This window comes from Diabrotica undecimpunctata, chromosome 4 (genome assembly GCF_040954645.1).
Source record: "Diabrotica undecimpunctata isolate CICGRU chromosome 4, icDiaUnde3, whole genome shotgun sequence".
NCBI lineage: Eukaryota > Metazoa > Arthropoda > Insecta > Coleoptera > Chrysomelidae > Diabrotica > Diabrotica undecimpunctata.
In genome coordinates this window covers 147,792,379-147,864,467 of record NC_092806.1, presented here as the reverse complement: position 1 = coordinate 147,864,467, position 72,089 = coordinate 147,792,379, and the positions used below count along the sequence as shown (strand labels likewise).

At 32.1% G+C, this 72,089-nt stretch overlaps 1 protein-coding gene across 1 annotated transcript; it reads right to left on the bottom strand.

Moving 5' to 3' along the window:
* Nucleotides 1-63,297: 63,297 nt before the first annotated feature.
* LOC140440164 (uncharacterized) lies at nt 63,298-71,271 on the bottom strand. Its single transcript, XM_072530480.1, has 3 exons — nt 71,242-71,271; nt 65,932-65,985; nt 63,298-63,734 (listed from the first exon to the last, which is right to left on the bottom strand). Exons 1-3 carry the CDS (start codon nt 71,248-71,250, stop codon nt 63,396-63,398), a joined length of 402 nt encoding a protein of 133 aa, XP_072386581.1. The 5' UTR covers nt 71,251-71,271; the 3' UTR covers nt 63,298-63,395.
* Between the last annotated feature and the right edge of the window lie 818 nt (nt 71,272-72,089).

The following is a 72,089-nucleotide window of genomic DNA, read 5'->3' as shown; positions in this document are numbered from 1 at the left end:
GCAAATGTAGCAATATTTTCGAACTGCTGACCGATAGTCTTGAATAGAAGAAGGTTCAACCACGCACAGTATTCGCTTTATGTTTTCTCTTATTTATGTCGGGATTCTGCTGTTATACATTCGTTGTTTCATGTGTGCTTCAATTAAGCTTTTAGCCAGTACCTTCATAAAATCTTTCTTGTCTAAGGGTTTGGATTCTCTATAACACTGATATATAATGAAAGCGTTAACTGTACTTATATCTAGTATTTTGTAAAATATAGCCATTGGCCAACGTTGGGTTCTTCTGGACGAACTGTAAACCGTACATTTTTCATCCAAAGCATCAACGCTGCCTTGCGTCATAATATACAGACTAATTATTTCTGGTTTTTGTGTTTTTTCATCTACGGCTATAATAGGATGCATGGAGGAAACTATTATGACAATTTTTTTTTAGGAACATACGAAAGAAGGGTAATGTCTTTTGTAAAACCGTATCTAATTGAAACAATCTCTCTATGCCTTTGAGGAAGAAACTCAGGAGGAATATGTCTTTTAACTTTTTTCATAGTTCCCACATATGTTTGGCCATTAGATTTCAACAACTAAACTAGTTCTATAGACGTAAATTGTCAGCTGTCACATTACGATCACTGCCAAATAATGGCTTAGAAATCCGTAACACAAATTGAGTAGGTTTAGCAAGCTTTTTCTCGGTTACTGAAAGGCCCATTCCATCGGAATCTTGACCTGTATATACATACGCATTGTACACATAGTTGTTTCTTGAATCTGTTAATATCATAATTTTAAGTCCATATTTTCGTGGTTTGTTTGGAATATACACTCTAAAGCGTGATCTACCCCGGAAAAAAAAACTAAAATTTTATCAATGCATACATATTCACCAATAGACAACTCCGTTTGACAGTTTTGAATAAAAGATTAAAATAGTTCTTGAATTGGTGCTAGTGGATTTACCCCTTTTCGTTGTTCTCTTGTAAAAGGGTCATCAAAACGTTAACAAGTCAATAAAACTGCAAATATCTTGGCATTCATTACGGACCGAAAGATTTCTCGGCCCGTTCCATCTATAGCAAATAGACATTATATGTCTTCATCATTGGACTTAAAGACTGAGTAAATCAGTAAGCCTAAAAATGCTTCCATATCGACCTGGTCGACATTTTTTAATTCAGGCCTAATTTTATTATTGTATTTGACCCTAACACTCGCCAATTTTAGATTTGTCCATTCGACTACAACATTTAACATTTGATTTGTAAATAAAGAGGTGCCGAAAGACCAAGAGACCGAGCCTTTCCTTGCAGCCCCGGTAAATGTACAATAATATTATGCTTTTGAGTACGAATATTTTTTGGTGCACTAGCTGACCACTTAAATATGTTTTTACCATAAAAGTAGTTTGAAGATCTTGGCGCTAATATATTATTTTCACCATCACTGGACGAGTCTTGGTTTAAAGTTTCTGGAATATTGTCTTCTGGATCAGATTCACTATCAGACTGCTCAGATGCCGACTCATGACTGCTTTCTATTACCGCATCATTGTCAATATCATCAATATCACTATATTCAGAGTCCAAATCATTGAACCAATGTAACACCTTCTCTTCAAATTTCGGATCTGTAACACTAACCGATCGTGACGTACTTGGTCGATGATCCATTATAGTTTATACGAATAAATATAAAACGCTCGATATGAAGTAACTAACGGTGATGTTGAGTTTCGCTGTCTCCAATAACGGCTGTTCACGCAAATGGCTAAACGTATCCTAATCAAATAAAAACGCTTGGCTTATGAACTATTTTAGAAAGGTACTTAGCTGCAGGCTATCTAGAGTCGCCCACTTCAATATTTTAAACCTTTTGTAATCTACCATCACAATGCAACTAAAACCAAACAGGAGCCATTATCAAGATTAAATTTTATGCTAAAACTTCATAAACAATTAACGAAGCCCTGGCAACAAATAAGACTCCAAACAGTACCAACTTTATCCAGAAATCTCAAAGAGAGTCTTTCCATGCTTTTGAATTTAACGCATGTTGCTGAAGACCGCCGAGGTCTCCAAGGGAAAGCAAAACGCAGTTACTGTAATTTATGCTCTACAGTAAAGAAACGAATGACAACTACCAAATGTTATAAGTGTGAGAGTGCCTTGTGTGGAGAGCATCAAATAAAAAATGTGTATGGAATGTGTACATCAATAGAAGGTTATCGTTTCTATTTTTGTAATGTTTATTATATGCACAGGTTTACTGTTTATTCTGTTCTGCGTCAAAAGTATCTATTTTATGTTTCGATTATTAATATTTCAATGTTTTTTTTTTGTATCGTTCCTAAATAAACTTCTTTTGAAATTAAACTATTTTGTTTTAATTAGTTATGAAATAAAAATAAAATACTAGACCTAAATCAGGGAGTACGTAAAATTTACGTATAGTTAGCATTTACGTATGTTAAAGAAACGTTAGTATTCTAGGGTTAAGGGCAAATTAAATTTTTTTATTTATTTATTCTGCTTCAACCAGTTAGGGTGATTAGCATAACAAAATACAAAAAGTAGTAAAGAAAAATACAACATCTATACATAGAGATAGCATCAATTACAGGTAAGATGTAAAATATATATTTTTTTAATTATTAATGTATTGTGTTAAATTGTATTAAAATTTTTTATAGATTTTAAGAACTTTACTAAGTCGTTGGATTCCACTAGAAGTTATTTTAATGTTTTTTGAAGCTGGTGACATATTTTTTTAACTAAGTATATTAAACACCGGCACCCTAAACCCTAAAAATTATTGAGATTGGTTTAACAATTGGCACAAACCAAATTATACAACTATCTCCAGAAAATTGGTACTGGAGGGCTCTCCTCTCTGCGCATGGTCTGGTTCTATTCTAATGCATGGTCTGGTTCTAACATCCTATAAATTACAAAAATAAAATTAAGTGCAGGCTAGCCAATGAATTATAGAATCAACCTACCCCTTAAAAACTTATACTAGGTGACATTTCTTCTTGTGCCCTAGGGGACGTTTGAAAGTAGTCTTCGCTTTTTTTTTTAGGCATCGTAGTACTTTTTGTATTTTTCTATATACATCTTAGACTTTTTTCCACGTCCTCCTCCACATTTTTTTCATCGGGAACATCGTGATTAACAATGCTGTCATCAGAATCACTATTAATTCCAGCGCTATCCACTTCAATATGATCTTCTTCCTCACTCTTACTACTCTCGTAAATCAACCGTTCAAGTTCGGCATATGTTAGCGCCTTTGTGTTCTAGGGTTAAGCTAAAAGTAATACTGAAAGGGCTATTACCTTTATCTTAATAATCGAGCTGTTATTTTTATGTAATGATTTTGTGTTGGATAAACTCTTCGGAATAGTTGCTATTGCTAACGCTTTTTGATAATTTGAAATCGATTGACTAATATTAAACTACTATCTTTCATTTCCTCGAGCTACACTGTACAGTACACCTAGGTTTATACTAAATCCTGCTGTAACGTAATTACGACAGAAGATGTGCTTTGTACAATAATTTTAATGGGAAAAATACATTAAAAGGATGCAATGCGAGAATGAATGTTCTCCATTATATTAAACCGTGTAACGATATTTGAACACAAAGTTTAATTTAATTACTTGCATTTTATTGTTCTCTATTTAAATTGCAAAAAAGGTGTGTGTTCTCGGTAATGTATTTCGCCATTAAAAATAAATGAATAATTTTTATTTAAATCGTGGTGCGAGAGACAATTTTTAATAATAGTAATTTTGCACAATGCCTATTACTTTGTTGTAACTGGAGTGGAATGAAACATCATAAAACTGACATTTATAATTTATGGCATGTATCTAAAGAAATTGTGGTAATTTATTTAATTAATTTTTATTCTAGTCATTTTAGTTTGAAATTTTTATGTCACTTTTATCTTTCTTTATGATGGAAAGTGAATGCCGGTTTCAATACAGCATTGTATGGTTATATTCTCAACTGTCGACAACACATTGAGAGGTTCTTACTGTTTTTCTATTTAAATAATATTATTTTTACCAATACCTATTTTTAATTTCTCTTCATTCTATTGTGCGAAATAATTTATGATGTTAATCGTAACATTTCTAACCACATAGCGTAAAAAAGTACTTTACCTACCTAACGTACTTTTTTTTTATTAACATTTAAGATTTTTACAATCTGTTTTGCAGTGAAAACAATAAGTAAAATTTTTTGTCTTTACATGACAGAGAGATGTAAGGTCCAGTGACCAAATCATCACGACACAAATTGGCTTTTTACCGGTAGGATGCGCACATACACTGATACGCGAGCACTAAAAGCGGCACTGATCACAATGGCTGGGTGCTGTTGAAGGCGTAACTCCCACTGCTGTAGGCTCTGTCAGGATCGGTGAGGTAGGTCCACGGGATCGTGTCGCTTCAATCTCTTCGCTTGTTGGTTGTTGAGAAGATTGTGTGCCAGGGTATTAGGATGCACCCGCAACCTGTTTTGATATTGTTCACTCAGTGACAGTTTTTTTGCACTCTTCAGAGACTGTTAGTACCTGAAGATCTCTATGTATTGCATCATTCTATTGAATCTAAAAATTGCATTCTACAACATATCTCCTCAACTAAGCAAAAATCCTTAGAGAGAAACACAATTTTTAGATTCCCCATGTCTCTAATAACATCTTTATCAACGTCTGTTTTGCCTTGCAATTCTTAGAAGGCACAGATTAAAGCAAAAATCTGAATTTGGTTGTTTCCAAAATTAGTTTACGGATTTTAATATCAGATGTCGCTATTTGCGTCTATACGAAGCCATGTTAGAGTTGCTTCCTATGACAGGAAATATTTGTTTTCACGTTCAGAGCGATTGTGATTAGCCGTTCTGAAGAGCCCTTTTAGGGCGAAATACGTATAAGCGGATACACAGATGCACTTTTACGTAAAATCAAATCTTAACTGTCTTTTTCCATTTAAAAATATTGAATTATGAGTAGTGGTTCCAGATATATATCTGGACAAAGTTGATAGTATTTGCGACGAAGTTATAAACAATAGGATGATCATCTTTAAACCATTACCTATTTATTTTGGAGCCTTTCTCTATATAAATTTCTTATTTTCAAGATATTTATACCATATTAGAATGTGGCCCGATTCTAACGCATCGGAACTCTTGAATGTATCTTGAACAGGAGCAGGATATGTCTCAACGTTCTTCAAAGGCTCTATAGCTGTGGGTGCCCCTCTCACCAACTACGACGGCGAAATTGCTGCTATACACGAAGCTGCAAAAAATCTTGAGAATTTCCAACACCCCCAAAAAGTTGCCTTCTTCATCGACTGCCAAGCCGCAATCCTCGCCCTGTCGACAAATCGATACACCGACTGTGCCAAAACAATATCTTGCCGCGTCCAACTATCGAACTTGATGGAAAAAGGGTGGCTGATTACTCTACAATGGATCCCTAGTCATGTCGGTGTTGAAGGAAATGAAGCGGCGGATGAACTTGCAAAAGAAGGCACTACTCTTCCACAGCCCCCTAGCTTCCAATCGTACACATCAGCAAAGTCCACCATTAGAAGAGGAATCAAAGCGAAGATAAAAGAGCAGCAAATACAAGCCGGTGCTGGAAAATCTTGGGCCCACCTAATAGATTCACCAATCCCTCGCAACTTGCCGAGACCCATTAGTGTAGCCGTGTTCAGAACAACTACGGGGCATGACTACCTGGCCTCCCATCTACATCGCATCGGCGTCCGCGAAAATGACAACTGTCCATTATGTGATCACCCCCAGATGGATGCTGCTCACCTTCCAGAGTGCCCAGCCCTGAAAATAGACCCACCCGGGGAGGATGAAGATCGCCTACGAGAAACGGCTCGTCTATACTGGTCAGCGCGCCACCAAATGGCTAACATGCCAAGGGTGGGCGTTGGCTAGTAAGTAAGTAATAACAATTTTTTTTAATATTTTGTGTGACCTCCTTTAGTTTCGATGACAGCTTTGATCCTCGTTGACATCGTTGACATGCTTTGAATGTTTCTCAGGCAATCTTCTTTTATTTTATCGTTTCTGTGCCAGGTGGCAATGAGTCTCTTAATTAACTGCTGCTAATTTGTGAAAGTTTCCTGGGCAATCCCCCTCTTCATAAGCTCCCATAGATTTTCAATCGGATTGAGGTTTGGGGAATTACCTAACGACTTCAGTACTTTAATTTTCTTTTTTTCCAGGTAAGATGTTACTGTTTTTGCCTTATAGCACGGTACTGAATCGTACATAAAGGTAAAATCCTCCGATTCGCCAAACCAGTCTTTGATTTGTGGCATGAGCTTTCTTTCCAGAACTTCAATATCCTGATATTGATTCATTATTCCATTCATAATGCACAGCCTCCCTGCGCCCTTACTGCTGATCCCAGACCATACCATGATCTTGAGAGGATGCTTTACTCGCTCCACTAGGCAATCCTTGTGATATATTTCACCCACTCGCCTTCGGACGAAGGCCGACTTATCCATGAGTATCTCCACTGTAGACTCATCGGAGAAACAAACCTGTGAATGGTTGGTATTCTTTGGCCCATTCCAGTCTCTTTTTCATCATTGAGAATGGTCAACTTCGGTTTTTGGGCAGGGCGACATGATTTGAAACCTTGCTCAGCAAGCCTTCTGCGCACTGTCATGTCAGAAACTGGCATCCCAGCTTCACGAATAAGTCCCGTGAGGATTCTTCTTGGCTTCTTTCTATTGTTTACGAAGATATCTATAATTTTTCTTTCATATATGGGTCTAGTGACACGCTTTCGGCCACATTTTTGGGTACGCTGGTGAGTCAGAGGTTTGTTGGAATCAATTTTTTTCTTAATACTGCTCACTGTTGCTTGCGCTACTTGGCATTGTTGAGCTATCTGACGTTGGGGTTGAGCTTTGTATTGAATAAAAGTGTCTTTATCTCCACCATTTTACACACAGGGACGTCTTTAGCCCTACTCATTATGATTTTCTTCTCAAAAATCGAAATGTTTTGAAAATGTCTTTAAAATTAAAACTGATAGTTTTTTTCACTCACAATCACCACTAATACATTAATAAAACATTCTACAAAGATAAAATAATACTAATCTTTCAAAAACAATACAAAAACATACAAATTCAGTTGTAAACTCCAAGTGCAAATTCACCACAATGTGTATGTTGTCACGTAATTTGACAGTTCTAGAGCTGTAAACGTCAAAAAAGTAAGGTTATTAGTGACAAAATATATTGGCATACCTTAATCGTATAGCAGCATATGATTTTATTATCAAATTTTTAAATAAATTTGAAAAACTTTTGTGACTGATCATAATAATTTGATCACCCACTGTATTTTAGAAAAATAAGCTATGACAAATTGTTAAGCTTTCGGGAAAACCATACTGATTTTATGACGGCAATTGACTTATCTCTCAGTAGGGTCTGTTGTTGTATTATGTTAATACTAATTTGGGGTATTTCCGTGGAATAACTACGTCGGTAAATTATTGCATTATTTGTTCCCACAGATGTTTTCCCATATTGAAATACTTGAAATTAAGCACTTTTAATAAATGCATATACACTTATAGAATCTATTCAAAATATGCAAATATGCACTTATTATGCATTTTGCATATTTTTCGAGCTCTAATTATCACAAATAATTAAGTTTTTTTTTATTTCTAGACTAAAACTTAGATGTTCTAAACTCATCTATAATTAGCTTTGTGTGAAAGTTACTTTCTGAAAAGTATAAACGTTTTATTTAACTGCATAATATTATAAAGTGATCTTTTATGCTTACTTTATGTTTCTTGTGTAATCAACTGCAAAACTTTACTAATTTAATAACGTAAACACCATACGTGTTTAAACTTCAGAAATTAAATAAGAACACAAAACTAGCTTCCAGTAAACGAACTTTATACTTGTTTGTCCCTTCTTCGCTCGACAGCGACGAAAAATGGCCAGAGACGGACGAAGCCCTCTCCTCTCATTGCTTTTATTTTCTTTCGAGTTTTCGGTTCGAGCGTTTTCTACTAGTGTTCTTAGAAGTGAATGTCGTCTTTTTTCCTATAATTTGCGTGATAGGAATACTCGACGTGGATAGCTCATTAGAACATTTTTCCAATAGTTTGAATCTTTCTTTTACGAATAAGATCAGGTTCGGTGTATAACAAAAAAAAATACAATGAATAACAAAAAGGTATTTATATTTGGGGTCAGGATAGCTCGATTAAACACACAAAAAAAATTACAGAACATTATTTGTGTACAGTTTGAGCTTTTGTAATGAAAATGAACAAATGGATTTCTTAGTGTGCGGAACCTTTTTCTAATCTTACACACATAAGATAGGTTGAAATATTTTTTCTTCGATTGGGAAAACTGCTCCCAAAATAATTAACACCAGCGGTAAAAGTGCTCAATGACAAATCTTATTTTCGACTTATTAAAACAAGTGATTTACTACTACACTATGTCATACCAACAATACTAAACGCAGTAAAATAGAGGCGTATTTTCTGTGTTAGAATGAGAGAGTAATTTTAAAAGTGATTTTGTATGTACATAGTAGATGAGTAAAGAAAATATCTATAAAATAAAATATATTATATTTCTTTCTAATTAATAGGTAAGCTTTTACAAACAGAGTCTGTCCTTCGATTGTAACTTTTGCGACGTCTAGATATCACGATCGCTTACTATACGCTTTTAGCACAACGGTGTTCATTGTAGCTTTGGAAATTGTATCACTAAAGATTTCTGTAGATGATAGGTCAAACCATCTCCTCAGGTCTTTTAGCCACGAGTTCTGGCTCTTTCAACTGATCTTTTATCCTACCTTTATTTACGTAAATATTATTTTCTAAATGCTCTTTTGTAAGTTTGTTCGCATGCAAAAAAAGCCTCACGAGTAACCATACTAATATTTTTACAAAAATTTGACTCATTAAACTGATAAGTCGATATTCGCTACACTGTCTGGAATTCCATTTCTTCGGAATAGCTGTAAATATTGATTTTAACCAGTCTGGTAATTTATTGCAGTTGCATATCTTGGGGTGATAATCGCAAGAATCTCATCATCTAATAGTTGTAACAATTCTGCATGTATTTCGTCAGGACCAAAGGTCTTCCTTCATTTTTCTTGGTCAATGGCCTTTTAAATTTCTAAGATTAGAATCGGCGGGACAGTATCTCGGTTAGATTTTATTTCTTGGTAGATTCTTTGGTTATCTTTAAATAATTCTATTACGTAATTTTAACATTCGGTACAGTGCTCTTTAAGATTACTTAAAATTCTTCCACCAGAGTTTTGTAATATATGTTGCCTGTAAATTCTGCTTTTATCTGTTAACTTTTTTAGTTTCTTATGCAAATAGAAGCTGTCGTGTTGTTGCCCCAGTTTCTCTTTCTAAAGAGAATTCTTATAACCATCGGTCTTTTGCTTCTTTTTTTTCGGATATCTTTTCGTATTTTATTGTATTTTTCTATTTCTGGATTTGTATTCGCCTACGGACGTCCATTAGATCTAAGATGCCTTGTATCATACAGTCATTTTGACCTGTTGGTTGTCTTAAAGGATTTTTTTAATGCAATAATTATTGTTGTTTTCATTTGTTTCCAGCAATTATCTATGTTGTTGGTATCTTCTATTTTAATTTTGTAGAACTTGTTAACTTCCTGAGAAATCTTATTAAGAGTGGATGGGTCTTGGAGTGTATCTAGTGATATTTTGGAGGATTTTTGATTGTTACACACTCACTTTAGCCCAATGATTATAGAACACAGTAGAGTATGGTCTGATCAAATGTTATCACTTGGATAAGTCTTGACCAATTTGATGCAGTTTTTTAAATCCTTTATTGACTTTTACAGAACCAATTAAATTTCTTACAACATTGTATTCTTGATCACTTAGAGAGTTTTAGGTATTTAGTCTATGTTTTGGTAGACGAAACCATGTATTCCTAATTACAAATTTTTTATCTTGGTATAACAGCACTAACCGTTCTCATCTTTCAATTCGTTGTCCTAGACCAAACTTTTCGATAATATTACGAGTACTTTCTGATACTACTTTGGCTTTGAAGTTCCATATAATAGTTCGTGTTTTTTTATCATATCTAAGGCATCTGATACAAGTTGGTAAACTCATGATATGAGTTGATAGAGATATCGAGTCTGTCTATTTTTTATTGGCATAAACTAGGTGTCAATCAGCCAGTTACAACATGACTAATACCTCAAACATAAATATTTAATGACCGAAAACGTATTCAAAAAACGGTATACATAATATAGTCCAATTTTTTTTATTATCTCTTTTAATGGCGCTTTAATTAAATTATCTTGTATTAGCTAAGAGAATAGAACAGGCCAAAAAATCTTTCGAAAAAATTAAAAAACTGCTTTGTGATTCTCGAATAAAACTCGAAATTCGACTACGTTTATCAAAATGCTACGTCTGGTCGACTCTTCTATATGCAGTTGAAACGTGGACCCTTAAAACATCAACCGTATATAAATTGGAGGCCTTTGAAATGTGGCTCTACCGGACAATACTCAAAATTTCATGGACATCGCATACCTCGAACGAAGAAGTGCTGCATAGAATAGGCAAGGAAAGAGAACTTTTTAACACAGTAAAAGTTAGAAAAACATCATACCTAGGCCACATACGGAGAAATAATAAGTACCAATATGCCCAACTTATAGTGAAAGGAAAAATCGAGGGAAAGAGAGGCCTAGGAAGGAAAAGACTATCGTGGCTCAGAAACATCCGACAATGGACAGGGCTAAATTTTGAACAGCTAATAAGAACAGCTGAAGATAGAGAAGAGTTTAAAATTGTAGTAGCCAACCTCCATTGAGGAGAGGGCACTTTAAGAAGAAGAAGTTAAAAGACTAAGGACATTAAACAAGGCCTGTATATATTAAAATCATGTAATTGTTGAATAAAGTGATCTGTTTCATTCTTATGTGTTTGGCATTCGAAAAAAATATGATTTTCACCTTTTTTGCCACAATTTTGACAATGATTATTTTCGAGAACATGAATTTTATGTAGATGTGTGGGATAACAGGCGTGGCCAAATCTAAGACGTGTTACAGTTGTGATATATTTTCTTAAATAATTATATGGCTGAAACCACGTTTTATTCGGTATTTGAATTTGTATACTGCAGTATCTAGAAGGGTTGGTATAAAAGTATGTTGTGTAACAGCTATGTACTGGCTATAAACAGGTAGTTCATTGGTCAAACCATTTTTCACACTTTTTTTGCCAGCATATTTACATACTCGTTATGCTCGAGACCGATATGTGCTTTAACCCATACAAAATTAATGTTTTTTTTTTAACTTTTTTAGTACTAAAATCCGTTTTTTAATTGCATGTATGATATAATTGGAGGAGTAACTTTTGGGTAATCAGCTAAAACCAAGGAATTTAAACAGACAGGGAGTCCGATATAATTATTGGAGAATCAATTGTAGACTCTGTTAAAAATGTCAAAGCTTCATAGATTGCAATAGCTTCAGCACTAAGTATAAAAAATATTTTATCCAGTTTGTAAGTATAAATCATATTTTTGAAGGAGATTATAAAAAGCACATCCCACACCATTCTTGGAATTGGAAGCATCAGTATATATTGCCACAGATTCTTTGAAGCTTGCAAGTATTGAGTATAATAAGTTAATAATAATAATGTGAAAATTATCGCTGTCTGTCCATTTCAAATAAGCGGTTTCTAAGTTTTTCTGCTTCATATAACGTTTTAACATTCCACGTTAGTCTACTCTTTATATAGCCCCAAATCGAGACTTCCGCAAAAAAGGGAGCAGCCATTCCTTGAAGAGGCGAAACCTTAAGCGCGATCATCACAACTTCCTCGTTTGTTATTTTGGTGACCATGGATGTTAAAGTCTTCGTTAGTTCAACTGAATTTGTGTAAAATTATTCATGTAATAACCTGTCAATGTACTTCGTCGTTTTTATGACTCTTTTGGCAAACCTTATAGCTTTAAAGATCTGTGTCAGATCTATTTTCTTGTCTTTATATTTATACAGTTTTTTTTTCTTAATTTTTTTGAACTACGTTTTATCACGACCAGGTTGCTTGACTTTCACACCTTGCCTGTAAAGGTGTTTCTACTGAATACAGTTTAATGTTTCCCATTTCAATAAAACGTTCGTTATTAACAAACCGTGATAATTATAATTTACAACTGAAATTTATACTCTTAAATAAAGTCATATGAAACAAAATGAAGTAGGGTTATTACTTCTTTATTGCCGGCAAAATAAAAACATTTACCTGTCTCTCGTAATAATGTTAATTTTTATGTTCTACGGTAATGGCTAAAAGGCACATATCTAGAATCATAAACATAAAACAAACATTGTTATTTAGTTACCTTTATGTTTGTTTTAAGGGGCTTTCAAATAAGCCATATAAAATGTAATTGAAGCTCTCTCCAGTATTTAAATAAAATATTCATGAGCATCGAATTTGTTATAAATTCCATTCCATATTTTGTATAATTTTAAACAATGTTATCGTTAATGTTAACGTTAATGTACACATTCACAGGGTCGGAACTAGGCGATTTTTCAGAGGGGTAAAGATCAGTTTCCCACACCCTTTCGCAATCCCCTCCCAACCACTTACTGCAGAATAAGATATAATACCACAGGGAGCTATTTTTGGATAAGCTCTTACAAAAAAAGCTTAAAGAAGGTAGCAAGTAATTACAATACAATATATACAACTTTACTTTGGGCTTTATAGAATGCTAAACGTTATAACCACTAAGTATGTATACTTACTTTTCATCAACCTCTGTATAAGAAAGCTCGCGAGATTGTATCCTGAAGATCTGAAGTATCAAAGAATATAATTTCTAAGACTAGAAAGATTTTATTTGCTTGTGTCATTTTTGGAGCAATCGGTTATATTATGCAAGGAGGTGATTTAAAGAAAATACTCGCTGAAGTTTATGCACCTAAATCTTTAGAGAAAATGCTTAATGGACATGCTTACACGAGAGCAGTAAATCTTATTATTACCGTTGAAAATATCCTAAATCACATTCTTTCATACTATAATATTAAAGAAGATTACAAAATATGTGAAAAATTACTTGATCAGTTTAATAACCAAATTATTGAGTATTAGAAACGAGGGTCAACCGCACAATTATGAGTAAAAAACGCGCCAAGTACAGACTTTTAGAATCGCGAGACCTCAGGAATGGTAACTCTTAGGAAAAAAATCATGAAAACCATTTTTGTAGAGAATTTGACGATCTGCAACTTTGATTAAATGTTTATTTTTGATAAAACTTACCGTTTTCGAGAAAAATCGAAAAAACCTCAAATTTTGACCCCGAATAACTTTTGTAATATACATACGATCGATGGGGATATTTAAAACTTTATTTGTAATGGTAAGCTCCGTCTCTTCACCAATATTTTGCTTTCCGGGATTACTACTTGTTGTTATTTTTAATGTCTATATTCACCGGCGTATTTCATAAAACCAACTCATAATCTTTTTAATAATTACTTGTTTACAGATTCTACTAAAATTAATGTATTCAATAAATACCAGTAAAAAATATAAAACCACTCAATAATTAACAGATTATCCCCTCAACTTTAAAGCAAGCGTATTTCATGGCCTAATTTCCAATTTATTACTTACACATGTCCACAAGTCATTCATCATTTTAGTACAACACCCCTAATATCGTAAAACAAATTTGATGTGTTGCCTGGCTGAAGTCGGGGCCCGCAAAAATAAAAATTTGCGTGGTTTCATGAATATAGTATCCGGTCAAATCGTTTGCCTGTGGATTTATTTATTTCTCGGTTAACTTCCTGCACTCGGCGATTCCTATATTCAAAGTTGCTATTTTGATCAATTATACTTCGATTCTATTGGGAGATATGGGTATTTTAATTAACATTGGTATTTAGTACTCACATTTTTTATTTAGGATAAGTCCGGGAGAGATGGCTCACATTTTGTTGACTGTCTGTATCTTAGCACAAAAAAGTCTACGCTCTAAAATATTTATATATTTATATTAAAATACCATTAGAAGAAATTGTACGGAGTTGGTTAAGCCTAATACTTACATACAAAAACAGTAAACATCAAAATACAAAAAATTGTAAAAGGCCAACTCACCCGCTGTGTCAGGGTGAGATGACTCGGACAATAAAGGTAATATGTCTCGATCATAAACTTTATTTGGCACGTTTTTTTGCCAATACTTTTTCACATATATTATATAAATTTACATATTTTGAGCAGTTTTCATGAAATCAAGAATTGCAATGCACGCACTGTACCCAGTCTTCTTGTTTCAATGTGGTTGAATATATTTCCCCACAGCCGGCACATTCACAATTTGTTTCATCTTGTAGATCATCACTAGAGTCTTTAGTAATTTCCATATGATCGTCAGAGTCTTCGGAAGAAGATGACTCACAAAATATCTTATTTTGTTTCTTGAGTTTCTTGACTTTTTTTCCAGAGACTCTTTATTCCTTTTCTTTCTTTTTAACATCTAAATTTTTGCGTATCGCCAAATTCACTGGGCTAGTAAGTACTGTAGCCAATTTTTTACCGCGTTTCCTTACTTGTGAAATACCTGATGTAGAAGGTACTGTAGAAGGTAGGACCCCAAAATAAATGTAAAAAAGTCTACCTCTTTTACCTCCGCTTTTTTTCCTAAAACCTCCCTCGTATAGGGGGGAAAACTAAAAAAAATCGATTTATCAAGAATCTACCATAGAAAAAATGTTTCACATAAAAAATGTAGCTAAGATAATTGTAAACCAAAATATTTATTAAATTTTTTTGTGTAAAATGAACCGTCCCTCAGAAACAACGCCTGAAGCGATCGGCGATTTTGAATGTCAGTTACGCGCGCGAAATCAATGTTACGTAATCAATGACGGTAAAAATTAAATATCTTTTGGTCCGAGTATTTTATCGACAAAAATAAAGATGCGTTTTGAAAATAAAGAGTGCAGCTTTCGTATGTAATTTTTGTATTTTGCCGCAAATAAACTCAGTTTTTATAAATGTGTTAAATAAATAACCGATTTTTACCAGTTTTTATGATTCTCATGAGATCATTACAATTTATTCTTTTCATTGAGCGACCACTATGTAGTTTTAATTACTATAGCCAAATCTTTAAAACATATAACATGATATTGTTGTTTGGAATTTTGACAACAAATGTGAAGCTTTTGAAATAAGTTTAAAAAACGCTGAATTTAAACTTTTATATTAAACGATCTAAAACATTTAAAACTGCTCTTTTTTGATTACACTAGTACGTTTTTCAAAAGTACCCAACTTCTGCTACGAAGTACACCCAAAACCATCTTCTTGGAGGCACTTCCCGTGACGTCTAATTGTTTGTAATGTAAAAGTTTAAATTCTTTGGTTTTTAGTCATTTTTCAAATGCCTCATATTTTTTCACACAACTCAAATTAAAATTTCATGTTATAGATTTTGAAGATTGGTCTCTAAAAATAGAAATTTTACTACGACCGGTCACTGAAGGTAATAAATTTTATTGATCTCACGAGAATCGTAAATAATAGAACTTTACTTTTTCGTGTCTGGATCCGACTACAGTTTTTCTGCCCAATATCGGGCTACGTCTACACCCTTTGTATTTGCGAGCCATAAATCATCGAGGGTGCACTGTGATGGGCAAAGTCTGCATACTCTCAAGTGCTCCACGTTCTGTATTTCCCCACATTCACAAAGTGCGTCGCTGTCTGTCTTGATGCCCCATTTAATGAGGTTCTGTTTTACAGGGGCAACACCTGTGCGTATGCGATTCAGTGTCCGCCAGGTTCTCCAGTCCAGGTTCATTCCATTAGGTCGTTCTGGATGTAGGAGAAACAGTTTGGGTGGTTCGACGCTGACATTTCTCATAAACCTTTTCCTTGATTCAAGTCGGTTGATTCCTGGCGGTTCGCCAAACCCGTATAATTGGTGCCTTTCATCGAAAGTTTGCCTGAACTTCTTCACATATTGTGAGGCGCATCTACGGTCATCTGGTGATGAGAATCCAGCTACCCGGTACAGTAGGGGAAGGGGGGTAGGCTTCATACAACCGGTAATTATTCTGCATGTTTCATTTAACGCCGTGGTGACTTGTTGGGCGTGTCTAGATCTACCCCAGACGGGACAAGCATATTCCCCTGTTAAGAAACATAAGGCCTCAGCTGTTGCCTTCAAGACCTGGGGGTTTGCACTTCACTTGCTCCCTACAAGTTTCCAGAGAAGGTTGTTTCTCGTAGAAACCTTTTGTCTTGTGCTCTGACAGTGGAATTTATACCTTAGTGACCGGTCTAGTACTACTCCAAGATATTTGGGCCTATCAGTATGTTTCAAGCGTTGTCCCTCCCAAGAAACATTCAGCTTTACATGCGCCAGTTGGTTGTTGAGATGAAATGCATATACTTGGGTTTTAGTAGGGTTTGGCTTTAATGAGTTTTTTTTGTAGTAAGTTGACATCATGTTTAAAGCCTCTTCCATTGTCGACTCTACTTGTGTGAGCGTTTTCCCCTTTACGGCTATACCAAGGTCATCAGCGTAGACAAAACTCTCAGTCTGAGGGTGCATTGGTTGGTCGTTGGTGTAGATGTTAAATAAGGACAGAGCCAGAACGCTTTCTTGAGGTAGGTCATTTTTTTGGGTTCTCCATCTGCTCTTCTTTCCATTTAGCAAAACGTAGAAACGTCTATTACACAACAGTGATCTAATGATATTTACAAGGTCGTAGTCAAGCACAGTGTTATAGATCTTAGCAGGGTTCTGTGGTTTATCGTATCATAGGCCGCTGTGAGGTCTATCAAGGCTACTCCCACTATCTCTTTCTGCTCAAATCCCTCCTCTATGTATTCTGTTAGGTTCAGCACTTGGCCTGTGCATGATTTACCTGGTCTGAAGCCTGCTTCTTGTGGGATTAGTTTTGCATCTAATTTTTCCTGGATGCAGTTTAAAATGAGGCGTTCATACAATTTATACAAATGGCATAGCAGGGATATCGGACGGTAGCTACTCGGTAATTTAGGGTCTTTTCCAGGTTTCAGAAGGGCTACTACTTTTGATTTACGCCACAGTTTTGGAATCTGGTAGGTAGAGCGATATATGTTAAATAGATCGAGCACCCCTTGTCTCGCTTTTTGCCCGAGGTGTTTTATCTGCTCTGTTCGGATTTCGTCCACTCCAGGTGATTTTCCATTTTCCATACACTCAATACCATTTTTGAGCTCTTCGATGGTAAATGAGTTTCGCAAGAGAGTCGTTTCCTGGTCTTGAGTTCTTGCAATCTTTGGCGTTTTGCAACGATTGTTTGTTTTGCCATTCAGAAGCAGTAGGTGGGCTATCTGATTTGGCGTTATTGCACATAGCTCTTTCATCTCTGTGGGATCACCATTAAGTTTTTTGATCATATTCCAAGCTTGCTTACTACTATGCGTCATATCCATTTTACTTGAAGTCTCGCTTCACCGTTGTTGTCTGGAGGCACTTAGTGTTTGCTGCAGTCTCTCCCCTATCTCTGCAGTAACTTCGCTAAATGGGTCTTTACTATATTCTTCGGTGTACTTTGTCATAATGTCTTTTGCTTCATCGTTCAGACCAGATATGTAATGTTGTTGACATCCTCTGGGTATGTGTTTGCATGAGATTCGTTTTACAAGTTTGGTGAACGCGTCATAGTTTTTGGGGATCGGGACTATATTTTCACTTGTGTTTCCAATTCATCAGCAAATTTTGCCCAGTTCGCTTTTTTGAAATTAAACCTTCGTTTGAAAGGGATTTTGGGAGCTTTTATAGCTCTGTAAACGGTTCTTCCCACGGGCCTATATTGCGTCTTCGGTATAGGCTTATATACCTTCCTAACGCAACGGATAAATAATAGAAAAAAATCGCGCAACGTTCATTTGTTGAACATCTTTATAGTAACTGGCTTTATCTCCACCAAAATTCAAAATCTGTATTCAAAAGCTAAGTTCTTCACCTTTAAAACGCTTTTCGGTTTGTTGATAGGTTACTCTGATCGAAAGATATCGAATTTTTACCGTCGATACAAATTTTATTTTACATTGATTTCACTCGCGCAACTGTTATTCAAAATCGCCGATTGCTTCAAGCGTTGTTTCTGAGAGAACAATCTACACAAAAAGTGCTATTAAACGTTTTTATCTAAAATTATCTCAGCTAGATTTTTTATTTAAAATATTTTTTACTAAAGCGTACAGATTCTTGGTAAATCTTTATTTTTGTTTTATGGGGAAGTCCGGAGGTAAAAGTGGTAAACTTTTTTGCATCTTGTTTTAGATCCCAAAATAATATTTTTGGCAAAATTCAGCTTGTTCGTATGATTGTGAGGTGTCAAATCTCTGACGACTGGATTATTATGAAATTGACTATTTCAACAATTAGTTATTTTATGACTAGAGACTGGATTATATGCAGGCCAACAATGTTTATATATGTCTCTGTGGTTTTGATGTACAAAGGCAAACAACATCAAAATAAACGTCACTGCGGCAAGTTGTCATTGTGGTTGGGTTGTAAAGCACCTTGAAGGCTGTTGAGATGTAACCGATGTTGTCGAAATCAGAGGTGTGAGTGCGCTTGAGTGTGACAAAGACTGTGTCTCTAGTTACTATTGTTCCTGAAAGCCGTTTGTACGTCTGCTACGTGTGTGTGATGTGTGAAGGCATGGTAGTTACCATTTCGTTGATTGCGTTTGTTTCACTCGGATGGTTACGTTAACGATGAGGTCACGCTAGATATAGTGGAAGAACACTCCTTTCACTGTCATGCCAAAGTATGTTTGTTTGAACTGTGTTAGTGTGTGTATGTGTTGAGTTCTGACTCGACGCTGACTAAAACTGTGTTTTCTAGTGACCATTGTTTCTGCAAGTGGTTTTTACGTCTACGATCAACTTCAGAGCTAATATATTGTACGGTTTTGTCATTGATCGTTTGCGTCCATCCATTAAATAGTACCTTTAGTACTAATATTTTTCCTAAGATTACCATGACTGATATTTTTAATGGCATAAATCAGCTGCTTAATAAACTTACTGTTGCCTAGATGGAGTGCCTAATTTTTGAAGTTATACTTCTATACGCGCGCTCCACGTTGGAAATTTGTATGAGAGTGAATCTGTGAAACCATTACATATGTAAGATAATGAGTAAGAGAGAGACAGAAGATATATTTTCTCTCTCTTCCTCTCTCGAATATAAAAATGTTCCTTTTGTATATAAAATTTAATATTATATATATATATATATATATATATATATATATATATATATATATATATATATATTATATAAAGATATATATACATATAATAAAACATTTATTAATATTATTATTTATGTGATATGTTTTGTATTATTTATTAAATGTTCATAATTATATTAGTCTTTTGTATTTCAAAATAATAATCTCAATAAGTCACTGTATGATCCAGAACTGTCAATTTTGAGATATTTCTGTGTTGTGTCCTCGGTAGTATAGTAGTCAGTATCCCTGTCTGTCATGCGGGAGACCGGGGTTCGATTCCCAGTCGGGGAGGACATTTTTATTAATATTATTACATTATTGTCATTTTTAAATACTTATGGATATTGCATTTTAATTTGTATTGTATTATTATATGGAATTATGTTGCACTGTATTGTAGTGTATTTTTTTATGTATATTATTGTCATTTTTAAATACTTATAAATATTGCAGTTTAATTTGTATTGTATTATTATATTAATAACAAAATAAACAATGAATTTTACTGCAGAGTATGTGTAAAAAAATTTTTGCATTCAAATCCTTTCGTACAAATATATGAAAATAAAAATATACATTTATGTGATATGTTTTGTATTATTTATTAAATGTTCATAATTATATTAGTCTTTTGTATTTCAAAATAATAATCTCAATAAGTCACTGTATGATCCAGAACTGTCAATTTTGAGATATTTCTGTGTTGTGTCCTCGGTAGTATAGTAGTCAGTATCCCTGCCTGTCATGCGGGAGACCGGGGTTCGATTCCCAGTCGGGGAAGACATTTTTATTAATATTATTACATTATTGTCATTTTTAAATACTTATGGATATTGCATTTTAATTTGTATTGTATTATTATATGGAATTATGTTGCACTGTATTGTAGTGTATTTTTTTATGTATATTATTGTCATTTTTAAATACTTATAAATATTGCAGTTTAATTTGTATTGTATTATTATATTAATAACAAAATAAACAATGAATTTTACTGCAGAGTATGTGTAAAAAAATTTTTGCATTCAAATCCTTTCGTACAAATATATGAAAATAAAAATATACATTTTCATCAAAATATTGATTAAATCCTTCATTGTTAGTAAGTTGTTATTAATTCTGTTTCTCTTTCTGCTATGTCTTACCTATAGAATTACATATGTAATGATTGTGCAGATTGACTCCCAAATAAATTTGTAACATGCGTGTATAGAAGTGTAACTTCTACCGGCAGTCCCACTGGACTGCCACACCTGTTTTTTATTAAAAAGATTTTGTTATATATATTATTAGGTTTTATTGCTTAATAGATATCTCGAAATCTCTATGTTTCCTTCTTTATGGTAAGAAAGTTATGTTATTCCTATATTTAAAAATACTTAGAAAGACTACATTCAAAATTCAAAATTCAAAAACTGCAACAAACTTGGTTTGCTATCAATCTGATTTATTATCTCAAATGAGAGACTGTTAACAGGTAAATGTAATATATACAGATTTTTTCAAAGCATTTGATTGTGTAGATCATAAAATAGTTTTGAGCAAATTAATTAATGTAGGTTTTCATCTCAGGTTTGTTGAATGAATTAAAAACTGTACATTTGGTAGAAGTCAAAGAGTCAAGATAGGTTGTCATCTGTCTGACAGTATATCAGTAACATCTGGAGTTCCTCAAGGAGGTCACACCTCTCACTTCCTGTTTCCTGTTTCCTAAATAGCAAATGTCTAATTTTGGTAGATAACTTGAAATTTTGGAAAGTTATAGATAGTCTATAAGATCAAGACTTGTTGCAAGATGACTTAGACCGGCTACAAAATTGGTGCAATCAGAACAAACTCCACTTAAATGTAAAAATTGTTGTTTTATAAGTTTTTCATGTAAAGTTAATAGAATTGAAAACAGCTATACTATTAATAATCAGCCACTGAATTATGTTTCTTCTATTCGAGATGTGGGTGTTATTTTTGAAGAGAAGCTTATTTTCTGCGACCACACAAATACACAAACAATAATTTAATAAAGGCATCTAAACTTCTCGATTTCGTTACTAAGAATTGTAGTTACTAAGTATTTCTCCATTGATTTAATAAGATCAGTGTATTGTTGCTTAGATAGAACTATTTTTAGTTATTTGGTCACCCTATTTTCAGAACAGTATTGATACCACAGAAAGAGTCCAGAATAAATTTTTGAGATATTGTGCTTACCATGTTTACACTGCTATTGAAAATCATGATTATTCCCCTATCGAACAACAATTATCTTCACTTTTACTACAGCGTGATATCAAGTGATATGTCAGAAGCTATATTTATATATAAGATCATACATAGATATATTGATTGTCCAAAGCTGTTGAGCCAAAATAACTTTAATGTTCCCCATCAAGCTCTACGTTACCACAATGTCTTAAATATCGCTTTTTACAGAATAACCTATGGTATTGGTTGGTATAAAGATACATGGGGCTATTAAATGTTCTCGATTTCGATATTTTCAATATAACTTTAATTCAGTTAAAAAGATATTTTTCTTTGTGATATGTATATTGGTATTGCTAAATTTTGTTCTTGTTATATTTTTTAGTTTTTTCTAGTATGTAAGATTTTTAGTATCATTTTTTTGATCGTTGATCATCAACTTTTTTATGTTGATTTTATATTATAAGTAATTTCAAGTTTTGAATCCTAATTGTGATATTGTGATATTGTATTATTTACTTTTCCATTTAACTTCTCTATACTGTCCCGCAATTCAGCTTCGCATACTTATCACAAGATGCCTAAGCGTGAGTTCATAATGAGGCGCCGACCCTCGCTCAGGCCATGGGATAGTATCATTTAATCGATGTTCCGTAAAATAAATGCATTACTTTAAATGCGAGCTTTCGCCGTCAGTGCTAAGGTCTAGGCGAGGAGACCGTGCGATGGCCTCCGTTATGAACGCACCCTAAGCGTGCGTTCATAGCGAGGCGCCGACCCAGCCACGCTCGGTCCATGGGATGGTATCATTTAATCGATTTTCGGTCAAATAAATGCATTACTTTAAATGCGAGCGTTCGCCGTCAGTGCTATGCTCTAGGCGAGGAGACGGTGCGATGGTGTCCGTTATGAACGCACCCTTAGCCATCGTGCGCATAGCGAATGGGGGCACGGCACTATAAGGAGAAGTAGATAATTCGACAGTACTGATTTTCAAAGAGCTCTCATAGCCAAAATATTTTAAAAGTTTAGTAATTCTAGGTTTTGTAAGAATAATAATAATAATAATAAATAGTGAATTTGTATATTCATTAAATATTTTGATTAAAAACATTGTAAATATAAACATTTACACATTTTTTATTGTTCTAATTAATGTCGTTTTATTTTGTTGATTAACTGCGTGTTAAAAATTTTTATATTTAAGCTACAATAATTAATATTGGTTCCGGGCACATGAGTTTGTTTGTAAAATCAATTACTAACTTTACTAGGCAGTTGGGAATGCGTTTAGTAATTAAAGTATATGATTTTTTTGGCTTTATTGATTTCATGAATAAATATTTTAAAATTATTTTTAATCTTTACAACTAATATAACAGTCTGTTAAATCTAAAATCATATGCCATTCTTACTACGATATCATAAAAGCAGCCTTTATGTAACGTTGTATCTCATACCAAAAAGGTATTTAGAGCAGAGAATAGAGGCACTAACCTCGTTACACTGATTGCCCTAAGAGTTGATTATCGTCACGTACTTCATCGTTTCTCGACCGCCCCCCAACATCTTGCAAGATCTCGATTTTCCTTTTACCTGACAACAAATTTGAGGGTAGGTTTACGTACGTTCGGTGCTTCCTTTATAAAATTATACGAGGTTTGTCCTGGAACTGCTTGTTAGTGTTTGGAAAGCAAACAATGTTTCATATTTAAATGAGGTGCTTACGATTGCGAATAATATAATCAGGTGTCAACAAAAACATTCTTTTGACACGTGCAAATATGCAGTGAAATTATGTACAAACAATATATTTTCTATCGCTGGAACGAGATCTTAATACTTGTATATTATATACAAAAATAAAAAAATATGGACAACGAAGTATGGACGCAATACGAATATAACAAAAAAAATTAAAAATTAAAATTAAAAATCTTAATAATAAAATTATAAATTAAAAAAAAATAAATTTAAAGTATAGAGAGAGGTTTGTTCTAAAACTTACGCTTTAGTCAGGCCTTTTTAGCATCTTCCAGCAAGCTTATGAAGTAAGCTATTTAAAAAAAATAGAAGAATAGCATTTTGTGCTTTCTTGTAGTATTTGAACTTAAAGTCTTTAAATCGTATCAGTATAGTGTTTGCTATAAACAAGCCAATTGATCTGAAACACTTGGTTTATCCTTCTGTGTGCTTAAAATCTTGCATGTCTCTTGACTATGCGTTTAGTCCAAATAACTACATTTGTGTCGCCATATGTTTCAACATACCTTATCCTATGTGTGGTATTCTTTCTAGAGCATCTGAGGCCTCTCTTTTAGTTTTTAAAGAGATATTTGCAACTTTACCCCTAAGTGGTAATACCATCATCGACCGTTTTGTAGCTTGCTGATAGTTTTTACAATTTTTGTAAGTTATACTTCTATACGCGCTTTCTATGTTGGAAATTTGTACGGGAGTAAATCGGCCAGGTGGTTAAAGGCTGGTAAGGGGTCTTGGGGGCGACATGAAGCTGCCGATGCTTTTGTCGTAACAAAACGCTAAGAAATGCCCACTGTTTTCCAACGAATGAGTTGGAGGTTTTAGGAATAAAACTCAGCTCTGCCAGCAAATCCTACTCTCACGTCCACGAAGACATACCATGTCGCGTAACCACTGGGTGCATGGCGTACAATGGGAGTACGTTATGTAGCAGACGAGAGAGGGTAAAAGGCGAGTTTCTGGCGCCTAAAAACTGGAACATATCGGCTAGGGGAATAAACCCCAACAGAAAATTCGGTCCTCCAAGGATGGGGGTTAAGTCATAAGGCCAGCGACCTTACACTTGTGAAAATTCTACAGTGCTAAAATACCCAATGAGCCTCGGTTACCGGACGGAAATTACAGTAGACGAAAACAGCAACGAAAATGGACCATGAATTACGGAATCTGGAATATACAGGGAATCCGGAACAAACAACAAGAAATTATGCAGGAATTTGTAAATCGAAAATTAGATATAGCCATTCTCTCTGAGACCAAGAAAAAAGGAAATGGAAGCGAAAAATTAAAAGACTATGTACATTTCTTCTCAGGAGTGGGAAAGGATCAAAGAGCAAGAGCAGGGATATCAATATTTGTACACAAGAAATTTGAAAAATATATTAAATCTTGGGAAGCATACAACGAACGTTTTATTAAAGTGACGGTTCTCCTAAGAGGAACACAAATAACAATTCTGGGGGTATATGCCGTAAATAATGACTACTCAGTGCAAGAAAAGGAAGCTTTTAAAGAAGACTTTAGAAAAATCCTGAACGAAATTCCTAACAGCCATGAGATTATATGCGGAGGAGACCTGAATGCCAGAGTAGGAAAACAAGTTCAAAGTAAAGTGGTAGGCATGCATGGAGAAGAAACTGTTAACAACAACGGAGAAAGACTCATAAATATATGCCAACAATATGAGTTAAAGATTTTGAATGGTTTTTTCGCCCACAAGAACATACATAAATGCACCTGGTATCAGCATACAAGAGGTCTAAAATCGATAATGGATTATTTCATAACTGCCTGATAATAGGAAAAATATATACACCATTCGTAGACAGGAACCACACAGACATCAACAAAGAACACAGAAAAAAAATAAAGAGAACTACGTACACCTTAGATAATCTAGAAAACGAGAGCACACAGTTACTTTACTCCTGGAGACTAACACAAAAACTACAGGAATCACACAGATCAACGACGGATGAATACGAACATATAAAAAACTGCATGAAAGACGCAGCGCTAGAAGCCTTAGGGCCACAGGTACGAAGAGTAGATAAACCATATTGGTGGGATAAAGAAGTGGAAGAAAAGATAAAAAGAAAGAAGGAAGTATATCTACAGTTATTACAACAGGGAGACGAACGTACATAACAACAATATAAAAACTTGAATAAAGAAGTCAAACGAGAAGTGGTTAAAAAGAAAAATAGTACATGGGAACAAAAATGCCATTACCTAGACAACCATATAGGAGGGACAAAGAGCTCTGAAGCCTGGAGAACTATAAAAACGATGAGAACAACGACAAAAAACCAAGTCATAATAAATAGAATACCAGAGAACACATGGGTAGAGCATTTTGAGAACTTATTAACAGAGAGAAGAGAAAGGTTTAAACAGACAAATGAACAAGTGGAAGTAGAAGGAAGAATCAAAATATCAATAGAACAAGTAAATGAAGCAGTTAAGAGAATGAAATTAAAAAAATCTCCAGGCCCAGGCGGAATACATTTAGAGTTGATTAGATATGGATCATCAAAACTGTTTGAGATTATCCGAAAATTATTCGAAAGATGCTTAAACGGAGAAGAAGTTCCAGAAGAATGGAGACAATCGTATATCTCTCCAATACACAAGAAAGGCACAAAGATGGATCCTAAAAACTATAGAGGGATCGCAGTGATTGCTACTATAGGCCGACTATACTCAAAAGTACTACGAAACCTGATAGAAAATGATATCAAAGACAAACAACCCGAAGAACAAGCGGGATTTAGGGCCGGACGCTCCACTATGGATAATATCTTCACATTAAAAATTGCAATGGAAAAACGAGTGCAGAGAAATAGAGAAACTCATATAGCTTTAATAGATTTGGAAAAAGCATATGACAGTGTACCGATCTCCCAACTATGGATAGAAATGGGTAACTTGAAAATAAACCCAATTCTTATTAACGCCACTCAAAAATATTACGAACAAAACTTTGCGAGAATTAAAATGGGACAAGAAATCACCTCTCCTTTTCAAACAACAAAAGGACTACGTCAAGGCTGCTGTCTGTCACCCACCTTATTTAAAATCTATTTGGACAGATCCTTAGTGAAATAAGTAAAAAAATGTAGAAACATGGGAATAACGGTGGAAGAAAACAAGCTATATACACTATTCTTTGCTGATGACCAGGTAGTAATTGCCGAAGACAGCTACGATCTTAGCTATATGGTAAGAAAACTGCAAGAAGAATATAAGGTGGCAGGTCTAAACATGAATATGACAAAATGTGAATATCTCTCAGTGGGAACAGATGAAATATGTGACCTAGTCTTGGAAGACGACAAAATCAAAGGCGTGCAATCCTGCAAATATTTGGGGGTCATTTTCAACAAGAAGGGAAATAGCGCAGATGAAATCAGGGAAAGAATAAACAAGGGCAGAGCAGCGACCCGTGCCTTAAACTCTCTTCTCTGGCAAAAAACAATTCGACGAGAAACCAAAAAACACATTTACGGTAGTATAGTTCAAAGTATTACACTTTGCGGTTCGGAAGTATGGGACGTCACCAAAGCTAATAAAAACAAACTTATGACGACAGAAATGGATTATCTGAGACGAAGCTGCGGTAGATCGAAACTGGAGAGAGTTAGAAACAAACAAATAAGAAACGAAATGAAAATGGAGAGAAATATCAATGATGACATAGAAAGAAAACAATTAATCTGGTTCGGACATGTTAAAAGAATGCCAGAGTACAGATGGCCTAGGAGAGTACTGGAATGGATCCCTCCTGAAAGAAGAAAGAGAGGACGACCACGGAGAAGTTGGCGCAACGATATTGATGAAGCAATGGCGGCAAGAGACTTAGAAGAGGCAACTGCATATGACAGAAAAAGATGGAAATTGGGGGCGGAGAAGCGGCGACAGCCGTAATAAATCCGTTATTATATATAGTAAATCGGCCAAACCATTACATATGTAAGATATAGGTAAGAGAGAGACAGAAGATATATTTTCTCTCTCTATCTCTCTCGAGAATAAGAATGTTCCTTTTGTAAATATATTTAATACTTATTAATATTATTATTATTTTATATTAATTCGGTAGATATATACATTTGGCCAAAGTCTTTTACAAATAAATATTCTTCCTGGAACCTTTCCATTTTTGAAATACAATAAATCAATAAACACAAACACAAAATCACAAAATACAACCAAAAAACAGGGACAAATACAATGATTGTTATTTTAAATTTATTTTATATATATGTTTATATGTATAGAGATAATTCTAAAAAAAAATCGATTTTATTTTTAAATAAAGATTTTTTGGCATATATATGATACTAGTGGCGTTGTCCATCTGGGAAGAAAGAGATATTCTTTCACCGAGAGTTAATTTAATAATATTTTCACAATTTAGTGGGGATTTTGAAACGGTGCCACAAAGAATCAAAAAAATCCAGGGACATAATGATTTATACAAGTGCTTTCAAATAATATATTAATTTTTCCATGGTCCCATTTAAAAATATCTTACAAAATGGCGCCAAGACGCTATTAATTAATTTGAGGCTTAGTTCAGTTACCTAAAAATTTAGTAATTCAAGTTTTAAGGTTCAGAAAAGAGTTGCTTGGGTTATTTTGTTTTTTTTTTTCACGTTAGCATATTGAATAAATTTATTTATTTTCGCTAGAATATATGTTGAATATATTGTTATTATCTCCACAATTTATGAGAATAAACTATATACTAACATTTTTGACCCTTTTAGTATTTATTATTAAGGACTGAATATGTGCTATAACTATAAAGAAAAATTCTTTATAAGCAATTCTGCTTGTTCATGGGCGAATTAATACATCTATGGAAGATTGTCAATCCGTATTTTGCCCGGCCGTCCAATACTTCTGGTGACTTACCTCTTGCTGCTTTGACGACTTGGGTCTCCCCCATTCTGCTTATGGGGTTATGCCATTTTAATTTTTCGCTTATACACTGTACGGTACATTTTCTTCTAATGTCTTCGCTTCTTTTGTCTCTTGCGATCTCTCAGCGTATTTCCTTTAACTCTTCTCAGTACTCTCACTCTCATCTCTGCCGTTTCTAGTAGCCTTTGTATTGTGGCTGTGTCGGGTCTTGTTTCTGAGGCATATGTCATTATTGGTCTTACACTAACTTTATAAATTCTTGACTTCATCTTAGTGTTAATGTGTCTGTTTCGCCATATAGTGTTATTAATTCATCCTGTCAGTCTATTTGCTTTTTGTACTTGATTTCTCACTTTATTGTCCAAGACTCCATAGCTGCACAATGTAGCTGCACATTACCAATAATGGTATTTTATTTTCATTACTTTTCATCAAAATATTGATTCAATCCTTCATTTACTATACTCCTATTACAGGTCAAATGTTGTTTATATACAGTAAATGATGCACGATAAACCTATATACCTAATTCTGTTTCTCTTTCTGTTGTCTCTTACCTATAGCATTACATATGTAATGATTGTGCAGATTGACTCCCATATAAATTTGTAATGGCGAACGCGTTTATAGAAGTATAACTTCTACCGGCTATCCCACTGGACTGCCACACCCGTTTTTTTAGTTAACACCAAAATTGCTGTAATGAAAGCCAACACAACAAACAAGATAAAAATTGAACGAGATGGTACGTGTGCTCATAAAAAAGTAACATCAAAAATCACACAACACAGGGCTCTATCTAATAGAGTAGTATTTAGCAGAAGGCATACAAATTAATTAACAATATACGTGCAAAGTCTTATTATGTTCTAGAAAGCTTAGAAAATGAAGAAAAACGATGAAGAAAAAACTCAGATCTGTACGTCCACGTAATAGAAGACAAACATCATCCAATTGTATTTCTGGTGTGAATGAGGACGAAGTTATTGCTGGTATAAGTTAATGACTGTTGTGACTGTCTCTTATTCTAGGGTAAAAAGTCCTCCTCAGAGGCTGATAAATAATCAAATATGTAGTCGACAAAATGTGGATGAAGAATACAAAAAGAAAATACTATATTAAATATTCCTGTACGGATGTCAGTAATTACGTATATTATCAGGAAAACATTAATCACAATAACAATTAAAGTTTATGCACATTAATCATATGAAAAATAAAACTGTATTTATATGGCATCATTTATAAAAGTCCCTTATACGTCAACAAGAATTTTAAAGTTACATTTCTACCTTTCAATAAAATACATTTTCTACACAGCTTTTAAAGTCATCATTAATATCCAACCCACTGACAAGTGTAATATCTTTATATAACAAAAAACAAGACCTATTTTCTCGGAGCTAATTTTTCAGAAAGACCACAAATTTATGCTTTAAAGTGTAGGCGTTTCTAAGAAATAGAGGTGAGAATTGCTGGATCTGCTCCAGTTTAGCAGCTAAATTTTTTTCTTTCTTTTTATCTTTAATTTATTATTAGCAACTAGAGCTGACACAAGAACAACGAGCAGCTAAGCAAGAAAATTTACACCAACAATGCTGTACGAAGAACTTTACTATTGAAGAACAGTTAGTGATAATAAAGTTATTAAAATATTAGATGATAAAATATTAATAAGAATGTGAACTGAAAGTAAATTATCATCTACTAAAAAAAGTAAGAGAAATAGAATGATAATCCTTTCATAAAAAGAAAAACAGTTAACCACCCAGTTAAAAAAGGTTGTGAAAATCAAGAATTGAAAGAAATTATAGTAAATAAGTAATGAAGAAACTCAACATGCTACTAAGTTTATTGTGAAAGTAAAGAATGTTCAGATAATAAAAATTGTTTATGGGAAATCACCGGCAGCAATAGTAAAAATTGAAGATATAAAGGATAAAGAACTAGGGATGGGAAAAACCTACCGGTTTTAACCGAAAACCGGTTTTTTTACTTCGCAATAACCGGTTTTATCGGTTGTTTTTTTGTCCCGGTTATAACCGGTTTTTTATTTTTAAAGTAAAAACCGGTTATTAGGTTTTTACGGTGATTAGGATTAGGTTAGGTATTATTTTGGATCAAAATCAAAGTTATTATTCTCAAGTAATTATTCCAAACAAAACCATAATTCAAATTTTAGTTTATTTTATTAATACAGAAGCAAATTGAAAGTGCAAACTTGTAACCTATTGGATTAAAAAAACCGAAAACCGGTTTTTGGAAAAACCGGTTTTTTTGCCCGGTTATAACCGCCTGGTTAAACCGTAAGTAAAAAAAACCGGTATAACCGAAAACCGGTGTTTTGTCAAAAACCGCCATCCCTATAAAGAACTTTTAAAATGGTGGAGGCGCTTATAGGAATTAAAGTCTGCGCTTTCACCAAAATCTAGGATTCATTCTGGTTACTTTTGGCTCTTTTTGTGGTGGATATTTGGATCGTGACGTATGAAGTGTCATGTAAGAGGGTTTAACGAATAGAATACGATGACAAAGAAAAGTTACACATGACGGCATGCCAAAATGGCTTTATATACGTATATTTACTACTATCGCGCCAATCGTGACGTACGAAGTATCATATAAGACAACTAAGACAATTTAGAGAATAGAATACGATGAAAAAAATCAAACACTATGCCATACATGCATTAGAGACATCTCTATATGCCGCTTAGGTCTATCAAGGTTCATAAAATAAAATATTTTAACTTTTGTCGTCACTACCATAAAACGTGATATTTATGTAACATTTGATGTTTGACATAAAACTTGACCTAATAATATATGACGTTTAACATAAAATATGACATTTATGTGACATTTAACGAAAGTATAATGAATAAACAATGGCAGCTAATCTGAAAAGCGTAACGTAGGTGGCGCTTGTGTAGTGGGAGGTCACGTCAACTCTTCAAATCAATTTACTTGTAAGTAAATATTTCGTTTATTTGGCTGTGTGAATTTAATTTGAGACAATAAAATGCTTAATGTTGTGTTGTGCCTTTGTGCTCATCGAGAACATCAGGACACAGGTTTCCCAAAGATATTCTGATGACAAAAAAGTGGATTCTAGCAATAAGAAGGGATAAGTATGTGCCGACAATAAATGCACGTATTTGTTAAAATACTTATGTTTTTCTGTAATATTTAATTGCAGCCATATTTACTAAGAATTTAACAGGAAAAACTCTGTAGTTGGCTGTATGCCATAGGTATAACATATTAAAATAAAGTAAAGACTTCTGTTGTATGTTTTTATATTAAATTAATTTAATATACTAACATACAAAAGAAGTCACCACTGTTACGTTACATGACTGTATTAGCTCAAACCCAAATACAAATACTTCACTATAAAACTCAGATGAACATAAATATTTTTATTTTGGTCTGAGCTATAGAAATAAAACATTAAGAAGATTATTAATATAGTTTACCTTTCGATAATTTCTTCCTTTTTTCCAGTAACTTTGGCATTCCTTTTGCTTAATTCGTTTTTTAACGAACAAACAGTCCAAGATCCGTATTTATTATTTATTAAATCGTAAACAAAAACACCATATACAAACTTCACGAACTGTCATAACGTTAACCATAGATAAATAATATTATATGACGTTGACTCCCAACTACACTAGCGCCGCCAAGCGGGAGCAACGGCGTACATAGCTGCCGTTTGTAAATATCTTACAATAGGTTAGTTTAGAGCCATTTGAGACTTACCATGCCTTTAAATGACGAAAAAGCTTTAATACTCCGTGATGTCGCAAATAAATAAATAAAATATGGATACAACGTTAGGAAAACCAATTGCATGATTATTTCTAAGCAACATACAGTAGGAAGGCTAGATATCGAGGAAAAACAAGCAGAAAGAGTGAATAACTACAAATATCTGGGAACCTGGATAAATGAAAACAATGAGCAGATTAGAGAAATAAAGACACGCATTGAAATTGCAAGACAAGCATTTATAAAAATGAAAACAGTGTTTGTTAATCGAGACCTTCCTCTGCAGCTGAGGATAAGTGCCTTAAGATGCTACGTGTTCTCGACTTTGTTGTATGGAATGGAAAGCTGGACACTAAAAGTGGATAATATAAAGAAGTTGGAATCATTTGAGGTAAGGTGCTATAGACCGATTTTGAAAATATTATGGACCTAACGAGTTACAAATGCAGAAGTGTTAAGAAGGCTACAAAAGGATTGTAAGGAAGGTCATAAAGCACATCATACCACATACCAATAAGATACGGATAGCTGTGATGATAGTTAACCTCCGATAGGAGAAGGAACTACAAAAAGCAGATGTTGCAAAAAAACGTTTTAACATATTTCTAATAGGAAGGCTATGTATATGTATATGATGTATTTATATAATTGTATGGAGGTGGTGAAATTGATGTAGTTAAAATGTAGTATGCAACTCTATATCCATTTTAAAAAGTATGATACCAAGTTTAAAATAGTAAATTACTTGTTGGTCATCGATAAAAATATAGTATGCAACTCGGAATCAACCTTATGGTTTTATATTAACAATTCTTCTTCTTCCTATGCCGTCCCCATTGACGGAGGTTGGCGACCACATTTCTAAAAGTTTCTCTGTCTTTTGCAACGTGGAATAATTCGTCTGCAGTCAGTCTTGAATATTTCGCAACAATGAATTCCTCTTTCTAATATCTATTCCCTTTTAGCCATCGACTCTACCCTGTATGATGACCTGCAGAAGACTATATTTGTCATTCCTCAGTATGAGTCTAAGGTATGCAGTCTTGCGTAATTTTATTGTTCTCAACAATTTTCTGTCTCGACCTATCCTTCTCAGCAGTTCCTCATTGGTGACCCTAGCAGTCCATGGAATGCCCAACATTTTCCGGTATATTCAAAGTTCAAAAGCTTCAAGCTTCTTAACTATTTGCGCTTTTAACGTCCATATTTAACTACCCCGTACAATAGTTGGGACCAGACGTAACATTTAATAAACCTCAGTCTCAGCGCAGTATTGACAATACACTATGTTAAACGCTTTTATATCAACAGTTGCATTTTTTTCGTTAAAATGCAGTATTTGTGAAGTAAACCCAATCGCTAATAATATTGCTTGGCTTCCATACAAAATAATATTGTTTACCGTACATCGCCTTAAAAATTATATAACTTACATTCCCTTATAATGTAATTTAGCTTACATCCCTTTTTTAATATTTACATCCCCTAATAATATTGTTTAACCTCCATTCCCTAATAATATCGCATATTTCATATCTATTTAATTTATAAATAACACCGTTACCGCGTGGCGTCAGTGGTCCAAAATGTCATATTCTATTAACCCTAGCACGCGTTGCTATCGACGTAATAGGCGTAAAGGTACGTATCTAATGTCTAATTTATGGCATAATATTTGATTTTTCTTTGGTATCGTATTTCATATGACATATTACACCTTATACCTATCTGAACACTAATTCGCTTAGGTGATACAAGCTTAAGGTCTTTATGGCATACCGCCATGTTTAATTTTTTTTTTGTCATTGTATTCTATTCGCTAAATCTTGTTATATAATACCCCGCACGTCACGATTGGGCCAATAGTAGTAAAGAGATATGTCTTAAGTCCTTTTGACATGCTGTCGTATTAAATTTTCTTTTTTATCGTGTTCTATTCGTTAAATCCTCTCACATGACACCTGATAAATCACAATCCAACTAGCCGTTTTACCCTCACCACAAACGAACAAAAAATGACCGGAACGAACCTTGGATTTCATGCCAAGCTCAAGTAACACAATAGGAGGAACTAAGTAATATATCGAGAGAGGAAAAGAAAAACAGTAGTAAAACGAAATGTAGTTAAAAATATGAATAAACAATGAATGCTGAAAATGGAACCGTAATACTAAAAGAAAAAAGGAAATGAAAAAAATCTTATTACAAAAAACAGTCAATATAAACCAGCAATAGTTTCATTTTTGTTGCAGTTTCGCAACTGTGTATAAACATTGGTATAATTGGTAAAAATATAAGGAGACTTTTTGATAGTTTTAATTCTTCTCGTATATTTAGCCAAGATTCCGCGTACAAAAACACCGACGCTATCAAACAATAAACGGTTGTTAATACATTTTTGCAGACAAAAGGCTGTTCTTTCGTATATTATATGTTCACAAAGAGCCATAGAAAAATAAATGGCTTTTCCTTAAAAGTGCAGATCGCTGGGTAATTATCGCCCACATGTAGCGTCAGCTTGTAAAAAACAACTCTTAACCCAACGGCTGTCTCAGTCAGTACCAAGGAGTTACAGACAGTCGTTTTAGCCAGTAGGGGTGGAGGCTGCTCAGTCAACAGAGACAAATTTCATCAGTGTGTAACAGACAGTAGTTCCAGAGAGAACGTGTGTTGGAGTTCTGCGGTAGTGTTCCCTACCTCGAGATACTTTTGTTCCAGACCTGCCAAGAAGACCGGGGTCTTCTTGGCTTGGTCTTCGATACCTTTACTCCACGTTGTAAAGTACATATTTAATTATACACCAATTACGTTATTTGCTGTTTTATAACTAGTACGTAAATCGTGTAGTTGTGCTGAACTATTTAATATTGTGTCGTGTTGAACTTTAACCAGAACATTTAACGTTCGTTTCGAAATTATTAACATTAATTTACCTTTCTGCTGGCTTTATATGTAATATAAGAGTCATCGTATGTGCAGACAACAATATTTTAAATGCTTAATAAGCAACTAAAAAATAGTACATAAAATTAACATAAATTGTTATGCTACTGATAACTTCCGAACGTCTACAAATGCCTACTTTCGGTTCTCATATAATCATTTTCTCCACCTCTACTACAGTAAAAGAGCGAGGAATAGATAAATGGCTTTCCAGAACTACATCGTGTACCTTACTTGTATGCTATGGGTGCACTTTCACACTTCTGTACGTAGCTTAAGAAGCGGAAAATTATTCTTAGAGGCAGGTTGAACATGGAATAAATGCAATATTCATTTCAGAAACTACAGCTCCGTTTTTCCATTGTAAAAGATATTCAAAAAGTTGTTTTATATTTTTATTGTCTTGTTCTAAATGCCTAGAGCAGACCTTTATGTATTTTATATACTTATTATATACTGTTTGAAAAGAAAAATACTGTATTTTCTAGTAGATCAAAAATGTATTAATAAGAAAAATGAAAAAATGTTGTTTGTCAAAAAACGTAGTCGGCTAAAAATGAAAAAATCATTTCTGAGAAAGCTCAAAAACTATGGTTCAAATTCTGATTCTCGTTGCGATTTGTGGACTTTTGATAAATTTTCTCAAGATGTTCCTAGCGGAAAATAAACATATCAGTCTTATGTAGTTCTAAAACCGTTGTAGCAATAGTAATAAATGTAACACATGTTTTTAATTTGTTTTTTGCTCGTAAATATATACATCGTTTTGATTTCCACTACGAAAATTGTTTTCAAAATACAAATTATTTATATTTTGAGAGTAATCATGCTGTATGAAAAACTGGCGCACACTACAAACCCGATCAAACCTTTACAAAAATGTAGGGACAACAAAACACGAAAGGGCCGGAATATATAAATATATATACATATATACATATATACATATATATATATATATATATATATATATATATATATATATATATATATATTGTTATGATGTGTTTTTTTTGTTTGAATGATGAGCAATGAGTATTTTTAATAATATAATATATAGGGTTTTTATCGCGGTTCTCAAAGAATTAGCTTGTAAGTACTTTTTTAAATTATTTTTATTATAACTATTATGAAACACATATATATATCTAACCTAGTCAATGTAAATTTAAAATAAACTATCTTTAAACTGATATTCTTATAAAACTAATTAAATTCTATAGACAATCTAAAATTTAAACAAACTATCTTCAAAATTGAAATTGTTATGACACTAACTAAATTATATTAACAAAATTTTGTACCTTTCTTTCACTGAATGCCTAAATGAACTATTTTCCACTAAGTATATAGATTCTAATCACCACTGAATGTCTTCGTACTTCAGTTATCCTTGTTTTTTTTGTGAAATTACTTTTTTCAATTATCAGCTTCTACCAATTTAAGATATAGTTTTCTTCACCAGCATGTATACACCACCAACCAAACCAGCAAACAGCATTTATATTTATTCTTCTTTTCAATATACCAATATCCAATTATTATAAGTTGATTTATACTAATCTCCAACCATAATATAATTTAATTTCTTCCAATATACCTTTTTTTATCTTCAATAATTATTTGTGTATAATTATAAATGTGCATTAAATTATATGCATAATTTTTAATCTTCATTCAACTCACTATATTAAACATTTTGACTATTTGTACTTGATTCACTGACTCCAACTAACTTTCATAATAAACTGCTTGACTTCTGACTAAAAACTTCCAAAAACTGCCAAAAACTGCCATCTTGAATCCAAATCACGGGTATTTATATGTTTCGGATATTCCAGAACCATCTCGTAAGATATCATGTTCTATGTAATTCTATTTAATACATGTCTGAATTTTCTGGAACAAACCATTTCGCAAACATGGCCATCTCCGGAGATCCAGAGAATTCCATTCTTTTCTATTAATAATTTTGTTTACATTTAGGCTTTTCAGATCAGAATATATAATTAAATTAGTAACTAACATTCTAATTTAATAAAATACACATTTCAAACAATATATTATTATAACCCACTTATATTCGTAAATATTCTTAAACGTCACTTCAGAGTATAAATATCTGTCAATCTCCGAGAGTATTTTTGGTTGCCTAAGCACATGGCTCACTTATATATATTTACAATATTAAAATACAACTTTTTACACTTATTATATACTAATTTATTAAAAATGCCCTCACATAAATATATTTTTATTAAATTCTCTAGTATATAACTTATTTAAAATAATCAAATACTTTTTTATATCTAATATTATGTAGTATATAACTTATAAATTATTTTCTATAAATCCCAATCGTTACAATACCCCAAAAATAATATTTAAAATAAATAATTTACTTATTATTTTTTTAAATATTAATTTTCTCATACCTTATTAAATTTAATAAATTAATAATTCAATTGTTTTTTATTATTTAAAATGTGTTAAATACATCCCTGTTCGCTGTCTATGTCAAAGCAGAGAACAACGCTGCACAGTTCGGCTATTCTATGGTCAAACTGTCATGTCAAATGGGGCAATGGATGCGATATCAGAGAATAAAATATAACCTTAATTAAAAATATAATGGATATTGTGTTCTGTTTATTTATAGACAAAATCTAGGAATTATTTCCATTCAATATAAATTGGTAAGTTTTACACTTTTTATAAAGACATTTACACAATCAATTCTGTATCTAACCCCAAATTATGATTTTTAGGGTACAAATTAATTTCCATATATACAAAATTCAACAAGTATGATGTCAAATTGATTCAAAATAATGAAATCTACCATCTATTTAACAAATCAAGTCTATTGAATAAAATGGATATATCAGTAAGCTGTTAGTGTTAAGTTTATAACCTAGATATATCACTACTTTTTGAAAAAATGTACATTTTTCTTGATTTATTTTAAGTCCAACTTTATCTAATCTGTTTATTATAATTTTTAGGTGTTTCTCATGATCTTCAGCCGTTTTAGAAAAAATTAATATATCATCAATGTAGTGAATTACAAAATGTTCATATTGATCCAAAATATCATGAAGACATCTACATAGAGCACTGCAAGATGATTGAAGTCCAAATGGTACTATTTTGAATTGATATACTATTCCATCTATCTGAAATCCTGTATACTGTCTACTTTTTCTTTCTAGAGGTATTAACCAGAAACTATGCTGTAAATCGATTTTAGTGAAAAATGACATTCCTGTAATTCTTCCTAATATTCCATCTATACTCATTGGTGCTTCAAATTGCTTTTCAGTAATCTTATTAATATTCCTTGCATCCAAACATAACCTGATTTCACCTGATCTTTTTCGTACTACTACTATGGGGTTAATAAAACGTGTGTCTGCCTTCTCAATGATCCCATCTTCTCACATATTATTAATTGTTTTGTTTACTTCTTCTCTGTATTTATATGGTATTGGGTATGATTTTGTTTTAAAATCTTTTTCCTCCTTAACTCTTATACTATGGATATAATTCTGTGCAATTCTATTTTCTTTATTGACAAGTCCCTTGTGTTGCTGCAATATGGAAATGACTATTGATTTATATTCTTCAGGGCAATTTAAAACTTTTATCATATCTTCTTCTTTACAAATAAAATTATTCTTCATTATGTACTCATTATTCCTTGCTTCCAATTTTACGCACTCCGCCTCGTAGGCATCCATCTGCTTAAAACTTCCATTCCTTAAATATTCACTACAATAATTATTCTTTACATTCTTTTGGGACATTTCCCTATCATCAAAATACATTTCTTCTTCATAAACATCATTATTTTCTTTTAATAATATCCTATCAACTCTTATTCCTTCTTCTACCTCATCTTTCTGCATAAATTTAATTATTTGCCCTTCCAAAGTTACCATTTTTTCTTCAAAATCTATCTTTACTTTCTTCTTTTCCAATTCATCATTTCCCATCAATATATCAACACATAAATCCTTGACAATAAATCCTTACATATTAATTTCTTTATTAAGAATATTAATTTTAAAATTGGCTAGTTTATCAATTTCACCCAACTTCTTATTATTTGCACCAATAATTTTAATTTTTGGAATCTTTATTATATCTGATAGTTTTAATGTATTAAAAATAAAATTCTCCGAGACTAAAGTACTTTCTGAACCAGTATCTATCATAATCTTAATCATTTTATTTTTGGCCAAAGCATTTATATAAATTAAATTAATAGATTCAATAATTTTCTCTTCATCTAAAGAAATAAATTCAAAAGGTTTTTCATAATAGCAATGGCCTAACTTGTAATTCAGAAAGTTTACTGCACAAAATTTTGATTATTAGAATTGTCAGATTGTATCTGACCACTTGGATCTGATGTCCTATGTCTTTCCCTACTATGACTTCTACTCACATTTTCTTGCCTTGTACTATTTCGTTCCCTGTCTTCGCAGCTTCTATTCCTTCGAACACAATTCACCTGTCTATTATAGTTAGGTCGCTCTGTATTTCTTCTATTGTTAAAATCTTGTTTATTATTATTAGTACTGTTATTAAAATGTTGTCTATTATAACTAGTATTGTTATTAAAATTCTGTCTATTTTGATTACTATTATTATTATTAAAATTTTGTAAACTATCAACATATCTATAATTATTATATGATTGTCTATATTGTTGATTATCATTTCTATTATATTGAAAGTTACTATTGTTTTTTCTGTTATTATTATTACTTGTCATATTGCCTCTTTGTATTCTTTGAATAAAATTAATAAAACTATCTATTGTTTGAATATTTTGTACAGTTACGGTTTGCACAACATCAGCATCAAAATGTCTAGATACATTTAAGACTGTTTCATCCTCTCTAAGTGGTGGTTCTAAATATTTTGCAACTGTTATCAATTTCAATGCATAATCTACCATATTTGATTTTAAATTTTGATTATACTTTCCAAAATATAGAATTTCTCTAAACTTGGCTTGCTCTAATTCACCCCAATAATAATTTAAAAATTTATTTTCAAATGTTTGAAAATTATCTAAATCATTCTCAATACTAGCAAACCAAGTTGCTGCATTGTCATTTAATGTCATTCTAATATAATCTTTAATATCATTAATATTATTCACAAATCTTAATTTATGTTTTAAACTATTTATGTATACTCTAGGATGCAAATTTTTTATATTACCAGAGAATTTAATCCCAGTCTCATTTGTTAAATTTAAGTAAGGTCTCCCTATGTCTCTCATTTGTGAAATATCATCTATTCTCTGTTCCACATTTCTTATTTGATTACTATTTATTTGGATATTTTGTTGTATATCGTCTAATTTTTCTTCTGTGTTTCTCCTGTCTTCGTTAATTTTTACTTCTAAGTTACATTTCTGTAACTCTATTTTCTGTTCTATATCTATTTTATTATCTTGAATAATCATCTTTACTTCTGTCCTCTCATTGTCTATCCTTTTCTTGTAGTCATTCCGTATACTTTTTATTTCATTTGCTACTTTTTTCTCTGCAGCTTCAAGTTTTTTATCCATTTGTTTTTCCATTTGTTTTACAATTCTATTATTATTATCTTCTATTTTCTTTTCTAATTTTCTATAATTCTCTTCCAATTTCTGTTCCATTTTTTTCATGTCTTCTTTGACTTCTTGTGAATTCTGTTCCATTTTTTGTTCTATTTTTTTCATGTCTTCTTTGACTTCTTTTGAATTCTCTTCCAATTTTTTTATGTCTTCTTTGATTTCTTTTGAATTCTCTTCTATTGTCTTGTTCATCTGCATCATTAATGACATCAAAGCTGCCATATTGACATTTTCCTCTCTTTCTGGATTCATTTCTGCAGTATCTTGTGGAACTTGAACTAAACTCTCCTCTTGTATAGGTTGTGTTTCTACTTCCACATCTTCTTCATTCTTTTTGCTTCTTGTACCTTTCTTTCCTTGAGACATTTTGAGACTTTACTTGTTCAAATATAATTAAAAATAAAATCTATACTTTTTCTTTCTACTGATAATTAATTTAATTATATGAGAGCACTTATCTTCCCAAACTAATTCTTTTAAATAGAGAGCCCCACGTTGGGCGCCAAATTGTTATGATGTGTTTTTTTTGTTTGAATGATGAGCAATGAGTATTTTTAATAATATAATATATAGGGTTTTTATCGCGGTTCTCAAAGAATTAGCTTGTAAGTACTTTTTTAAATTATTTTTATTATAACTATTATGAAACACATATATATATCTAACCTAGTCAATGTAAATTTAAAATAAACTATCTTTAAACTGATATTCTTATAAAACTAATTAAATTCTATAGACAATCTAAAATTTAAACAAACTATCTTCAAAATTGAAATTGTTATGACACTAACTAAATTATATTAACAAAATTTTGTACCTTTCTTTCACTGAATGCCTAAATGAACTATTTTCCACTAAGTATATAGATTCTAATCACCACTGAATGTCTTCGTACTTCAGTTATCCTTGTTTTTTTTGTGAAATTACTTTTTTCAATTATCAGCTTCTACCAATTTAAGATATAGTTTTCTTCACCAGCATGTATACACCACCAACCAAACCAGCAAACAGCATTTATATTTATTCTTCTTTTCAATATACCAATATCCAATTATTATAAGTTGATTTATACTAATCTCCAACCATAATATAATTTAATTTCTTCCAATATACCTTTTTTTATCTTCAATAATTATTTGTGTATAATTATAAATGTGCATTAAATTATATGCATAATTTTTAATCTTCATTCAACTCACTATATTAAACATTTTGACTATTTGTACTTGATTCACTGACTCCAACTAACTTTCATAATAAACTGCTTGACTTCTGACTAAAAACTTCCAAAAACTGCCAAAAACTGCCATCTTGAATCCAAATCACGGGTATTTATATGTTTCGGATATTCCAGAACCATCTCGTAAGATATCATGTTCTATGTAATTCTATTTAATACATGTCTGAATTTTCTGGAACAAACCATTTCGCAAACATGGCCATCTCCGGAGATCCAGAGAATTCCATTCTTTTCTATTAATAATTTTGTTTACATTTAGGCTTTTCAGATCAGAATATATAATTAAATTAGTAACTAACATTCTAATTTAATAAAATACACATTTCAAACAATATATTATTATAACCCACTTATATTCGTAAATATTCTTAAACGTCACTTCAGAGTATAAATATCTGTCAATCTCCGAGAGTATTTTTGGTTGCCTAAGCACATGGCTCACTTATATATATTTACAATATTAAAATACAACTTTTTACACTTATTATATACTAATTTATTAAAAATGCCCTCACATAAATATATTTTTATTAAATTCTCTAGTATATAACTTATTTAAAATAATCAAATACTTTTTTATATCTAATATTATGTAGTATATAACTTATAAATTATTTTCTATAAATCCCAATCGTTACAATATATATATATTTATATATATATATTGTTATGATGTGTTTTTTGTTTGAATGATGAGCAATGAGTATTTTTTATAATATAACATATATAGGGTTTTTATCGCGGTTCTCAAAGAATTAGTTTGTAAGTACTTTTTTAAATTATCTTTATTATAACTATTATGAAACACACATATATATCTAACCTAGCTAATGTAAATTTAAAATAAACTATCTTTAAATTGATGTTCTTATAAAACTAATTAAATTCTATAGACGATGTTAAATTTAAACAAACTATCTTCAAAATTGAAATTGTTATAACACTAACTAAATTATATTAACAAAATTTTGTACCTTTCTTTCACTGAATGCCTAAATGAACTGTTTTCCACTATATAGATTCTAATCACCACTGAATGTCTTCGTACTTCGGTTATCCTTGTTTTTGTGAAATTACTTTTTCCAATTATCAGCTTCTACCAATTTAAGATATAGTTTTCTTCACCAGCATTTATACACCACCAACAAACACCATTTATATTTATTCTTCTTTTCAATATACCAATATCCAATTATTATAAGTTGATTTATACTAATCTCCAATCATAATATAATTTTAATTCCTTCCAATGTCCATCCAATATTTTTCTAATATACTTTTATAATCTTCAATAATTATTTATGTATAATTATAAATGTGCATTAAATATATGCATAATTTTTAATCTTCATTTAACTCACTATATTAAACAATTGGACTATCTCCAACTAACTTTCATATTTCTTATTAAACTGCTTGACTGACTTACTAAAACTGTGAACAATTGACTTCACTAACTAATCTACTAACTTTCATAATAAACTGCTTGACTTCTGACTAAAAACTTCCCTCTTGAATCCAAATCACGGGTATTTATATCTTTTGGATATTCTAGAACCATCTCGTAAGATATCATGTTCTATTTAGTTCTATTTAATACATGTCTGAATTTTCTGGAACAAACCATTTCGCAAACATGGCCATCTCTGGAGATCCAGAGAATTCCATTCTTTTCTATTAATAATTTTGTTGACATTTAGGCTTTTCAGATCAGAATAAACATTCAAATTAGTAACTAACACTCTAATTTAATAAAATACACATTTCAAACAATATAACCCCACTTATATTCGTAAAATTCTTAAAATGACACTTAGGAATGGATGGTATAGTGTGTTGCCTAGTCACATGGCTCACTTAAAAATATCTACAAAATCATAACTACTAAAATACAACTTTTTACAATTATTATATGCTAATTTCTTAAAATGCCCTCACATAAATAATTTTTATAAAATTCTCTAGTATATAACTTATTTAAAACAACCAAATATCTAATATTATGTAGTATATAACTTATAAATTATTTTCTATAAACCCTAATCGTATCAATACCCCAAAATAATATTTAAAATAAATAATTTACTTATTATTTTTTTAAATATTAATTTTCTCATACCTTATTAAATTTAATAAATCAATTTTTTTTATTTAAAATGTGTTAAATACATCCCTGTTCGCTGTCTATGTCAAAACAGAGAACAACGGATCACAGTTCGGCTATTCTATAGTCAAACTGTCATGTCAAATGGAGAGAATAAAATATAACCTTAATTAAAAATATAATGGATATTGTGTTCTGTTTATCTATAGACAAATCTAGGAAATATTTCCATTCAAAATAACTTTCATCAATATAAATTGGTAAGTTTTTCCACTTTATTATATTAGAAAGACATTTTTATAGCAATTATAGTATCAATTTTGTGTCTAACCCCAAATTATGATTTTTAGGGTACAAATTAATTTCCATATATACAAAATTCAACAAGTATGATGTCAAATTGATTCAAAATAATGAAATCTACCATCTACCATTTAACAAATCAAGTCTATTGAATAAAATGGATATATCAGTAAGTTATTAGTGTTATTATATTTGTGTTAAAGGTATAGAAAATATTATTCAATCTCTTCATGATATTGAAAAATGTCGTTGATATGAAATATGCCTCTTAGTCTGTTCTCTGCATCTATTAACACATAACTATTTAGTCCATTCTGATTTTCAATTGTATATGGACCTTCAAACATTGGTTGTAATTTCTTACAATGGTTTTCTTTAACATTACTTTTTCTAAGTGAACGAATTAACACTAGGTCTTCTTTTTGAAATGTGATTGGTTTTTTTATATTTCGATTTTGTCTTCTGATATATTTTTCAGCTTTCCTCCTAATTCGGTTATTCACTTTCTGCATTACTTGTTCTAACATATCCTGATTATATTCACTAATCCACTTTCTGTTTCCTATATGGCCAAACATTAAATATTCTGGTACTTCCTCTGTATTCAAATTATGTGTATTATTTAAAAAATACTCTACTTGTGGTATATGTTGCTGCCAAGTTTCGTGTTGATTTTGGCACAGTATCCTTAAATATTTTATAACTTCTTTAATATATCTTTCTGCAGGATTTGCCTGAGGATGTCTGATACTTGTAAAATGAATGTTGATTCCCTTTTTCTCCCAAAATGTCCGAAATTTTTGGTTGTTAAAATATGTAGCATTATCTATTATGCAATTTCTAAATGGTCCTATTTCTTCGAAAAATTGATTAATATATAATTTTAATGTTTTAACATTTGTTCTAGAGCAGGGATATAGTTTAATAAATTTTGTATATAAATCAACTATCACTAGTATATGCTTTTTTCCTGTTGAACTGAGAACTAAGTTTGAAATAAAATCCATGGAAACTGTATTTAGTTTTTCATATACAACATTAGATTTATATGTGTTCTGGTTTTTGAAATTCTTTTCTTTGTTTAGTTGACATATTGGGCATTGGTTAGTAATTTCTTTTGCTATTTTTTTCTCTGCAGCTTCAAGTTTTTTATCCATTTGTTTTACAATTTTATTATTATTATCTTCTATTTTCTTTTCTAATTTTCTATAATTCTCTTCCAATTTCTGTTCCATTTTTTTCATGTCTTCTTTGACTTCTTTTAAATTCTCTTCCAATTTTTTTATGTCTTCTTTGATTTCTTTTGAATTCTCTTCCATTGTCTTGTTCATCTGCATCATTAATGACATCAAAGCTGCCATATTGACATTTTCCTCTCTTTCTGGATTCATTTCTGCAGTATCTTGTGGAACTTGAACTAAACTCTCCTCTTGTATAGGTTGTGTTTCTACTTCCACATCTTCTTCATTCTTTTTGCTTCTTGTACCTTTCTTTCCTTGAGACATTTTGAGACTTTACTTGTTAAAATATAATTAAAATTAAAATCTATACTTTTTTCTTTCTACTGATAATTAATTTAATTATATGAGAGCACTTATCTTACCAAACTAATTCTTTTAAATAGAGAGCCACCGCGTTGGGTGCCAAATTGTTATGATGTGTTTTTTGTTTGAATGATGAGCAATGAGTATTTTTAATAATATAGGGTTTTTATCGCGGTTCTCAAAGAATTAGTTTGTAAGTACTTTTTTAAATTATCTTTATTATAACTATTATGGAACACACATATATATCTAACCTAGCCAATGTAAATTTAAAATAAACTATCTTTAAATTGATACTCTTATAAAACTAATTAAATTCTATAGACAATGTAAAATTTAAACAAACTATCTTCAAAATTGAAATTGTTATGACATTAACTAAATTATATTAACAAAATTTTGTACCTTTCTTTCACTGAATGCCTAAATGAACTGTTTTCTACTATATAGATTCTAATCACCACTGAATGTCTTCGTACTTCGGTTATCCTTGTTTTTGTGAAATTACTTTTTCCAATTATCAGCTTCTACCAATTTAAGATATAGTTTTCTTCACCAGCATTTATACACCACCAGCAAACACCATTTATATTTATTCTTCTTTTCAATATACCAATATCCAATTATTATAAGTTGATTTATACTAATCTCCAATCATAATATAATTTTAATTCCTTCCAATGTCCATCCAATATTCTTCTAATATACTTTTATAATTATATTAAACAATTGGACTATTTGTACTTGATTCACTGACTCCAACTAACTTTCATATTTCTTCCTAAACTTTTCTGACTGACTTCTTGAAAATTCTGAACAATTTACTTCACTAAATGTGTCTACTAACTTTCATAATGAACTGGCCTGACTTCTGACTAAAAACTTCCATCTTGAATCCAAATCACGGGTATTTATATCTTTTTGGATATTCTAGAACCATCTGGTAAGAGATCATGTTCCAATTTGTTCTATTAAATACATGTCTGAATTTTCTGGAACAAACCATTTCGCAAACATGGCCATCTCCGGTGATCTAGAGAATTCCATTCTTTTCTATTAATAATTTTGTTGACATTTAGGCTTTTCAGATCAGAATAAACATTTAAATCATTAAATATATATAAATTAAACATTTTAAACTAACATTATTATTATAACCCCACTTTATATTCGTAAATATTCTTAAACGTCACTTCAGAGTATGTATATCTGTCTATCACTCACTGTATAGTTGGTTGCCTATGCACATGGCTCACTTAAATATATTTACAACATTAAAATACAACTTTTTACAATTATTATATGCTAATTTCTTAAAATGCCCTCACATAAATATATTTTTATAAATTTCTCTAGTATATAACTTATTTAAAATAATCAAATACTTTTTTATATCTAATATTATGTAGTATATAACTTATAAATTATTTTCTATAAACCCCAATTGTCACAATATATATATATATATATATATATATATATATATATATATATATATATATATATATATATATATATATATATATATATCAACTAAGGTACACTCGAAGAGTGGTGGGTTTTTCGGTCAAAGTGGAGAAATAAAAGACAAAGAAGGTGGCTACTTCATCTATTTATTGAATAGGGCATCTATTCAATAAATAGATGAAGTAGCCACCTTCTTTGTCTTTTATTTCTCCACTTTGACCGAAAAACCCACCACTCTTCGAGTGTACCTTAGTTTATTTAGGATTGACGGTCGTACTCCTTTTCCCGATATATATATATATATATATATATATATATATATATATATATATATATATATATATATACCAAAATGGCCCAAAAAACTTAAATAAAGTAGCCATGTTGTTGTTATTTTCTAATCGATTCTATCAACTCCTTAATTAGTTAACAAAGAACATTGATTTTAGGAATCGATGTGTGGCAACAACGCATTATTCCCCTAAAGAGTTGTAACATTTTATGCAATGTCTTTTTTATAAGAAAAAAACCATTCTAAACAAAAATCAACTAAAAAATTTATTCTAAATAATTAAATTAAAGGTAAAGACATTTTTAAAAACATCTCTAACCAATTAAATATTCGAACAAACCACCATTTTGCGCTGAAGAAAATCCGAATCTATCAATTAAAGCAAGCGTCATGGCATTTAGCTAATTTGGCTGTACCCTACTACAGAGTTGAACAATTTTTCTTGCAGTTCTACTAAATTGGTGGCTCGTTCGATTTCATGCCGGTATAATTTTGATTTTAGCATGTTCCAATAATAAAAATCAAAAGGTGCTAAATCTGGTGATCCAGGAGGCCATTTTATTGTTCCTCGTGTAGAAATTAATCATTCAGGAAATGTTTGTTCCAAATAATTTGTAACTTCAATTGCATTATGTGCTGGGAAACTATCCTGTTGAATCCAGACATCATCAAACTTGACCGCAAGGTTTCGAACCGCTGGAATAATTTGATTGCGTAATAAATCTAGATACTTACGTCCATTCTGATTTACCGTAATAAAAAATGGACCAATTCCACACATGTAATTTCTTTGGGTATTGTGTTTTCACAGCAATACTCAAATATTTATTTTCCCTAGACCAATAGCGGACGACAGATGAATTATGATGTTTATGAATTGTGAATGAAAATTCATCGGAAAACAAAACAGTTTTTAAAAAGTGATTGTTCTCATTCGATTTCTCCATCATAGTTTTACAAAATTCCATACGTTTAAAATGATTGTATTGTATCCATTTCGTTTTAAAATATTCCTTACAGTTCTCCCCTTTAGGTCAACTTTGCCGTAATTTTTTTACTCGGACAAGGCGTCTCTTCAGCAGTTAAACAAACTTGCATTTCACGTGGTTGATGCGTTGGACGACATTTCATACGGTATTTATGCAACTGAAATTTTCACTGCCGGAATTGGGCGATTTTGAAAAGCAGCAGTAAATATATATAAATACCATTTCACCATTTGAATGTTTTCTTCTCCAAAATATACGGTTAGAATGTTAATTATTTGTTTTCAACCTTTTACCAACACAGCTAAAAGTCAAATAGATAGACCATAAACCTGCTGTAAAAATAAGCACCGCATATTTTTTTGAGGAAAAGTCATGCACTGATAGAAGGGGTAGATCGTTTATAGTATCTGTCTGTATACTGAAGTGCGTTATTTATTTAGCTCATGCTTGACGCTTGTCGCATATTAATTTCTCAATTCAGTGTTTTTTGTTAATTAATAGAGTAATGATATATTCGTTTAAAAAATAACAGTTACACTTGATTATCACTGCGTCGAGCTGTCGACATCCTCTCTGATGTCTTTTTCAGCGCTTCCGAGGTCAGTCTCTCGAGCCCTCAAACACTACCACACTAGATCACTTACCAATGCATTACTGGGAACAACATGGTTAATTTATACCATCCATTGTGACTTGTCGACCTTCGTGACCATACCAAAAAAAGTAAATGCCAAGACATGCGAAGACTACAGAACAATTAGCCTAATGAGCCACTTACTTAAAACGTTCTTGAAAGTGATACACGGCAGAATATATAAAAAATGCGAAGAACAAGTATCATGGACGCAGTTTGGATTCCGCTATTCCTTAGGCACCTGAGAGGCTCTATTCGCTGTCCAAGTGCTTATGCAAAGATGCAGGGATGTTAACTGCGATGTGTATATTTGTTTTATCGACTACAAAAAGGCATTTGATAGAGTAAAGCATGATAAACTTATAAACATCTTAAAAGAAGTGGGGTTAGATGATAGGGACTTAAGAATCATCTATAATTTATATTACAACCAAACAGCCAATATTAAAGGGGATGACCAATTGACAGAGGCAGTCTCCATAGATAGAGGAGTGAGGCAAGGATGCATTCCTTGCCTCACTCCTCTATCCATATATAATATATACTCTGAATATATCTTCGAGCAAGCGCTAGGCGAACTACAAGAAGGCGTATTAGTCAACGGAATATGTCTAAACAACATTAGATATGCCGACGACGCAGTAGTTTTTGCAGATAGTCTGGACGGTTTGCAAAGAATAATGTCGCGTATATCAGATATAAGTAGAGAACACGGATTTGATCTTAATACGAAGAAAACAAAGTACATGGTAGTCAGTAAGCGCGAAATATTAAATACACAGCTTTTGGTTAACCAACATCCAATTGGCAGAGTGGACAGCTACACATACCTTGGTATCAACATTAACAGCCAACGGGATCACTCCAGTGAAATAAACCAACGCATAGGAAAAGCGAGATCGGCGTTCATAATGATGAAGTCTCTTTTCAGAAGTCACGATTTACAACTTGCTACCAAAATCTCTCTCATTAGATGCTATGTATTTTCTACGTTATAATACGGAGTAGAGGCCTGAACACTTTCCGAAGCTTCTTTATGAAAACTCGAGGCATTCGAGATGTGGTGTTACAGACGTATTTTAAGAATTTCGTGGGTGATCGTGTGACTAATGTTGAGGTCCTACATAGAATAGGCAAGGAATGCGAGATTATTAACACCATCAAAGAGCGCAAACTATAATATCTTGGCCATGTTATGAGGAATGAACAGAGGTACGGCTTGTTGCAACTCATTCTTCAGGGCAAGGTATTTGGAAAGAGAGGACCAGGGAGAAGAAGAATATCTTGGCTTCAAAACCTGAGAAAGTGGTTTAATACATCGACAACCGGACTATTCAGAATAGCAGCAAGCAAAGTTAGGACAGCCATGTTGATCGCCAACATCCGGAACGGATAGGCATCGTAAGAAGAAGAATGGTGACTTGGTTTTGATGCAGGCTGAAGTGGAGATTAGTGCGGCGGTTGGCGCTAATATTTTTTACGGCTAGATTTTGATTGGAGAATGAAGCAGACGTTATTCTCTTTATGAAAGCTCTCTATGTCGAAGACATTAGAAGACTCTCTCATTATCCTGATTATTAAGACATTTTGGTTTTTTTCTTAATTTCTATGGCTTCTTGGATAATTCTTGGTTTAGGAAAGCAGATGAGGGGTTAGGTTCTAAAGTTTTCAAAATCAATTTTGTGACCTGTATGAAGATGGTATTGACATAGAGCTGAAATTCAATCATAATGGCGAACAGAAATGGAATATTGATAAATCCTATTTTGGATTCTACGATTTATTTGGTCTATATAAGATCAGGGGCAGCCTGCAAAAGAAATTTTATAAATTTTGTGTTGTTCATTTGGAACGATATCTTTGATTGATCGCAAAAGAGATGATAGTTTTTGTGGGGGGTAAATATTGTCTTTACTTCTCTTGGTTTAAGAATTTTGTCGTTTTTGTCAGTGGCACCTCTAACAAAATCCACAATTTCGCGCGCAAAACTGACATTTAAAATCGCCAATCGCTTCAAGCTTTGTTTTTGAGAGAACGGTTCATTCTACACAAAAAGTGCTTATATACATTTTTGTTTAAAATTACCTTAGCTAGGAAAATCCTGGGGGTAAAAGTGGTAAACTTCTTTACTTCGTTTATGGCGTCCTATTCTCGGTAAAATTCAGCTCCTTAGTATAATTTTTAGAGATTCTGTGGCATTTTCGTCTCTGGCGACTGGAGTATTGATTGAGACATTTTTTTATTCTCAATGGTTTGAAATGTCTCTTCTATTATTAAGTGTTTTTGTTTCATACAATTATTTATCTTTAAAGTATTTATTGATGATTGATAGGCTCCTATATTTCTAGTGTTGGAATGTACAATTAATAATAATCTATCCCTAGGAGAAGGTTTTAGTTATTTCCTTTTTTTCTTTGTCCCTGCGCGTTTATTTTATGTTTTAAGTTTGAGTTTTATGTTACCTATCCACATGTCGCCAATGCACATAATCTGATCGTTTGAGTACTAATATGTATTAATTTCTCATTAATTATTTACTTTTAAACTTATCCCCAGGCTTTGTAGTAGCAGCCCCAAGCAACAGCCAGCCAACCAATTTCGTAAAGTACATTTTACTTATGCATTAAATCAGTTAAAAACTACGTACATATCTATATTTTAACGATTTCTTTTTAGTTATTCGTATTGCAGTGAAGTAAATAAAAAGCGATCAACTAAAATTTAGTCTTGTTAAAACTTTTAATAGTTTGTGGTATAAATGCCAACTTTTCCTAATTCTAAAAAGAGTGCTGGAATAGCGATGGTGTTATCTTCATTGTTAAAGTCTGTTCAATCCTCAAAATTGAAAAGTTCGCCGAATAGAGTTAACAAACCTTTCAGTAAATTTTAAAGTCGGATTAAAAACTTATAGACGTAGGAATTTGGATCATTTGCGAAGTTTGACCAAAAAATTAGTAAATCATGTTTTCAAACTATGATATCAATTCGTTATACGGTGAAATGAGGATAGTTTGCAAAACTCTAAAAGCACTTTTGAGAAAATTTAAATCTTGAAATGGTTGAATAAAATACAAGCTTAAAATATCCTTAATTTAAGAGAATCAGAAATTACTAGATATTGCATAAATATACCAGCAACTAAAAAAAAAACAAATCAAAAATTAAATTTCACAATAGACGTAGACGATTAAAAATTGCCTTCAATAGTGGGGAGAATTACAGCATCTTTGGAGTAATGTTTTTTGTTAAAGAGAATATTTAGGTCGTTTTAAGGTTTCACCAGAAAATCATAACGATAAACAAATACAGGGTGTTTCAAAAAAAAAGGTAACCCCGTCTCTAGGGTAGGTAAAAAACTGAAAAATAATTGGGGTTTGCTTAGTAAAAAATTTTTGTAACGCCATCCGTTTTCAAGATACAGGGCGTTGAAGAAAAAAAAAATTACGCATTTTTTACGATTTTGCCGAAACTACTGGCAACATTGTAATGAAATTTTATATGAATATGTTTTGGAAGCTGATACATCCCATGAATTTGTTTTTATATATGATTCTCATAGAGGGCGCTAGTTACACGGATCGTACTAAGTATTAGTCAATATAACTTTTTTAAGAGTATAATTATTAATCAAAATTTCAAGTAAACTTAAACATCATTCAATTTTACACGAAAAAGGTACTCTTGGTAAAACTCGATACTGTGTACCGTTTTCGGAATATTTTGATTTGAAAATTATAAAGTAATAATTGATGCTGGTAGTAATGATAAAGTTCTCTATTTTCTCCAAGTGTGCCATGGAAATCTGACATTTATTGATTGTTATGACGATAAATCAACAATAATTAGAGTTTTAAAACCTTGTTATTTGTAAAATCAAATCAAAATGTACTCAAATGTTGAATACACTGACATGTTATTAACCTTAGGCGAATGTTTAGGATGTTCTAGTGCAGCTGTGACACGTTATGCAGAAAAGTTTCCTAGAAGAAACTTACAAGGTAAAAAAACATTTAGAGCAGTTGAACGATGTTGTCGAGAAACTGGGAATGTGAGACCAAATAAAATAAATTCTGGTAGACCAGGAACAACAAGAACAATTAATAAAGAAAATAATATTTTAAATTTACTTGATCAAGATCCAACAGTTAGCGTAAGGAATATAGCAAGACAAACAAATACTTCTTCTTCAAGTACTTGGCGGATACTCAAAGAACAGCAATTACATCCTTATCATTACAGACAAGTCCAAAAGCTCTTGCTAGATGATCTACCGGTTAGAGTGGATTTTTGTAAAACATTGCAACAAAGGACAGCCCACAATCCAAATTTTTTAAAATGCATTCTTTTTACGGACGAGGCCACCTTTACGCGACAAGGTATTTTTAACTCCCATAATGCACATTACCAACACTCAATTAAAGTTAATGTTTGGGCAGCAAATTTTATTTAACAAATTAATAGGTTATCATATTCTACCTGGAAATTTAAATGGTGATATGTATCTTGATTTTTTAAACAATTCCTTATTCGAGATATTAGAAGATTTAAAGCTAAACGAGCGAAGATCTTTATATTTTATGCACGATGGAGCTCCACCACACTTTGATAGAAGGTGTCGTCGTTGGTTGAGTAATCATTTTCCGAATCGATGGATTGGTAGAGGTGCAGAAGCTCCGATTTATTGGTCTCCTCGGTCATGCGATTTTAACCCTTTGGACTACGCAGTTTGGTCGTATATTAAGGAAAAAGTCTATGCTACAGAGGTAAATTCACGTCAAGAATTGGAAGAAAAAATTCAACGTCAATTTAATGACATCATAGCTGATCCCCTACCGTTTAGAAGGTTAATGGAATCTTTAGAAAAAAGAATAGACTTGTGTATTCGCGAAAACGGAGGGCATTTTGAACACTTACTGTAATTGAATTTTATTTTATGTTCTTAGTCATTAATTTAATTTTCTTCTTGTGAGTTTTGTTTAATTACTAACTATTTTATACCAGCATCAATTATTATTTCATAATTTTCAAATCAAAATATTCCGAAAACGGTACGAGTATCGAGTATTACCAAGAGTACCTTTTTCGTGTAAAATTGAATGATGTTTAAGTTTACTTGAAATTTTAATTAATAATTATACTCTTAAAAAAGTTATATTGACTAATATTTAGTACGATCCGTGTAACTAGCGCCCTCTATGAGAATCAGATATAAAGACAAATTCGTGGGATGTATTAGCTTCCAAAACATATTCGTATAAAATTTCATTACAATGTTGCCAGTAATGGCAGTTACTAGAGTTCTAAGTGAACATTTTTAAAAGATTTTATTGGTTTATTAAAATTAAAACAAATATTTCTAATACAAAACCTTAACTGAATTAACTATAAGTAAATAAATAAAATATTATTCCAAATTTAACAGAGCTTTGTAATAGTCTTGGTCATTTTGTGGCATGAACGGCAGAATTTTCTTTATGGTACTGATTTTTTCCTTTGAAATTTCTTTTTTTTGCGGAAAGAATTTTAGGTACAAGATTAGGTGGAACTTTTACTTCTGCAGTTTTTTTGTTGCGGCATGGGAGTACTGGATTAGTCAGCCTTATTGACACTTTAGTAAATTTATCTTCAGTGAGACTTTTTTTTAAAACATGCCTCGGTTTAGTCATGTTTTGAAAATCTTAGAGAACATACTTTGGTAAATGCAATGTTTTCAAATTTTAATTGTTTTGAACCTTGTCCATAATCCCCAAAATCTGACTCTTTCATTTGAATTATTTCACCTTTCAATTTGGCTATGAATATTGTCTACCACCTGTACAGCATTGTGTCCAGAAGTGGAATACACAAAAAGAAATGTGGGGGTTTCGATTTTGGGGGACGCAACTGTCACTCCAAGTGATAAGTTGTCTAAGATGATTTTCTTCTTAAACCTTTTCTATAGTTTTTCTGAACTCACTGGCTAGGTAGTTTCCACTTCGTCCCTGGAGAGTTTCTATCCATATTGCATAATATCCCATATTTGTTGTGGATAAATGCCCTGTTAGTTATCGATTTAATATTTTCGGCAAGTTATGACATTTTCCAAGTCAGAACATATAACTGGAATGTCACTTTTCTTATCATTTTGTTTTTCTTTTCGCATGGCTTCATTTTTTTAGTAGGTTTTTTCATAGATTCGGCTTCAGTATTATTTTACATTACTGTAACATTGAGAGTTTAACTGTTTCTGTTATTTTCAGCAGAGTAATTAAGATATAAATCGTACATTTTTGGAATTTCATCTCTCTCCAAAAGTTACTTTAAAACTAAATCAAAGAAGGTGAAGCATTATTTAATATCTGGCTTTTATGTCCAAAATATATAAAATATTAATTATACTGATACTCTGGAACCTTATAGGTTGTAAATAAAAAAATAATAATAAAAAAAAGTTTAAAAAACTTAATCAAAGGAGTCCTGTGCTCTTTTTAAGTACAGTGGGTTTTAAGTTGTCGTATTTTTTGTCAGTACTTTTAATTTAAATAACACAGCTTTAATCGTTATTGAGTTCTTTGACAAAGCGCTGTCACATTGCCGAATTATTTTCTAGCTTACAAAGAACACGTAAACACTTTTCCGCACGTGTGCCTATTAGGAGATTTTTATTGCTTTTTCGTCAAGGTATATTAAAAATAATATAAAAACTTTGTAAAAAAGCGGAAACACTTGTAAACTCTACAACCAATTAGAAAAGTGCAAAACGCTTTTTTATAATTTGAGGCTCTAACTACAGATGTACTTAATTTCTTGTTGTGAATTTGTTTGTAGAAGAAATAAACCGTGTTATGATATATAAAAGTAAATTATTGATAGCTTAATATCAATAGACATTTAAAATTGTATTTGGTTTAAGAAAAGAGAATCAATTCAACAATTGTGGTTAATTTAAATTATAAATCTATCTTACTAAAAAAAACCTCTTGCTTATTTACTTTATTATCATCATCTTTTTGACTTGCACAAGATACTGAAAAAGGATGGATATACCTTAATTTAACATAAGAGAGAATTGGACCAACTTCACCGAAGAAAGTAGCAGATGGAATAAAACAAGACCATAACCACCATTGCAAATGATACAAATATGCTAGCAGTAGGTGACTACAGTGAATAAGCAAGAGAAAAACTACAGTTACAAGTGAATAAAGTCCTTGATTGTCAAAACAAAATTAAATTAAACTAAATAAGTTCATGCCATTAACCTGAATAGGCTCATATAACTGCGCATATGGTGATTTTGGATGAATGGAATAGCTCAACAGTAATGTTGCCGGTCCTAGTCCGGATAAAGAGAAAGAAGAAGATGGAGTAAAAATTTTAGAACGTTTTTGGTCTTATTAGAAATTTTTGTGATGAAGTTGATGATAGAGGATTTCACTATTGATCCCTGCTCGAAATTCTATAAAAGATACCACCCAACTCAGCCTTAATTTGCTCAAATGTTGTTCTAATGACATTTGAAACCACAAACACTATTAATTACTATAAACGAATAAGTTTATATAAAAAAGCAGGAAGTGCAAAAAACACCTGGAAAACTAAAGAAAAGAAAATATTAAGATAAAAATGGGATACTAAATGAATTGTTGAAATATAGTGGAGAGTCAATGGCGTATTAACTAACAACATTAATTAACAAGATTATAAGACACAATAAAATATCATTTTTGGCTTTACAACCCTGCTTGGGTCCTTAATAATTTTTCTCCAGTCGTCCCTATCCATTACCTTCCCCCGCCAAGCACATATTCCCATATTTCTCATGTCTTCATCGATGTTATCAAGGAACATTGTTTTGGGTTTTCCTCTTCTTCTCTGATCAATGGGTCCATCAAGGAGCGTTTTTCAAGCTGGGTCATTTTGTATATATATATATATATATATATATATATATATATATATATATATATATAATGTCGGTTTACAACGTTCTTCGACGTCTTCCGATTTCCAATCTCCATCTCATTCTATCGTTCCATAGATCGTCCTCCAGTTCTCTTCCTCTGATTTCTTTATCAACTCCTTCTCTCCAACTTCTTCTAGGCCTTCCTAGTCTTCGCCTACCTCTTGGTTGCCATTCAAGAATTTGTCTTGGTATTCTATTCTCCGGCATTCTCCTTACGTGTCCGTACCATCTGAGTTGTGTCGTTTTGATGTCATCAACAATATTATGTGTAACCCCCATGATTCGTCGGACTCTCTCCTTTGTTATTCATTTTATTCCTTCCGCATTACATACCCTATCCACCTCAGACATCCTATATTAATATGTTTTACGATATCTGATTCCTGGTATATTCCATAAAGTTCGAAGTTGTATCGTGTTCTGTACACTCCATTGTCATTCGCTGCTTTATAAATTCGCCTTAGTACTTTTCTTTTGAAACATCCTAACATGTTTTCATTACTTTTTGTTAGAGTTCAGATCTCTGAACCATACTTAAAACAACAACTCTCACAAACTTCCATGTAAATATCACGGGAACAACTGAAATTTCAAACATTGTTTACATCTCTTGTCCCCCTTATTTGTTTTACCTAGCGGACATGTCACTTCACCTCACTTATTTTTCCTGAGTTTTATATCTAGTTTATCATTACTACATCTATGCTATATACACAGGTATTATTTACTTCGACACCTATTCAATGTATGTTCGTCTTCCAACATTTAATGCTGCTGCAATGTAAATTTTAAAAACAGTTGTGGCTGTGCTGTTAGTGGCTAAGTTCTCGATTTCTACTCGGTACTGTGAGTCTGCATATTCTTTTTATGGCCATCCGCTAAAACTTCTTACCAGTTGATTCAGAATTATTGGTGAAATAAAGAAATAGACTTAAAATAATATGTTTACTATTTTATTTTTTTAAACAATATTATTTTTAATCTAAATGTAGAAAATACAGACTAAATTATGTACCGGTTTAATCTGGCGAGTGTTACACAATATACGGATAGACTAAGAAATCTTCCACCCTTAAATTAGGTCGATATTAAACTGCTAACTTCTCATTAAGAAGGCCAAAAAAATATCCCTTGAGTATTGTGTAATAGGAAAGTTCAAAGAGACGGCAAGACAAGGAAACATCTGTCTAAATTAAATAAACTTACGACGACATCGTCTTTAATTGAGAAAAAGAAAGTTTTCGATGTCAGCTAGATTGTTGAAAGTAAAGTTCAGTGTTTCACAAAGAAAAATATTAGTTGGTTTCTTGGAAAATATGAGTAATAATTATTTACAAAAGAATTTTTTTCTGGTTGTACTTTTTAATATTAACAATGAAAAATCAAGTTATTTGCTGTGTTTATAGGGAAAAACCTCTTAATTAGAGGATGTTAGCAAGTTCATTTGATTACATGAGATTAGCGTTAACTTTAAAATATCTTTCAGAAAAATAATGGCATATCATTCTTCACATTTTTTAAATGAGAAACAGACTTCTCAAATCGCACTTTATGTATATATTCACATTATGACTTTCAAGTGACGTTGGATTCGTAAAAACATTATTTTAATAACTTCCAGACATTCTAGGCGTAATATTTCACGTATATTTTCGGCTTCAAAAATCACCTAAAAAAACATGACGCATTTTTTTTTTCATTAGCGAAAGACAAACAAATAGCGTTATTTTCGACAAAATGCGATTTGTTTGTCTTGCGATGCTTTGTTAACATATAACGACTATATTTTGCTCCCAGGCATTGTAGTAATCAACAATATCTGATATTATTAGCGCTTAATAAGTTGTTTTTGTTAAGAGAATTAAAAAAATAAAAAAAAAGTAGGTAAAGCTTGTAACGAATATATATGGCCTACCACATAGGGTGTAATTAGAGAGTGTTTGAAAACTGGGGACAAAAACTATTGATGGTGGAGATAGGGCAAGCAAAATAAACGAAACTGTGCGAACGGCACTCAGGGTTTGTTTGGAGAGCTGGGTCGTGGATAAGCTGAATGGCAAGGATGTTGGATTGGGGCAATTACAAAAATGAAATAAATGGATACTTACATGAGTCTCCTAGACCAAAGGAGTAACAAAAACCACAAGAAAGACCTCTAGCTATTTGAAATAAGGACGCCACTAAGAATCCTAATCTTGCTGGAAAAAGGAAAAAAAGGCTCTTCTTTCCTAAAATAAAGAACACAAACAGGGGTTAGGAGACTTTTCTAAAATAAAAGACAAAATGGTTCAGAGAAATAAATAAAACATTTATTGTGTCTCACCACAAACAGTTACAAATGCAGATAATTCATAAAGATTATATTAATAGTCACAAAAGTAAATATAAAAACAACAAATAAAAACTAACATGTGTCCTATTCGTTTACAAGTGGGAATTGCTACATAACTTACAAATGTTACTGGGCTATAAACTGTGGCAAATAAAAAATTATTACAAGTAAACAATTATCTTTTAAAATAAAACTATTTATAAAGATCAACCTTTTCTAAAAACAAAACAAGCTAATGTCACAAAAATATGAATCTAGCTGTCATATGTCAACATTGAATTTATAACAGAGAACAATTAACATGACAGCATAGCCATACCCATTATTAAAACCTTTTATTTTTATTATTTAAATTGTTAAAGCAATTATTATTTTAATGTTTATTTATTCTTTTGAAACTTTAAAACAAAAAAGTTACCTCGGTTGCACTAAATTTCTTTACTTAACATATTTTCTGAGGTCGGAAACTGGTTCTATTAAACATTCTGGAGGTAGATCTGGCATGACGACCAGGGATAAGAAGATGAGGGTGGAAGCTAGCACTGGTTGGAACACAAACCTTGAAAACTGGTCTCCTTTAAAGACTGGACAGGTACAGCACAATGGCAACATGAGGTTATCTTCAAAAACTATTGTAAACTTGCTCAATACTACACATTTAACTGCTACTATTACTTTATACTATATTTCCATGACAAAAAAAGAAAAACGAAAAGATTACGAATTTGAAAATAAATTCGGACTCCAATAGAACTAAAAACGACTTTAACAGCGGCCGGCCTTACTGAGAGTGAACAATTATATTTCCGGCAAAAACTTCTCAGCGATCTAAATGGATGTTTATTTAAAACGCATATTTCGAGCGGTTTTGATCAAAAAAAAAAATACCAAGGAAATATAAACAACTCGAAAAATGGTTTATTTTACTCGGCGACGTAAAAAGAACGAAATACTATTTGGGTTTTAACTCGTACGATAGGAACAGAGAAACATGGAAAACATTCTTCGCTATTTTAATACACATATGAGGGAATTTCAATTTAATACATATACGAGGGGATTTTAAAATATATATCAAGGAAAATGCAAATGCTACAAACTAAGCATATAGTGGGCGATATAAATAGAGGAACAAGAAAAAGAAAAATAAATACTACGGAGAAGAACTTACGAGAGAAATAAGGTACGTCATAGGTTATGTTGTGTTTTTGTGGTTTCATTTGTTTTGTTTTAGATATTCAGATTAAGATCCACAGTTACTGAATTTTGAAAATAATTCTGTTTATAAATAAAAAAATGTTAATGTACAGAACTTTTGTTGCTGGTTATAAAAATCGTTAGACGAATTTCTACGATAATGAAAAAAACAAACAAAAAGCATGGTCGCAATATCTAGGTTGATTGAATATGTAATACTATTTCTGTCACGAGACAACAAGAATTTTGGCTCACAACGTTAAGTTTTCGTTAAAATAAGTTTACCGGGGTTAGCCCACCACGAAGCTGTATCGGCAGCATGATTATTAGACGCCCCATCATGTAAATAATGTAAAGAAAAGTTCTTAGGCAAGGATTGAATATTAGAATGGACTTGAGGCCCAGAGAGATGTACATCATTAGAGAATAGCCCCGTAGACAATCTCGCGCTTGTGTCAGCACCACGAGTCTTGTAAGACTCATTATCTTTTACTACAACAGGTGAAAGAAAATATGCAATACTTCTAAGGCAATAAGGTAACGCCTTAGGGACAGTATCTATATGAGCTATATCTACTGTCTTTAACTGACTGATATTGACTGGCTGACTGACTGATACTGGCTGAGCCGGCCTTTAGGTCAAGTTTTGTTTTTAACAAGCTAATGCTACATGTGGGCGATAATTAACCAACGATCTGCAATTTTAACGAAAGACACTCTTTTCTCCTTAGCTTTTTGTTAAGATACAATGCACAAATGAACAACCTTATTCACTGCCATATTGTATAACAACCGTTTATTGTACACAAAATTGTATACAACTGTATTTTTGTACGCAAAATCTTGACTAAATATACGGGAAGAATCAAAGCTACAAAAAGTCTGTTAATATTTTACCAATGTTTATAAACAGTTGCGAAACTGCAACAGGTAGATAGTACTCAAAAATGTTTTGCCTTTCAATTTTTTACCAACTTGCTCGTTTGTTAAAAAAATACTGAGATAAATACCGTCAAGGATGAAGAGCAAAGATTAGTGTCTTGTGAATAGATTTAACTATTCACAAGATGCGAGCAAAGCAGTTTTAAAATTAATAAAGAAAGAATCTGCTGATGAAGTGGCATATTGCTTTGATCTGCAGCAGGTCCAATATTTCCCAAAAGCGCATATTACGAAAACATTCTATGCTCAGCAACTAGCTTTATCTTCACTTTATGTGACAGATATTTTAAGAAAAACTACTCTTTTTCATACATGGCTTAAACATAAAGTAGGAAGAGGTGTGGTAGAAATAAGTTTCGCGTTGACTAACTAAAGAAAACTGATTTTGACCCAGATATTATACATCTAAGACTGCTTTTGGACGGATGTGGAGGTCATAATAAAAATTCTCACATGGTACATGCACTAACTTTGTGGATTAATAATGTCCCATAAAACTATTTAAACAATTACGAGGATGTTTTTACTATTATTTTATTAATATATTCTTAGAATTTACAAGTTCGCAAGCTGGGCTCTGATTGGATTTTGTACGACATAAAACATGCAGCACTTTTGCTCAAAAAAGTTATAGGTATCAGTAAAGCCAAAAGCATAATCATAACTCGAGGCAAACAAACTGCTGGGGAAAATAAAATCTTGTATAAAACAAAGGTTTTGTACAGAAATGATGACTCTTCTAAAAAGTTTTCTAATTTATTTCAACCAAAGAAAAAACTAAATATCATAGTACTACCGGAACTGTAAATGAAGCATGCTTTTAAGAAGACAAAACTGGATAGCTTATCACAATTTTTAGTTAGTTTTTCAGGCATACATTAGATCAAAAGTTAACTTGGTTAGATCTAATTTTGAAAGATCAGTATCGTGAAAATATAATTGAAAAAGACCAGGTATGCCATCAATGTAAAGATGAAGAATAATGTTGCTATCTTTTGGAGGACGATATTCATGTCATATGATTTTTTTACTATATTGCTTTTTAAATACGCATAAGTGCATTTTCAGTTCGTTTTTTTATTTTAATTATTTAGGTAATCATTAAATGTAATTTAATCAAACTACAATTTGTTCTTTAAGAACAATAAAATCGAGTTTTTTCCATCAATAAAAGTTTTTTTAAACTTTTAATGAAGCAAATTAATAATAAAAATGTACATCTTTCCATATTTTTTTTTTAACTTTATTAATAATTGAGTGGCAGTTTTTCTTACTTCCTAACAAATGTAAAAAATGAACAAAGTGCGATTTGAAAATCTGTTCCTCAAATAATCTTTATTTTAAAACCACTTCCAAAATCTAAACGTCATATTCTTAGTTAAAAATGTAATTTTTATTACAATCAACTATAGTTTGATCCGATATAAACCTAATTTTTGATACTGCTGCTTTTTCTAATATGTCCTTTCATATTTTTGTATATCTATGATCAACTTTTACGCTTTTTGCCGTGTTAGTGCCCACAGTTTAATTGAACACTAAGCATTTGAAAGAATATCATCTCTGTGTAATTAAAAAGTGGCGAGAGCAACATCAATATTCTTGCATGCAGACCTTTGAAATCGCTAATGGATGTATTAAGAAATTATAAGATTGTGGAAACTATAAATTTAATATATATCAAAGTATAAAAAAATTCTTTTAACAAATATCATCTCTGGATAATCATCTTTAACAAACAAGTATTGCATCTAGTATCCATGTCCGTGTCCACCTTCACTTCCTTGATTGGCCCAGTGGGTAACACCAACGTAGCTGGTGGCTCCACCGTGTCCACCATGACCATGACCGCCGTGACCATGACCATGGCCGTAGTGAGCGGGATGTTGGGCATGACCTACTCTTTCAACGACAGCTTCGAATCCATTGTGGGGTGAGGATTTATATTTGACAACTCTGTGAGTTCCATCGGCTTCCTTAAGAGTGTAACCTCCAGTGACGTCATGGCCATGTCTGTGTTCATGTTGAGATTTATGGTCGTGGGTGTGAGGATCATGTACTCCATACTCGAACTTGTAATGAGCATTATCCTAAAAAATGTTAGAGATAGTTAATTTAATGATGAATGATTTTAAAAAGTTTCAGTTTTAGATAATATGGTTAACAAGAGTGTGGAAATATATGATATAGTACGGTTAAAACACTCTATATAACATAAAAATTTCAATTAAAGTAAAAGATAAATTTTACAATATCGTAGTTACACTAGACATCATGAATGGCAGTGAATCTAGGATATAAACCTATATGGTTTGCATAAGAAATAAAATTATAGTTTAAAATGGAAATTTCCAGTGGTTGGTTTTATACCATAGCTTAAAAAAACTTTCCATAAAGTAAAAACTAAGTTATAAAAAATGGTATAAAATTTTATTAGTACAATTTTTGCTCAGAGACAATGACACCAAATTTTTTTTGATTGGGATTATTTGCAAGTTTTAACGTGTTTTACATCTTGAAACCCTTCGACAAACAGGGACAGAGATGTAAACAAAGAAGTGGTAGTATTAAATTTACTTAATATCTGTTGGATTTATATAGGTATAGAAATACTTATATGGAATTAAAGATAATTTAAATGTCTTCCAGTATAAGGTATAAAATATAGGGTCTACACTTTAAAACAAGAATATCCTTGAATGCCATATGTAGGTCAAATTCAACTAAAATAATAAAGCACTCTATGTGGTGAAATGATCAAAATTAAAATTTGTTAAAGGTATACTATCTTGGCAACCTTAAAACAAATTTCAGAAAAACACTGGAATATGGCATAGATACTCATCACATATTTATAGACTTTAAAGCAGCCTACGACTCTGTGAATAGAAGAGAAATGTTCAAAGAAATGAAAGAGCTAGGAATACCAAATCAGTTAGCAAATTAACAAAACTAATTTTAAAAAAAGTTGAATTTAGAATACGAATTCGAAGGAAACTACTGAATCTTTTAAAAGAAATAAGGGGAGACTCTCTCTTCTGTATACTGTTTAATCTGGCTCTGAAAAAATAATAGGTATGTCACAAATCACAACCATAGATTAAATATATAATAAATCAGTGCAAATCATTGTCTATGCTGATGATATTAATATTGTTGGTAGAACGGAAAACGCTGTACGAGAGTCGTATGTAGCATTAAAAGAAACAGCTACAAAAATAATTAATTAATTAATTATAATCACCAACATAACGAACTATATCAAAATAAGCACGAATGAATTTGTATACCTAGGAACGCTCCGTAACACCGAAAATAATATTACTGCAGAAATAAACCGCAGAATTTGTATGGCCAACAATGGTATTTTGGGCTCAATCTCCTTCTTAAATCCAAAATTATATCGAGAATTACAAAAATAAAACTCTACAAAACAATAATACGCCCAGTTCTAACATATGGTTTAGTGATCTGGACTCAAACAAAAAGTAATGAAAGCATGTTAGGATGTTTCAAAAGAAAAGTACTAGGGCAAATCTATGGAACAATAAATGACAATAAACTCTGGAGAAGACGATACAACTTCGATCTTTTTAGAATATACCAGGAACCAGATATCGTAAAACATATTAAGATAGCACGTCTGAGGTGGATAGGGCATGTAATGCGGATGGAACAAAATGACCCAGCTAGAAAAACGCTCCTTGATAGACCCATTATCTAGGTAATTGACCTAGACCCATTGGCTAGGTGAATTGCCGGTATTTGCTAATGTACATATCCACGACATACTTGATTATAATTTTTGTTAAAGCTTGCAAATTAGAAAATCTTTAATTATTTTAAAAATGAAAAGAGATAGGCATAGCAAACTCTAATATAGTTTGAAAGCTAAGTAAATTTGCCACATGAGATACTAATAAAATACAGGGTGTTCCATCTAAAACAAGTACGGTATTGAGAATTAAATATGCTAATAGAACAATTTAATATTTAAACCATCCTTTAAAAAATTTTATTATAATAAATATCTGTTTTAGTAGGTCAACTAGTCTTTGAATGATATTTAAAAAGAAATTGGTTTACGATTTTTTGATTAGTAGATATTAAAGTTTCTTTAGAATCTTACATTCTAAGAAAAACCGAGATAAATCAAAACACTCTATATTTAGATATACAAAACCTACAAAAGTGTAGCTTATTTTTTAAGTCATCAAATATAGGGTGTTTTGTAATGATCTTTTACAGGATGGGCCATCCTGTATATTTGATATTTATTTTACTTACATGTCCATGGCCTGCAAAGGCTGCAGCAATCACGAAGAAAAAAAGGAAAGCAATCTGAAAATATACTAATCTTAATAAAATATTATTATTTATTTATAAATACTTAAAATAAAGGACCTTAAGGATTATTTGAATAATTTTGAATTACATATAAAAAACTATAGACAATTCTAACAGTTCCTTAGTTTTCGTCAAAAGCGTAGATCACGAACTCAAAATTTATTAAAAATGTACAAAACACTGAACTAAATAACTAGCATTGAAAAATTAATTTTAAATGTTAAAGAAAATATTTAACAAAATTATACGAATGTATATAGTGTACCCACACAACGCAAAACTAAATCCTTTAGAGTGGTTTTTCTTTGCCAACCATAGGTAGAAAAAATGACTACCTAGATATGAAGCGTGCCATATGCAAAACGTTGTAAGTGCCACTTTTTCAGATATGCGGATCATAAGCTAAATATGTATGTGCCATGCTTTACTTGCACAATAAAATTTATATCGATGGCGCTTTGCCCAGTGGCGATTAAATATCAATTAAATATCAAAATGTAGTAAGTGTCAACAAACAGTTGCTTATATTTAACATAACCTAGCAAAGCTTTTGGAGTGGTGTTTGGGTGTACTGTTTTCGAAAAAAAACATAGATATTCTTGAAGATATACGTGCCAAAAAAAGAAAAATTACTGGAAATGTAAAAGAAGATGTAAAACGCAATAAAAACTCTGGAAGTCCATACCTAACTTTAAAGCAAAAGCGAGCAATACCTTCTTCTTCTTCCTATGCCGTCCGCATTAACGGAGGTTGGCCACCACATTTTTAAAAGCTTCTCTGTCTTTTGCAACGTCGAATAATTCGTCTATAGTCATGTTTGTCCAGTCTCTAATATTTCGCAGCCATGACTTCCTCTTTCTACCTATTCCCTTTTTGCCATCGACTCTACCCTGCATGATGACCTGCAGAAGACTATATTTATCATTTCTTAGTATGTGTCCAAGGTATGCAGTCTTGTGTACTTTTATTGTTCTCAACAATTTTTTTTCTCGGCCCATCCTTCTTAGCACTTCCTCATTGGTGACCCTGGCAGTCCATGGAATTCTCAACATTCTCCTGTATATCCAAAGTTCAAAGGCTTCAAGCTTCTTAACTATTTGCGCTTTTAATGTCCATGTTTCTACGCTGTACAATAGTTGCGACCAGACGTAACATTCAACAAACCTCAGTCTCAGCGCAGTTTTCAAATTTTTGTCACAGAACAATTGCTTGAATTTTAAGAACGCTGCCCTTGCCATTTCTATTCGTACCCCGATCTCTTGGTCTGGATCTAATTCTGTGTTGATGTTAGCTCCCAGATATTTATATTTTGTCACTCTCTCTATTTGCTGTCCACCAAGAGTTAGTTGTTGATTATTTATTGGACTCCTTAATACTATCATAAATTTGGTCTTATCTGTGCTGATGTCAAGTTCCATTTGAGTGCATTCACTATTCAAATGCAATACCTGGCAAACTTTTTTGCGAAAAGTTAAAGTAAAAAGTTTTAATTTTTTTTTTTTTTTGATAGCGTATAGAGCTCAGTTGCCTGAAGGGAATTGATATATTTTATTAAAATATTCCTTTAGGTAAAGTGCAGCTGTCAGTACTCTTGTAAGCTAATTACTGTTGTTGCAAGAAAAATAGTGTTTGAGCAGTTTTGGAAACTGGCAGGTTATAATGAGCAGCAGAACTTTTTACGTTCGCTTATTCGACTTACTAAAAAAATAGATATTTTCGAAGATATACGTGCCGAAAAAAGAAAAAATACTGGAAATGTAAAAGAAGATGTAAAACGCAATAAAAACTCTGGAAGTCCATATCTAACTTTAATCGTTATATTTTATTCAAATATTGTTTTAGGTAAAGTGCAGCTGTCAGTACTATTGTAAGCTAATTACTGTTGTTGCAAGAAAAAAAATATTTGAGCAGTTTTGGAAACTGGCAGATTATAATGAGCAGCAGAACTTTTTACGTTACCTTATTCGACCTATTTTAATCAAACGTAGAAGACATGTAAATTACAATAATCCCAACCAGAGCAGACGAAAACACTCATTTAAATATTTTCTACCACTTCCAGGAGAATCTGAAGTTCAGGTATGTAAAAGTACTTTGTGTTTAACTTTGGCTATTACGCAAAGAAAATTGGAGATACTTAGTCAGCGATTACTCTCCTCCGGCATATCTGTTCAAGACAGACGAGGTGGTAAACCTCCTAGCAGAAACGAAATCCTATAGAAACAAAAAAAATTATTGATTTTATTTCGTCAACTCCTAGCAGAGAAAGCCAATGTTCGTAAGCTGTATAATGCGTTTCTTGAAAAACATCGGCTTGATGGAACAATGCCCCCAGTCTCCCGACAATGGTTTAATGAAATTCTCAACAAAGAATTTAGTTTAGCCTTCGGAGCTCCAAGAGTATTCACCTGTCCTACTTGCGACCAGTACAAAATTTCTATAGCTGCTAGTAAGACCCCCGTGGAAAAAAATGAATTCGAACTAAAGAAAATTACACCAACCTAAAACAGAGAGCGCTCAAAAAATAATGTCCCAAAACATAGTAGATTGCAAAAGTTCTTAGTCTGATGTATGTATGCTGTCTTACGATTTACAAAAGCAGCTATATATACCAGCATTAACTCATATGCAGATGTACTATAGTCGACAGTTTACTTGTAATAATCTGGAAAAGGTTTTATGTACTTATAGGATGAAACAGCTGGAAAACGAGGTTGTAACGAAATCGGTAGTTGTTTGTATGATTACGTTATAGCTCAGCTTAATACTACAAAGCGAGAATTGGTTCTATGGTCCGATAACTGCGAAGGGCAGAATAAAAATCTGGGTTTTTGGCTGTTTATATTACCCTGGTAGTCAAAGGATATTTCGACGAGATATTTCATAAGTGTCCACAAAGTGGCCACACATTCATATCATGTGATCGGGACTTTGGCTGCATTGAAATAAACAAAAAAGGTCTTAGCCTCGAGTATCTATGAATTTGGTGCGTATAATGGCAAGTGCGTGTTTAAAAAATCCATTTGTAATTAAATGTCCTACTAGATTTTTTAACTGGATGGAAATTGCAAAAACTACTCTAGTAACCTCAACCCTAGGCATCTCCCACTGTTATGCTGAAAATATCTAAGTAAGACATTTTAAAGCAAATTGAAGTTAAAACGTCGTACTCAGAGGTCGCACCATGGCGCAAAGTGCGTGTGTTTAAACCAAACGTTACACCACAATATTTTGAAAATTTAAACATTAAATTGGTGGAAAAGGCAGCCTGTAAATGGAACAAAGAAAAAAAGAAATTAGAAGTATGATTCCTTTCATTTCACCCGCCAATCAAGAATTTTATCAAAAACTGGCGGAGAGTATAAAAAACTACGCAAAAAAATGTAACGTCTTTCCATTAATAAGTCTCATGCCCCATATTCTGAAGCTATTTCTAAAAATTATCCATAACAGAATTTACAAAAAATGCGAAGAAGATATGGGTCCGGAAAAATTTGGCCTTCGAAACGGTATCTGAACTCGAGAAGCTTTATTCAGTTTTATTGTCCTTATGCAAAAGTGTCGGGATTAACAAAAAGATGTCTACTTGTGCTTTATAGATTATGAAAAGACTTTTGACAAAGTCAAACATGATCAGCTCATAGAATGCTTGCAAAAAAAGAACCTGGATCCAAACGACATTAATACAATACGTGAACTCTACTGGAACCAAAACGCCTCTGTCAGAACTGAAATGGGTGATACTGAAACCATAAAAATCCAAAGAGGAGTTAGATAAGGTTGTATACTATCACCAATATTATTCAACTTGTACTTAGAGGACATTTTTGCACATGCTCTAGATGAAGCATACCTAATATTGTTCTAGTGAACAATATCAGGTATGCCGATGATACAGTACTGATTGTTGGCAGTGAAGAAGAACTACGAATTTTGTTAACCAAAGTAGTGCGAGAAGGAGAACTATACGGCCTTAAGGTGAATGTAAAAAAACCAAAACAATGGTAATTTCAAAAAAACACACACCAGTTATAGACATACTAGTAAACAACAATCTAGTTGAACAAGTGAAAAAGTTTAAATATCTAGGCTGTTGGATACATGAAACCTTAGACCAAGAACAAGAGGTTAAATGTAGAATAGAACAGGCAAGAAACACCTTCTTAAAGATGCGACAGTTACTCACTACCCGTAATCTTGATTTGTCCCTACGATACCGCATGATAAAGTGTTATGTATATAGTGTACTATTACACGGCGTGGAAGCTTGGACGTTAACAGTCAGCTCGTTACGACGTTTAGAGAGCTTTGAGATGTGGGTATTTCGTCGTATGCTGAAAATTCCATGGACCGACCGCGTTAGAAATGAAGAAGTTTTAAAGCGTATAAATAGAGTACGTAAACTCACAGAAATTGTCAAGAAGCGTAAAACGTCTTATCTTGGACACATATTTAGACACGACAGGTATAACTTCCTTCAGCTTATTATAGAAGGGAAAATAGAAGGCAGACGCGGGCCGGGTAGACGACAAATGACCTGGCTGCGCAACATCAAAGATTTGACAGGATTACACTTTCAAAGTTTAATAAGGAAAGCCCAAATAGGGAAGACTTTGCAGAGGTCATCGCCAACCTTCGCTAAGAAGACGGCACCTAAAGAAGAAGGAGAGTCAGGAGGCCCTACAAAATGAATAAAAATAAGTTACAACTTATAAGTTTATAATAAACTATTTTGTATTAGCATTATAATATTAACATTTTGTATAGTAAAGGTGTCAGAAAAACAATACATGTTCATCTTTTGTTTAAAATACTATTTTTTCCACCCATTATACATGTGCAACTTTATTGGCACATACTACGTTTTGATAATTAATGGCAAATAACAAATGTATTACCAATGTTTCCATTAAAGTATATATTTTATTACTTGCCTATATCTAAAATGATATTAGAAATAGCTACAAATATTTTGTATTTTTTAGCAAGCTAAAACAAAACAAATTAATGCGCCTGCTGTAAAATTTTTATATTGCACATACCACCTTTTGCATATGACACGGTTCATATAATCATAGCAAATCTTCCGCAGACGACATGTTAAACTATACGAATTTATTCAAGATAAACACCACATGTATTTAACAGCTTTACATTCAATAAAATAAAAGTGGATAAGGTAAATATATTAAAATGCATAAATTGTTATTTAAAAAGCTACTCTTTCTTAAAGCAAGTGCATATACTTACAGAATTCATGCTATTATTTTTATTGTGTTTGTTACAGTAAAACAAAATTTAATACAATTTCCTACCTGATCGTCGTTTATATATCTAAAATTGTTGTCCCACTCTTTGTATTACAAAACTTACGACATATCAATAATCTTGTACGATCTGCTTCATTGGTTCCATTTTTACCAAATATATAATTAGTATTGTTAACGAAACTAACAACACTTTTTAGGTTATAAACTAGTACTTTAAATAATACGCCTAATATAAAAGAATGTAAAGATTTTATTTATAGATAACATAGGTAGATGTATGTATAATATGTACAAGATGTCTGAAGGGTCTTAGTACCATTTAAGATCTGCAGAATTCACAAAAGTTAAAAAAGAATAGCCTGAGTCGTGCATTTTATTCTTTAAATTGCCATGCGGACTTTTCGCTTTCCAAATACACTACGTATACTGTATCATTACTGTATTAGTCTTCAATCCGCTATTTAAAAAATATAAGTAGCAAAGTAGCTTCATCTTAACACTAGAACAAGAACGTGAAAGTAGGGTTGCGATACTAACAACGTGGCGTCGTATATGACTCCAAAATAACTGGCCATAAAGAATAACAAAAGGACATTATTTTTTAAATAAAGTGTTTTTATTTTTGGTTAAAAAGATATATTCATAAATTTTATACAAAAATGTTTTTGCATAAATAACAAATGAGAAACTTGAAATAAAACTGTGGTACTGGATAAAATATAAAAAAATATTGATGATAGTTTTTCGACAAAATGCAACAACTGAACAAATTTTTTTATATGTAATGACACTGTCACCTCGGGGGAACAATTAAGGGTCTAACCACCT

Bases quoted from the DNA above. Each gene is read 5' to 3' on its own strand.
- LOC140440164 (XM_072530480.1), bottom strand. The intron at 63,735-65,931 runs GTAAGTAAAATA...AACATTTTTTAG, and splicing joins CCTTTGCAGGCCATGGACAT to GATAATGCTCATTACAAGTT.